Source organism: Esox lucius, chromosome 5 (genome assembly GCF_011004845.1).
Source record: "Esox lucius isolate fEsoLuc1 chromosome 5, fEsoLuc1.pri, whole genome shotgun sequence".
NCBI classification, from domain to species: domain Eukaryota; kingdom Metazoa; phylum Chordata; class Actinopteri; order Esociformes; family Esocidae; genus Esox; species Esox lucius.
In genome coordinates, this window is record NC_047573.1 from 33509123 (window position 1) to 33581211 (window position 72089).

The 72089-nt window shown below is 40.6% G+C and overlaps 3 protein-coding genes across 10 annotated transcripts in view; 1 reads left to right on the plus strand and 2 right to left on the minus strand.

Annotated features, from left to right (window-relative positions):
• Positions 1 to 6149: 6149 nt before the first annotated feature.
• On the minus strand, positions 6150 to 11664 carry maz (MYC associated zinc finger protein). 3 transcript variants are annotated; one of them, XM_020046533.2, is made up of 7 exons: positions 10346 to 11664; positions 10018 to 10168; positions 9399 to 9775; positions 8882 to 9129; positions 8306 to 8369; positions 7653 to 7824; positions 6150 to 6975 (listed from the first exon to the last, which is right to left on the minus strand). In XM_020046533.2, the coding sequence occupies exons 1-7, from the start codon at positions 10376 to 10378 to the stop codon at positions 6638 to 6640; spliced, it is 1383 nt and encodes a 460-aa protein (XP_019902092.1). In that variant the 5' UTR covers positions 10379 to 11664; the 3' UTR covers positions 6150 to 6637. The 3 variants fall into 3 exon arrangements, with proteins under 3 accessions (XP_019902092.1, XP_019902091.1, XP_010892585.1); XM_020046532.3 differs by having other exon boundaries at positions 8297 to 8369; positions 10346 to 11663; XM_010894283.5 differs by having other exon boundaries at positions 8297 to 8369; positions 9669 to 9775; positions 10346 to 11653.
• Positions 11665 to 11708: 44 nt separating this feature from the next.
• On the minus strand, positions 11709 to 47358 carry taok2b (TAO kinase 2b). Of its 5 annotated transcripts, XM_034292465.1 has the most exons (22): positions 46881 to 47358; positions 45354 to 45511; positions 43355 to 43409; positions 41735 to 41875; positions 39583 to 39654; positions 39362 to 39463; positions 38678 to 38723; positions 38217 to 38313; positions 37853 to 37966; positions 35896 to 35987; positions 35478 to 35571; positions 34811 to 34892; positions 33147 to 33314; positions 31077 to 31283; positions 30553 to 30764; positions 30205 to 30382; positions 29728 to 29856; positions 29201 to 29404; positions 28668 to 28907; positions 21723 to 21935; positions 16284 to 16466; positions 11709 to 15832 (listed from the first exon to the last, which is right to left on the minus strand). In XM_034292465.1, exons 3-22 carry the CDS (start codon positions 43373 to 43375, stop codon positions 14933 to 14935), a joined length of 3495 nt encoding a protein of 1164 aa, XP_034148356.1. In that variant the 5' UTR covers positions 43376 to 43409; positions 45354 to 45511; positions 46881 to 47358; the 3' UTR covers positions 11709 to 14932. The 5 variants fall into 5 exon arrangements, with proteins under 5 accessions (XP_034148356.1, XP_034148355.1, XP_034148354.1 ...); XM_034292464.1 differs by lacking the exons at positions 11709 to 15832; positions 16284 to 16466; positions 21723 to 21935 and having other exon boundaries at positions 24425 to 28907; positions 47196 to 47356; XM_034292463.1 differs by lacking the exons at positions 11709 to 15832; positions 16284 to 16466; positions 21723 to 21935 and having other exon boundaries at positions 24425 to 28907; positions 46881 to 47356.
• A 20806-nt stretch (positions 47359 to 68164) lies between these two features.
• The window catches only part of cabp5a (calcium binding protein 5a), an 11108-nt gene continuing 7183 nt past the window's right edge, over positions 68165 to 72089 (plus strand). The window contains exons 1-6 of one of the 2 annotated variants that reach the window (XM_010894275.3): positions 68165 to 68351; positions 69077 to 69147; positions 69805 to 69835; positions 70311 to 70454; positions 71331 to 71440; positions 71761 to 71908. In XM_010894275.3, the coding sequence (XP_010892577.1) occupies positions 68318 to 68351; positions 69077 to 69147; positions 69805 to 69835; positions 70311 to 70454; positions 71331 to 71440; positions 71761 to 71908 (538 nt within the window). In that variant the 5' untranslated portion in view covers positions 68165 to 68317. The remainder of the gene's footprint in view (positions 68352 to 69076; positions 69148 to 69804; positions 69836 to 70310; positions 70455 to 71330; positions 71441 to 71760; positions 71909 to 72089) is intronic. The other variant, XM_010894276.3, reaches the window with a different exon arrangement.

Consider the following 72089-nt stretch of genomic DNA (forward strand, 5'->3'; position numbering starts at 1 on the left):
GACAGAAAGCCAATCAGGTGTGAAATATGAAATTACGCTGTAGTGGGGCTACTGGCTGTCAGTCCCACTTGGCATCAAATTTGTGTGATCTACATTGATCACACTAACATTCTGAGTATGCATATTAATATTTTCACACGTACAATGTACATTGCATTGACAGAGCTGAATAATTAATTGTTTCAAAAAATTACTCTGTGTGCCTTCAGGAACAACTCAGGGTAAGTGGACTTTTACGAAAATATGAATTTTGGCTGAACTTTCCTTTAAGTTTGAAATAATAAAATACAGCTCCGGAACAAATTAAGAGACTACTGCACCTTTTTCTTTCCTTTCCAAAAAAGTCAAAAAGGAAGGTTTTGAGTGAGGAACAGAAGGGTTAAAATTAAGAGACCACTGCAGATTGAATGCTTCTGTTCCTCACTCAAAACTTTACTTTTCAACTTTTTCTCCCTCCATACAGTTTCAACTAATTTTTACATTTAAGTTAAATAGCTCTAATTGCGCGTGAATTGCAGTAGTGAGTGCTTACATTGTCCCCTCCCTTGGCGGTTTTTGGAAGCACCTGTGACCTGCGAAGTAGCAATCCTATGTTCGCATCTTTTTTAATCTTGTTCTTAAGTGTGTAGGCGTTCCTTTATTTGGTTTGGTGTAGGCAGTAGCCGATAGTAGCCCAGTTTTAGTTAGTAATTAAATTAATTGGGAACCGCACCTGTGTCTCTGGCTCATTCTCTCTGTCTAGGACGCTACACTATATTAGAAACACTAAATATGTATAAGGATAAGTTCATATGCTATTCTATTTCCAATAGAGATATGCTATGATATGGACTGGATATTTCCTCATGATTATTATGTAGAGGGATTACTGAGTGTGCTACCAGCAACACAAGAATAGTAGCCAAAGACAATCATGGTTACACAATCCCATGGGTCAAGGTTACTCATTTCACACGTTCCATATTTCACTATTTTATAATAGCGTTACCAGTTGCTTGCTGCCACTCACCTTTTTCTTAAGTTATACTGACTTTTATACAACCTGAAGGAACCGAAAAATTTAAATTCTATGTTTATTTACACATTCAATCATTCTTCATTATTTATTATAGAAATGTATACCTATGTACTTAATTTCTATCTTAGTAGGCAATTATTGGAATGTTAACGGTTAACAGATGTTTTGGTAAGGTTTGAATGCAGTGACAAATGATTTGCTTGTTATGGCTAGCTTGCTTGCTTCTTGAGATAAAAGCCTTGCAGATCTTTCACATTCTAGTTGTCAATTTGTTGAGATAATCTGAAGAGATTTAACCCCATGCTTCCTGAAACACCTCCTACAAGTTGGATTGGCTGGATGGGCACTTCTCAGATTGCCTCCACCATGCTTGAAAGATGGCATCAAGCACTCCTCCAACATCTTTTCATTTGGTTTGCGTTTCACAAATGTTCTTTGTGATCCAAAACCCTCAAATGTAGATTTGTCCATAACACTTTTTCCCAATCTTCCTCTTTTCAGTGTCTGTGTTCTTTTCCACGTCTTTATCTTTCCTTTTTATTGGCCAGTCTCAGATATGACATTTTCTTTGCAACCCAGCCTAGAAGGCCAGCATCCCAGAGTTACCTCTTCACTCTGTTTATTTACATATTCAATGATTCTTCTATTTATTATAGACATGTATACCTATGTACTTAATTTCTATCTTAGTAGGCAATTATTGGAATGTTAACGCTTCACAGATGTTTCGGTAAGGTTTGAATGCAGTGACAAATGATTTGCTTGTTATGGCTAGCTTGCATGCTTCTTGAGATAACACCACTCTGTCATATGAGATGGCCCCAGAACACATCGGATTGTGTCCCTAATGTATAAAGGGTCTATTTTTCAGGACTAGTTTTGTTATCCTTAGGTCAGTAAACCAACCCCCCACACCTTTGGTTAGGGGATATAAACCAGTTTTCTCTTGAAAAAATCTTCTATTTCCGGAGAACCTTTATCTTTGATGTAATTGTGATACTCTCTTTATATATTAAATGTATTTGTTACATTAATTAATTGACTATTTGGAATTAATCTAAAACGGGTCCAAATCCAGTTCCTTCAATATCAGTGCCTTATTGTGTTTTTATCTACTGCTTAGTTTTTTGGGGTTCAGGTATATGTCTGCATATAAAATCATTTTATTGTGTAATTGATAACATTTTATTGTATGTAAATAGAGGACCCCAAAATGCTTCTTTTTAGTGTCTAAGAACTATTTTGTAGTAGGTCACCTTCTTTTTTATCTGTATTTAGTTTTCTCCATTATTATCGTTGTGGAGTGACACTACTCAACGTAACTAATTAATCATTTTCATTTTGTACTATAAAATACATGTTTGTTCTTAACCCCTAACCTAATCTTTACCCTAAGCCTAAAAACCTAAATCTTAAACTGACTCTTAACCCCTAATGCTTAACCCCTATTTTTTTATGGAGGACTGGCCAAAACGTCCTCACAACAAAATTTCTTCACTTAAATTCTCACTTTGATAGGAATTTGAGTACACACAGAAATAATTAATCATAAGGTCACCTCATCTGTTTATTTCTTTTACTTTTAATAGTCAAAATTACAAAATAATAACATGATCTCTACTTCTACAAAATAATAATGTAATATTCATGATCGTATTAAGCATCAACAATTCTTCCCTCTAACAACTGTTCATAGACATGCATACTGTTGAGAAATATAAAAATATAAATATAAATACATCCCATTAATATTCTTAATGAATCCATGACTAAGATTTAAAATAGTTCAGAATAAAATAATTAAAATGCAGTTAAGTACAATAAGGCATTAAGATGTATCGCAAGAGCTGTACATTTTCCTAGAAGAGGTATTTTATTTTTTAGCTTAAAATAATTTTTAACCCATCAACTATCTTTTAGTATTTTTTTCATTGGTCCACTTATAATACAAATCCCAAACCTATGTGTGATATAGGATGAAAAACACACCACCATGTGACTTTTCTCTCTTAAAGTGCTCTATCTTAGAAACTTGACTCCTGACATACACTTTTTGGGTGATTATATTATCATGTGTGACTAATGTAAAAAGTACAAAAATATTGTTTTGGGGTAAAAATGTCCTTAATACGGAAAACTAAAATAACTTGTGTTAATTTATTTATCACTACTTTTCTCAACAGGAAGAACAAGTCTCCAAATTAAAATCAATCTACAATATTTTTTTCAAGTTAACATATCAACACTACACTGAAGCACTCCAGTACAAAACTAGGATTTGTTGAAAGCATACCAGGGGTCAGCCATCAATTGCTAGTAGTACCAAGTTACTAGATACTCAACCTGACCTATGACCTTCAAAGCCCTTCCATCACACGTTAACCACTAAAAAAGTAAACCAACAAAACCTTATAATAATGGGGAGCTCTAAGTTGTGTTCAGATGATGTGTGCTATAAAGTATGTTTCTATGTAATGCAATTCATTTGATGTATAACACACTGGACTTTTACAATTAACAAACCAAAGAAGACTATGGCAATGACAGTTACAAACAAATAAAATGGCAGGCAAGGGTACAATTTATTTAACTGAATTAATCAACACTTTTTTTCAAAATATCTGTTTTCAACCATCTTTTAAGTAACTGGTGCTAACTTTCCTGAAGCATAACTTCACTTTCCCTAGAATGCCAGTGTACTGTGTCATGTGCCAGGTGTGCAGTACGCGTCACTACTTTGAGATGCTGTTGTGCCCACGGAGGAAGACACAGGGAAAATACATCAACAAAACCTGCCTGAAACTTAACAGCGATAAAACGTCGCTATAGGCTGAACCGCAGGTGTTAATTAATGTGCACAGATACACAGTCGTTCAAAAGTTTGTGGTCACTTAGAAATGTCCTTGGTTTCCATGAAAACATAAATGAAATGAGTTTGAATAGAAAATATAGTAATTGATGATATCTGATTGAAGTCAGAACTAATGATTTTTAATTGAAATAATAAATGTGTCCTTTAAACGTTGTTCTCGTCAAAGAATCCTCCATTTGCAGAAATTACAGCCTTGCAGATCTTTCACATTCTAGTTGTCAATTTGTTGAGATAATCTGAAGAGATTTAACTCCATGCTTCCTGAAACACCTCCTACAAGTTGGATTGGCTGGTTGGGCACTTCTCACATTGCCTCCACCATGCTTGAAAGATGGCACCAAGCACTCCTCCAACATCTTTTCATTTAGTTTGCGTTTCACAAATGTTCTTTGTGATCCAAAACCCTCAAATGTAGATTTGTCCATAACACTTTTTCCCAATCTTCCTCTTTTCAGTGTCTGTGTTCTTTTCCACGTCTTTATCTTTCCTTTTTATTGGCCAGTCTCAGATATGACATTTTCTTTGCAACCCAGCCTAGAAGGCCAGCATCCCAGTTACCTCTTCACTGTTGACATTGAAACAAGTGTTTTGCAGGTACTATTTAATGACACTGCCAGTTGAGGACCTGTGAGGCGTCTGTTTCTCAAACTAGACACACTAATGTATTTGTCCTCTTGCTCAGTTGTGCACCGGGGCCTCCCACTCCTCTTTCTATTCTGGTTAGAACTCATTTGAGCTGTTCTGTAAAGGGAGTAGTACACAGTGTTGTACAAGATCTTCAGTTTCTCGAAAATGTCTTGCATGGTATTCTTCATTTTTCAGAACAAGAATAGACTGAGAAGTTCCAGAAGAAAGTTCTTTGTTTCTGGCTATTTTGAGCCTGTAATCAAACCCACATTTGATGATGCTCCAGATTGTAGTCTAACTAGTCATAATTGCTAAAGGACTTTCCAATGATCAATTACCATTTTAAAATGATAAACTTGGATTAGCAAACACAACATGACATTGGGACACAGGAGTGATGGTTGCTGATAATGGGCCTCTATACGCCTCTGTAGATATTCCATAAAGAATCAGCCGCTTCCAACTACAATGGTCATTTACAACATTAACAATGTCTACAGCGTATGACATCAATAACTGATCAATTTGATGTTATTTTAATGGACAAAAACAAGGAAAGTGATCCCAAACGTTTTCTTTCAAAAACAAGGAAAGTGACCCCAAACTTCTGAAAAGTAGCGTATAGTTAATGTACCGTGCAGTAGCCACAGGACAAAGTTGTGTTGCACTAACGTTGAGGAAATTGACCCACTGGGGTATACTCCCTACACCTACGTCCTTTCGCCGAATCTACCTTTAAACCTCAACTTTTATAAGGTGCTTGACACTCCTAAACGCAGTTGTTGTTTTTCTTTTCTCTACTGTTTCAGATTTAACTCAATACAGCGCACCCCAGCGCTGTTCCTAATCACCAACAAAGTAGGGACTCTCTTCCCGATCCAGCATTGGCACTATTTAAAACAGACTACAGCCATTATGCTTTGATTACAGCATTATGCAATTGAAAAGTAGTGTTTACTTCTCTCCATTTAAAGATTAAATTCACCTAGTTATCAACTGAATAGTGATTCAATTTTACTTTCTGGAAGGTAACAGCCACTGATTTCTTATTTCCCCAAAAACCTCATGTTGTCTTCTGGTTTGATTCAGAGTCTGGATAAATAGAATTAACATTAAATGAAATATAATAATTTTTATTTTTCTCCCTTCCCCAATTATCATATCCGATTGCATCCATGGCCCTGTCTTTTCAACTCCAAACGGATTTGTGAGAGATGAAGATGACGGCGAGCCTTCTATATTATGTGCATCTGCACCATTATATATTTTTCCCGCACTGCTTTTCCAAATGGGAAGTCACAAGGATCAGTGTCTGCAAGGGCATATTTACACTACAACCTCAATTACAGTTGCTTTGCAAGCACCCAAATAGCCTCAACAATGCTTTCTAGCCACTAACCAACTAGATTGGACAGTCAAGGCTTAAAGCTAGACTTCGGTGGTTGACTTGGGTAAAAAAAAACGCCTTAGAATCCTGCATTACCCAGGAGGCCTGAATAAGTGAATGTTTGTTGAAATGTATGTCTTACTAAGGTAAGTCCATGTAAAGTCTACCCATCCGAACTCTGAATCCGGCCCTTTCAGAATATCCCTTCCTACATACTCCTTTATTACATCATTTTCCTTTTACTCTTTCCCAAAACTTACTACAAGCGTTTTTCAAGAATGCTCAGAGAAAAGAGTGACAAAATGGAGGCCAACTGAGTGCTGGTTGGTGTGACTGACATACAATTACAGTACATGGTGCATTAGTATCAGCAGGGAGTATTTGCTGGGAGTGAAACTGAGGGATACCAAAGTTGGGGAGACAAAGTGGAGGAATAGTGTAGTAGCACACAGTATTACAGTATCATAGGAGTCCTGGAAGTGCCGAAGGATTCAGCCACGACGGGGGACACTCGTATCGCCGTTAGTCGTTTATGCGCACAACGCGTGCAACGTCCTCCCTCTCCTCCTCTCTCACCTCTTCAATACTTTCTCCCTGCTTTTGCCCGTAAGCCGACCCACCCCCCTCCATCTAAGGGACAAAGGGTCAAAAGTGTGCCCTCTTAGACAAGCCCTCGGTCACTATGGAGACATAGCTAGTTGGGGGGGAATAGGTAAACTGAGGCTCCACTCTGCTAACTGTGGGACTGGGGCTGGATGCTGGAGCAATCGGACACCAGCAGATCCACCACCGAGTTGCCGCTGACGTAGACGCTCGGGGCGGACACCATGTTGCTGAGGGACATGGAGGAGCTGGACGCCCCACTGGAGGAGACTGGGCCAGGGGAGCCCCCTGTGCTATGGGTGCCCATGTGGCCTTGTAGTTGGGTGGGAGTCTTACAGTGCACCCCACAAAGCTGGCACACCAAGACCCCGCCAGAGCCTGTGCCGCCGAAGCCGCCGGCACTCTCCTTCCACTCTTGGCCGTGGTGCTTTTGGGCATGGACACGCAGGTATGTCAGGGTGGTGAAGCCTGGATGAGATGGAAAGAGTTGAAATCCAATTTGCAACCAAAACAAATAAGCATCTTGCTTGCTTTAGCTGCAGGCGTAATATCAAGCCTTTACAAGTATTAAATAAATGTACAATTTAGCTGCACATCAAATTTAATACAGTGCGTAGTTGTTGGAACGTACAAGAAACCATACACCTTTTTGTATTTTCTAATTAGCCTTGTGTATCCTATAGGTGTGACCATTAAAACGTGAAATGTTATCCCTTTTAGGCAGATGGACAGTAAAGAGACTACATATGTAGGTTTATAATGTCTACAGTTTGGATTTCTACAAACTGGTTTTAGCCAATTAATTGTCGATTGAATAATAAAACCTTTCTTTCCCCACAAGAGAAGATATTGAGAAACGTGTTGGCAGGATTGAATAGGCTAAGGCATATTTTGTCATTTTTGTCATTTAGCAGACGCACTGGCGTTGCAATCTGCTATGCTCTACCAAATTAGCTACCCTTATGCTTGACACCACTGCTTTAAATGTTTACTAATTTCTTACCAAATGTGTGTATATGTATGCCATAAGTTTATAAACTTCTAATAAACAATGTATCAATGCTCAATATTTGTTAATACCATATGAACTACCTAAAACTATTAGTTACACATCAAGCCAATGTGTGGTGCTCACAGAAACTTACTGCGGTTACAGAGATGACAGGCATGGTGTTGTGATTGGTTGTGCACCCTCATGTGATCGGTGATGTAGGCAGCCGATAGAAGCTTGCCACAAATGTGGCATGGGACCTTCTCTTCGTGGCGGATCATATGGGCACGTAGCCGGTCCCTCGTAGCGAAGCTTGACTCACAAGTCTAGAATCATAAGAGAGTGATGAGGAACTACTGGTTATCAGAATATATACAGTGTAATAGCTGAATAACCTCATTGTATTTAATTCAGTAAACTCCATTTCAACTGTCAATTGAAGAAGTAGGCAAGTGGACAGGGGTGCCGGTGCTGGAACTGATAGGTTGCTAGATTGAACAACCTAACTAACAAGGTTAGGTCAAACGAATCTGCTGTTCTACCCTTGAGACAGCATGTTAACCCTAATTGCCCCCCTCCAATATTGTGTGCGATTGATAAATACAATAATTTCATCCATAATCTCAAATAATTTTGAGTTAACATCCTGATTTGACTGAAATGAAATGGATACCAAGCCTGGATTTCACATAGGATAGTTGAGGTATGAAGGACTTAAGGTCTACAGAAGCAAATGGATGAAAAAGAATGACTATATGGAGATTTTAGAGGTGTAAAAGGATATAAAGAAGCACAAACATCAAGTACCGGACACTTGAAGGGCCGCTCCGAGGAGTGGACTTGTCTGACGTGACTGTTGAGATGGTCAGGCCTGACAGAACAGAGACAGGTGGGAGAGTGAGACAATAATGCACATTATATTCCAAGTTTTCAGTAGTAAATGGTACCAGTATTGCAATATGTTTTCCCTGGAAGAAATTAAAACAAAAAATACAACTGTTTTGTTCTTTTACAGACCTGCTGTATCTAACTAAATAAATAGGACTCTGGGTGATCACATAATGTGTGCTTCCAACTTTAGGTCTGTTTTGGAGGTCCCAGGCCCAGGCCATGTGTTGTGTGGATACAGCCACAAACACATATGAAAAGAAAAATGAAGTCAATGTCACTTCTCCTATTTGTGACCCTTAAATTTATTTGCACAGACTATCCATTTCACTATTATGGAGGTGGAAAAACATCAAACTCTGATTTTGGAGTTACAGCACAAAGCAGAAGAAGCAAACCTGAGATGCAGTGAAAGAAAAAATCTTGATACTGTTTTTTGTTACCTGCCTTAATGAACATGGCCCTGCTGTCTGACCTATAGCATCCCACTCTCACCTGGAGAAAGCCTTGGCACAGTGGGGACACACGTATGGTTTCTCCACGCCGCCTTGGTGAGAGCGCACGTGGTGACTCATGCGGTCCTTCCTCTTAAACCGCTGCTGGCAGATGGGGCAGGAGAATGGCTTCTCATCCGAGTGGGAAAGACGATGTCTGTTCAAGTGGTACACATCCCGGAAGGCCTTCCCACACGTTTCGCAGGCGTGATTTTTCCTCACTGGGTTGGGGTTAGGGTTGGATGGCCGCTGAGGGGGGGGCAAAGGGCATGATGAAGAACAGACACGCTAACGGTACATTGTTAAGCGTTGTATTACCTGATAATTACACATGCAACTGTGCTGCACCTAGATCATTTCTCTGGGCCATTTGTAAAACATGCTGAATTCCCTCCACAGAAAAACAAGCCTTTTCCACAATCTCCACAAAGACCATGCAAGAGGAACCTTTGTTGTACTGCTATTTATTTATTTTTTCACGGACGACAACAACAGCCAACGGAAGCGCCCTGACCCACCTGTACTGTCGCCCCCGCCGCCGCGACGACAGCAGCAGGAGGAGCATGGGGGTTAACGCTAGCCACTACGCTCGCCATGGCCAACCCTTCGCCATCCTGACTACCCAGAGCTGGCGCGCTGGGAGGGGGCAGAGGCTGAGGGATGGAGAGGTGGAGCAGGGAGAGGGGGACCGTGTGCCTCTCCACCCTCCCTCCCGCCACCGCCGGGCCGCCTTCCTTCGCCCCCTCCTCCTGCTGCTGCTCCCCCGCTCCTGCCCGCTTCATGCGTACCCCGGTGTGGACCGACTGGTGCCGCCGCAGGTTGTAGTTGTTCTTGAACTGCTTGCTGCATATGGCACAGATGTGTGGCACACGGGCCGGCCTGGACGTCGTCTTCACTGCGGGTTGGTCGACGGGAAACCGAGGGGATGGGGAGGAAAACAGGGTCAAACAGAGTCAAAGTTCATAAATCACACGAAATGCCCTGGACACATAAACTGGTATGAAGACTGTCGGTGTGTAGAACACTGTGCTTATGAGAGGTTTACAGGTAGCTCGAGTAGATTTGAAACCCTGATTGTCATTAACTCATCAAAAAAAAAGTTTTGGGATTTTCTGTTTCAAGAGGTAATTCCCTTACCAGGTAAGGGTTCTTCATTGAGGGCAGCAGTGTCCACTGTGGATGGAGGCTGTGCTATGTGGTCTGTGGGTGGGGTCTGAGGAGAGGCCGTATGAACTGGTAAGAGTTCTGATTGGAGGGTCCCCTCCATTTGGTTTTGGGTGGGAGTAGTCTGAAGAAATAAACACAAGGCCATCAGCAGGAGAAAGTCTTGCATTGTCTAGACAACATGATACTTTATTGTATTGAAATGTGCAGGACTACAGGCAGCGGGGAACAAATTATTCAAAAGCCCTTCGTCAGAAAAGCGGACACACAAACACGAATAGAATGGTCAATTAAGACTTACCTGGAAGAGAAAATTGCTCCAAGCAGCATCCATTTTGCACCAAAGCGATGAAGAGTGTGTCAGCTAAGTAATCCTGATTGCGATTCGACAATGAACCGTTGGCATATTCTTTAACCGCACTATATGCGATTGAGATGCGAAGATCTGATATTATTCAAATGTAGCAAGATGAGTAGGCCTAGGTTATTGATCATACGAACGAGACGTGCAACTACTAAAAATAATTTCTAAAAATATTTATCCAAGAGAAGTATTCAATCTATTCAAATTCACCCAGGCGTTTCGACTAAACAGACTGCCTGAGTGGAATTGCCAGTTCCAATGTCCTATTTCTTTTAGACTTTGGTTTCTAACTTTAATGTATCAAACCATAGGGATAAAAACGCTTATCTCATGGCATTGATGACTTTGAAACCAAATATCTGTGCACACAAAATCAATGTTATTTCTATAGCCGTAGTCATACATAGGCTAATAGCTAGATATTAAAATTAAATTAATGCATTTTACGCAGATAGCTATCATCAGTGTTATAATAAACGCATTTGAAAGAGTAGCAGTTCATGCTTTTAATTTATGAGTCTATTTTTTCGATTTCCCCCAATAGGCCAATCGGGTGTTTGTCGAAGCCTCGTTGTTGGATTCAAGCCCTGACCCTGGCAAAGAACGCTCGCGCCGGGCCGCAGCCTATCGCTCCACCTCGGCGGTTCAATTGCGAGGATGTCATCTTTCTTTTTTTATCGCTCGCTCGCTCTCCCTCCTCCCTCCCTGTCTCTTTCTTCCTTTTCTTTTTTAATTCCTCTTTCTTCTCCCCCTCCTCTCCTTTTCTCGCACCGCTATGTCCCAGTTGCTCTTAAAGGGATATAGAATTTCTCTTCGGACACCCCCTTTCATTTCCGTCTTCCTTTGCCCCCTCCCATTCTGGTTTTTGGCCGACGTTTAATTGAACGACTGTATTTTTCAAACCATCATAAATAGATCTCTGTTCCACCGCAGAGCGCGCGCGCGCGTAGACTGCTAGGAAAACTGAGGAAAAACATTCCATAGGCTACAAGCGCATCTTAAAGGGCGGGACGCACGGACGCAATTCTGTATTCTCTCGAGGTACTGTATACGGTGATGTCAGTGTCAGATATAGAACACGCACAGACACTGGACAATACCAGCCGGCTAGGTACGAACATTCCCAGATATTGTCTTTTGATAGCTTATGTCTGGGTCTTGGTTTGTGTAGGTTGCATGAATAGACATTAAGGATTGTATTAATTCAATATCATGAATAAAAACCCAATTTATGATTATACAGGAAGTTAAAGCAAGTGACTGCACAATGTAATGTAAAACGGTATTAATAAAAACAGGAACACTAATGTTGATATCAATTTATTATTATTTTTTAAATTACATTGTTTTTACCCTCTTTTTTCAACATATTTTAAAGATCCCTCTAAGATCTTCCAATCAAACTTGGAATTGCTTGATTGGAATATTCAACAATGTTTTACATATTTACTGGAAATGTCCCCTTTACCACTCATACAGTACAAGTTCACACAGAGCAGTCTATATCATCGTCTAACGAGCTATTTTTGGGACAAAGGATTTCGGGAATCTTCTTGATTTCCCTCATTTCCAAGGCCTCCAGAAATGAAGAGCATAGCATCCCCCCAATTTAAATGAATTAGCATGTCACCATTGTAAACCCTACCATCCATTCACATAACAAAACCCACCAGTCTTTGTATATAAGGAACTGTATGCATGCACTGAGATTTCAACCAAGCATAAAGTAGTATTAGTAGTAGGCTACAGGGACATGTCAGAGCTGGTGTTTTTGAGGTTTCATAAACAGTAGGGTTATTTTTAAGTTCAAAGGTACAGCATTTCAGAATTCCTTGATGTAAACAAATTGTTACTTTAAAATACTGAAATATTTTTACAAGCAAATTTTTGATGACTCCTCACCCTGAGTGGTATATGGGCCAGTGCAAACTGTAATCCATGGTTCAGTTTTCTTAGCATTTTTTTAAAATACAGAACATCCCTCGCAATATTTTTTTTTTCTCCAAAATGCTGTTTGATGGTTCCTCACCCTGAAAGTAGTCTACGGCTCATGACAAACTGTCCATGCTTGAGTTTTGTTTAAAAAACATTAAATACTTCAGCTAACTTTAGCCTAAGCTTGCTACCAATCAATGGAAGTGATTGGGGCTTGTGAGCATTTTATTTTTTAATGGCCAAATCATCTTTAAGATACTTACAGAATTATAACAAACCATATGAAATAGATTTCTGGTGACATGGATATTTTTTTCAACATACTCACACCCCTTGATTACTTTCTCTAATATTGGCAAGTTAGCTGAAGTTTGTAACGCCTCTTGTATTTACATATGTATGCTGTTATTTCACCAGGTTAGTATGTGAAGAACACGTTCTTGTTTGCAGCAATGACCTGGGAGCAATTTGGGTTAACTGTTTTGCTTAGGGACAGTATGACAGGATGACAGTATGACAACACTCATACCCACTAGGCTGCTTAAAGAAAATTATATTATAGGTTACAGCCATTAGCCCATAGACGTCTTTCATGGTGAGAAACCATTTACCATTATGTTGAAAAAAGGGATAAAAGGGATTTTTCTTTAAGCCTCATATGTGAATATACATGAAATATTTATTTTGTCTCGTTAAAGAAATGTACTGGCTGGTGTCTGTTCATTGGCCTTTTGAGGGTCATATTCACCAGGCGCCAAACGGAAGAAAATTGACTGAAACCGGGAGGGAACGTCTTAAACTTGTCCAACAATTTGTCCATTGCAAAATGTTTTGATACTGTGTGCACTAATAAATACAGCCATGGTGAGTGTTGGCCACCTTGGCCTTAGAACTTGGGAACAAGTGCACTCACAAGTGGCTCACACCTTGCAATGATGGTGTGCAATGTGAGGTCATCATCAAAGATTGTGCACTATTCTTTTGCTTTGAACTGTTTTGTTCGTCATGCTAGAATATGTGTGGGCTCAGTAGCAGAAATAATCATAATCATGTAATTCCTCAAAAATTCCCCCAATGTTTTCATTTAAATCCAACTAATGAAGTTAAACAATATTGCAAGATGCATTTTTCTTGTGAACCAATGTTGAATAAGTCACATTCCTTTTCAGTGGGGTCTGACCTTTTATATGGGTCACAAGTGTCTTTAAAATTCAATGTTTGTCTACAAAAGTGGCAATACAACTTCACTGTATACTGCTCAACCAAAACACGTACACACATGAATGATCAACAATTATTAATAAAACATTATTAATAATCATTAATACACACACCATACCTGACAATTCAAAAAAGAAATTATGGTCATCTATTCTCTTTTTTTACACCTTTCCCATAGTCAACAGTGGCCTTTTTCTTGCAAGATTTGAAAAAAATGTGTACATGATTACAACATCAACTATATATAGATTAGTAATGGTAATATTGACAGCTATAGAAAATGCTTTCTTTCTCTAAATCCTGGGTTCAATACTCATTTTAATATATCAAAATTACATTATTACTCTATAAAACTGATGACATTTTTGTTTTTATACCCCCATAAATATTTACAATTAAGGTCAAAAGATGTGGGACAGCAAGTGATCATAAATGCCAGTGAAACTTGGACAGGGAATATTGTTTATACTGTATCTCAAATGTGGTTTTGGTCATGTATGTTCACAAATATTTTTGTACATTTACCTCATGCATTGGAGTGGATCACCTATGTCATTTCAAAATACTAAGTATGTCATGGATGACAGCAAAGCCTATTTTTGTAATTTCCTTTTTCTTTTTTTCTTTTCTTTTTACGTCCACACAAATGTACAGTATCCCTCCATTCCAGGAGATTTTGCTATTTAAAATGAGTCTGTTTGTTGCTTTTATAAACATTCAGTGAATTCAGATTAATTTACATCAGCCACATTTTCTCATGGTTATCGTAGCATCCCTTTAAGACTTCTTAAAGGCATTGATGATGTCCCGAGCCACTTGTTTTTTCAACACTACAAAATAAAAACAAAAACAATGTCAACAGTTATATAAACCATTTCAATGTGTTCTGGACAACAGCAACCTTTCTGGAAGCAAACTGAAACCAGCCTTTTTATGTCTTTCCTCTCTGAAGTCTCACAACACAACTGCTTGCTAGAATATCAGGACCCCACGCACCACATACAAACATACACGTGTGTGTCATTTTTCTTTGTCACTATTTTTTGTTTTACCCTCCCCTCCCACATTCTCTCTCTTTCTCCATTCTGGCATAGAATATCATAGAAGAGGAAGAACACAAGAACGTTCTCGGCTTTAAGAGCAACCCCTGAAACGGCCCCCCCTCTTACCTCAGAAAAACATCGAAGGGCCACCACCCCTCTGCGACCCCTTTCCCTTGCTCACTTCAATGGTAGGACAAGTAGCTACATTCCTTCGTCCCTGTTTTCAATTCCCTCTCAAGTCAAAGTGAAAACCAGCCCTCTACTCCCTCCCTCCCTCCCTCACTCTCGGGTATCCACCCTCCACCGCCTCCCCCCTCAACACTCACTAGGAGTAGGAGAGGTGAGAGCCGTTGGAGATGTGGGAGGTGACTGAGGTGCTGCGGCTAAGCACCCCGTCGCCTCCACCCGCCCCACCGGGTCCCCCTCCGGAGGCTGTCCTCCTCAGGGGCTGGGGGCTGTTCCTCAGGGCCATGAGGCTAGGGCCTCCCCTGACGGCCAGCCCCCCGCCCCCACCATAAACGCCTCCCTGCGTGGAGGAGGAGGGTGCCGCGACAGTTGGAGGTGCAGGGGGTGGCGGCGGCAGCAGGGCCAGGGACTGAGAGGAGGACCGTGAGGGCAGGTGGTGGGAGAAGGGGTGGGGGTGCTGTGGATGGGCGAGGTCGCCACTGCCCCTGACCCCTGCCCACTCCCTGTCCCTCTCCTTTTCCCGCTCCCGGTAGAGCTGGGGAGTGCTCTGGTGGTGGTAATGCTGTGGCAGGTGATGGCGGTGATGGTGTTGTGGTTGCTGTTGATGCTGGGAGGAGGACGATGAGGAGGACGAAGAAGAGGAGGCAGACGAACGAGACGAGTGATGCACCTCTCTGCCGTCCCGCCCCAGACCTGACCCCAACGCCATGCCGTGAGAAGAGGAGGAGTCCCCTCTGACCCCACCTCCACCACTACTACTGCTGTTGTTGTGGCTGCGGCGCGAGTGTGGCTGGGGCTGGGCATTCTGGGGATGCATGCCGTGGCTCCAGTGACCCCCTCCAGAGCGTGACCCTAGTGGGGCGTTGGGGTAGCCCTGCTTGGGGTAGGCCTCGCTGGGGATGCCTGTCACGGCCATGTTGCTGAAGCCCAGACGAAGGCTCTCCGAGTCGAAGGCCTCAATCTCACAGGCCTGTCGCTCCAGGAGGGTGCGGATGCGCTCCGAACGTTCATTTTGCAGTGACAGCATCTCCTCCTCAATCTGTGGGGATCAGGGACAAGGAATTAACATGAGGAAATATCCATAACTCCCCACAAACACAGAGCCTACACTTGGCCTATGCCCTCCAGCAGGTTCGACAACACTGATTACAGGAGCATTTCGTTAATTCATAAAGAACATATAAAATCCTCTTTTCATTTGAAGTGTTGTTTTGATCTACAAAGTGGCTAAAATGTGATTTAATTAAATTTTCTCTTAATTTTGCATTGTCTAATTTAATGGCCCTGTCTTGTTGGAACAACTCCGCAGCAGGTGTGGGAGAGTCAAATATTTAAACATGTTTCCTCTTCCGAAAGACGTCTCAACTAAAGGTTTCTCTTCCTATCTTACCTATATCACAGTCACTCACTGTGTCCAAGACTGTGTCATGGCAGCCCTGTCTAACATCCATCGGTACCCCCTGGGCAGCTCTAATCCAATTTCCACCCACCCTCTGTTCCAGCAGGGCCCGGCGGATGGACACTCTCTGCTCCAGGTCCTTGGCCTCCCTCTCGTGCTGTGAGTCTGTATGGATCTTGATCTTGCTCTGGTAGGCGTTGAGCAGCTCCAACTCCTGCTGCAGCTGCATGCGCAGCACCTGGTACTCCGCCTCTTGCGTTTCATCCAGTCGAAGCTGTTAGAGAGAAACAAGGTGAGGGGGTCAGTTTAATATGGGAAGGGGAGTTAGGGGGAGAGGTCATCCACAAGTAGGTAGAGAACATAGGCTGAGAGTGAAGGGATGTGGGATGTGTGAAGGAGGTTTTGGGTAGTTAATGACTTGTTCCAAGCACATATGGTGTTTGTGTTGGTTGTAAGCCTTAAAAAAATCCTGGGGCAATAGGCACTGGCTTAATAAGAAAGGCTGGAAACTGACACATGTTATTCATTGTATTATCAAACGTCCAAAATGCTGGTTCATTTGGAAGCACACCTCATATTTGAAACAGCAAGTCAAAAGCTGACAAATATTTTACTCAGGACAGTAATTCCTAATATGGCCAACTTGGAATTGTTGTTTTGCAAGGCTTATATGTCCACAGTTGCATGGACAAGCTTACTACAGATGGCTTTCCAGTCGACCACATGCTGCGCTCCAGAAAGTGCTGGCTTTTGGAAGCAAAATAAATCAGAAATGCATCCGGAACAGTTAAAAATGACCAGAAAACAAAGATATTTTCAATATTATAAGGAATAAAGAGTGGGGTCAATTTTGGTAGCTATTATAAAGGGGATATCTCAGATCTGTGCCCACCTTGAAGAAGTTTGCAGAATTACGCATTCAAACCATCTCCTCCATAAGTTTGACTGACCTGCTTACAAAAGCCAGGCGTGTTATCACAAAAAAAATGCACCAAAACTAATTCTGGCAAGTAAATACCAGTACCCTAATACTGCAGATATATCTCTTAATTTTAAGTCTTCTGTTCCTCACTCAAAACCTTCCTTTTCGACTTTTTTGGAAAGGAAAGAAAAAGGTGGTGGTCTCTTCATTTTTTCTGGAGCGGTATTATAGATATTTTCTAATACTAAAATAAAAAAATTTGCTATTTAAAAATGATTCAAGAAGATAAGCTGATGACGCAGGCAGATATATAGTTCCTTTCTATGCCAACATAAATCTGTAATTAAAACCAGACCCTAGTCACTGATGCCTAGGTTCAGGTTATGAGCACTCTCCTGTAGCTGTCCCATTAGCTCACTCAGTAAGTCCATGGTGTCTGTAAGGCCAGGGTTATGGGTATGGTTTCTATAGGTTTACTAGTAGAAAAAATATGACAATGTAAGCACTCACTACTGCAATTCACGCTCAATGAGAGCTATATAACTTAAATGTACAAATTAGTTGAAACTGTATGGAGGGAGACATTTAGTGGGACTCTCAGGCACTGCATGGCACTGTGACCTCACCCAATGTGATGCAATGCCTTAGAGTGCTGTACCATTGTTAAGGCTACTATAAAACATACTTCATGTATTGTTGATCCACAAACAAGGTGTGTAATACCAACAACTACTCTACAAATACTTGTGAGGATGGGCGTGGTCAGAATTATACTAAACTTCACCCAATTCCTTTAACCTACCGTGTAAATTCACCTAATCGTTGTATTTCAGATTTTAACCTTGGGGTAAGCAACTCTGTTCCAGGATTATCCCACTGGTAACCTACATTTCAGGACCTTTTCTCAACTAGACACCACTGTTAACTAAAAACTGACTAATTTCAGTACACCAGGGGTGTATTCATTCTGTCAAATCCTTTATATTTAACCAATCGTTTCCTAAAACAACTGTTTTTATTTTGTACAATAAAAGAAACAACTAAAAGTCAATACATCTATATTTTTTTAGGTTGGTTCAATCCAAAATGTAAAGTACATGCTGTACTCCAGGACCAGGATTGCCTATCTCTGTCAAAACATGTTACCTAAATTATTCTAACCTTTAATATGGACCTGAAAAATCTAGTAATAATCCAGAGGTACAAATGCCCTCATAAGCAACATGTAAATGTAGCTAGTGCTTCATGAGAACTCTCTAGGTTAGTATTAACTCCCTTTCAGACATCTGTACTTTGCATTTTTTTTTACTCCTTTCAAAACCCAATACCAGACAAAGGGACCCTGATTCAACATGTAACAACATTTTGAAACTAATATACCCATACCCAGTCAAAGATTAAGCATTGTCCGAGACAAAAAAAATCCACCTCACTGGAAAAATTCCCTGGATATTTTTACAGTATTTTTAGTCCTGGACTAGGCTTAAACTGTGTCCAGAAAATTGCCCCTTAATGTATTTAATTATCAAAGCCACACAACACCCTCGTGTGAAATATTTGCCCCCGTACAAAAACTGGTTGTGCCACCTTAAGCTACAATCCCTGCTGATACCGGCCACAGCCCACCGGTTGTCACATCTATTTCTTTCTACCTGCTGGTTATTTGAATGTTGAATATATATTTTCATTTTTACAAACTCTCCTGAATACAAATGTGTATGTTATCTTATGTTATCAAATTTGCCTTTTATTATTGATATCATACAAATTTGGATGTTATCAAATTTGGATGTTATCATCTGTATGTTATTGTAAAAGACCAGAGGAAGTTTGCTAAATATTGTAAGCTAACATCAGAAAACCTTGAAAATGCACTATTTCCCATCAGTACATTACCATGAAGTATAGGGTTTAAAATATCAAGAAATACAAAATACAAAAATCGCAATTTCATTCCAAAACACAATTTGATATTTGTTGGCTTATTACAAAAAAAGATTGGGCGTGATATCCAGTGTGTTCTTGTAGATCGCCAAACATATCGATGAAAGATGGCATTAAATTACTATGTTCTCATTCACACAAGGGACTTATTTTATCAGATATTACGTTTTGTTCAGAAACATACAAACACTTTCTCACAGCACAACCCCTATTGAATTAATTAATTAAATGTAATATAACATAGCATATGTAGGACAGATTTACGTACATAATAATAGAAACTGCCCTGAGGCCATTTTTTCCTGAAGCTAGCAGCCTATCAATTTGAGGAGTGTGGTGAGGATAGGGGACTGTTTGTCCCACAGTATGTTTGTTACGTGAGGACATGACAGATGGTAAATCTGTGCGATTGGATGTGGCGGGGACAGACTGTGACTTCTGTATCTTTGAGGCGAGGCAGCACTATTCAGGGACAAAAGATGTAGATCTTGTGTCCAGTGGGGATAGAGTGTTTTGGGGACCATGTGTGGTTGGGATATTTGAGGACCTAACAGATGCAAGTAATAGAGAACCATGCTGTTGAATGTTACCAATAGAAATGCCATGATTAAAACCAACAAGAATCCTTATTCCTCAAGACAGAGAGGAGAGTCTCTAAATCATATATTTCTATTTAAATATTTTAGAACAGAGGTGGCAGGTAGGCTAAATAAGATAATCTGATCAGTAACCAAAAGGTTGCCAGATGGAATCCATGCGCCAATATGGTAAAAAAATAATATACATATATAATTCTGTCCCTGAGCAAAGCTTAGTCTGTAAGACAGAAATATAATGAATAGAGTTGCCACAATTCCTTACTCCACATAACAGAAAATCCTTTCTGTTCTACTTGATACCCTGCTAGCTGGGTGTTTTGTAATGTTACATCCTAAAATGTTTCAGAACCTTGGTGTGCCATGCATGATTAATCAGATCCAAGACAGGGGTTAGGGCTGATGAGGGGTTAGATGAAGTGTAGCTTGCTAGCCAAGTGTTGAGTGAGTATCATATTATCACACTAAGGGACTGATTTAGACTTGATAATAATTCAATTAACATGGACTAAAGTAAAAATAAAATTGTCCATGTTAATTTATCTCAAGACCAAAAAGAACCTTAAAGTACAATTTCACTGTCTTTCAACTTCATGTTTGATCGTTCTTTAAGATTAATATTTGTGCCATGAGTGACTATAATTCATAGTGCAATTATTTACAGGAACCATTACACACTTCAGGTAACTTAAGTTAGTGCCAACTGACTGACCCTTCTTAAATAGTGTAGTGGTTAGAGAAGTGGCCTTGTGAACTGAAGGTAATGAGTTCGTATCTCCTTGCTGGCGAAGCAAAGTATGCATTGTGAATTATTTCATATAGATGAAAACTTTGCTGGCTAAAACCCCAAACTTTATATGTTTATACAGCTGAGACTGTTTCTGGCATGGAATAGTTCAGTCTCACTAGCAATTTCTCAATTCTTATGATTATTCCTGGGAAGTTAGTAGATACTAATAAGCCTATTACTGGCTAATAAGCTGTTAAAACGGCCAGTGGCAAAAGCAATACAGTTCATAGACACTATTTTTGGTCGAGGTAAATTTAATAAAAAATATTAGTCAGTTTAACACAATCCTCAATGGAGTCTAGCAACTGCTAAAATGTGTAATGTCGTGACGTAGTGGTTAGTGCCTCTCATGTGGAAGACCTAAGTTTGAATCTATGGAGGAAACAACATTCATTAATTATTTCTGGTAGATTCCATGATTCTATAGTCTTTTCACTTGATGAAAAAGTTAGTTATTGTTGCCTTTATTGATAGTTATTGTATAAATGTCATTCACAAATGAAATAAAAAAGTATGTTGTTTTGCCATCAAAGGAAAAAAAATACGTTCTCATGCCATGAAATGAAATAGCTTTGGCAGACTCACTAGCAATTGCTCAATTCTAATGACTATTCCAGTAAATTAGTAGATACCGGTAAAGCTTATGATGGTAATACGCTGTTAAAACGACCAGTGGCAAACGCAATACAAATCCGCTATTTGTGGGAGAGATAAACTTAGAAACGTTAGTCAGTTTAACTGTATCAATGTCATTCACGAATGTCCAATTAACTATTAAAACGGCCAGTGGCAAAAGAGGATCTGTTCAGGATCGAGACAAGAGGCTATTCTGACACCCTGCAAATGTACAGCTCTGTGGTATAGTGGTTAATGACACAGCCTTTCATGTGGGTGACCTGTGTTTGAATCCTGAGGTAGAGACATTTTCTATTGTGGGCCGGCTGAACTAGGCTTGCCTGGTTTCTTCTTCTTTAACCGACTCTCACACTGGCATTTCTGTGGTGGCTAAGTTACCTATAGTCATTAATGGCTGTTGAAAGAAAACCCAATCAGTTTCTCTTGGCCCAAATTCTTTCAAGGCAAGTAACCATGTAACATCAAGTTGTAAAAAAATTTAATTGTCCTTTAAGTTACAACAAAGGAAGTGGAGTGATTGTGTAGTCAGAAGACTGCCAAGAGTGCAGGTAGCTGGTTTGCATGCCCAGGCAGGAGTGGTGCTACGGATGGTCGTAGTTTGTGCGGTGCAAAGTGTGAACAACGTCTCCTTGCCTTACTCACAGCCTGTGTGGACAGCATGTCATTGATGGAGTGGTCATACTGCTCGGCCAGGATGGCCAGCTTACGCGTCTGCTCATCCTTAAGGCGCTTGAGTACAGCCTTATGTTCCGACTTGGGTGTGTTCTCCAGCAGGTGGTTACGCAGGGCCTTGTACTGGCGGGTCTGGATTTTGCATGTGTCCTGGAATTGACGCTTGATTTGGAGTTCTTTGGACTGGAAGGAAAGAGAGAATGTGGGATCATGTACTACAGTAGCCATAATGCATTTTGTAACATGTGATTCCCTGCAACTTATCTCCTCACCTCCTGCTTAAAAATATCCAAGGTACCTCTTAATGGGTTTGAGAAGGAGGTAAGGACAGATGGTGCAAGGAATTCGAGGAAGGATGGATGGAGAAATAAGCTTAGTACAGATGTTTAAAGTTAAGATATAGATGTTAAGGTTGTCCTTACCAATGGAGAATGTGAATTAAAAAAATTATAATTTAAATGAGCCGATGAAATGTTTCCAGTCTATATGGAGTTTGTGTTTTATTTTCTATGTAGTCACAAATCACATGCTTTTCCATAATAGTAAATATTAAGTGAATACCTACTATCTAAAACCTAAATGGTGGATCTTTTCCCAAAATCATTTAGATCCAATGTATTTTTTGGAAAAAGATATAATTGGAAATGCTATGTAATTTCCTCCATTGAAATAAATGAACAAACACTTGATGTCTGCATCTTTGTCTAGTTTTGCATGTTTGTTAGAAAAAACGAATTAAACCAAATTAATAAAAAGATATGAAACAATGGTTCTGAAGAAATTATATCTTCAAAAACAGTTAACTAACACTAATAAGTTGGGCATTCCTAAATAATATTTCAAGCAGGGTGGGTCCAGGCATGCTGTGTAATGGTTAGTGTAATATCTTTACTCCATCCTATTCACTATATATTGCGTATGTGGTTTTTCACAAATTAGTCTTCAGATCCATCCTATCAAATCTTTCATAGTGGAAAATGTCCCACCATGCAAATAAATTATCAGTTTAGAGGAAAAAACATAAGCACAACCAACATTATCCAACAGAAAAAAAGCAGTGCCACCTTTTAAAATGACCTCCTTTTGATTGTAAATGGAGGTAATGTATCTGAGATAAGACATCACTTTTTAAAGGTGCACTCGGGTCATATGATCACCTCATTAAAATTGCCAACATTCAGCAAAAACACATTATCGTAAAACATTGACCTAACCCTGTTGCAGACTATCACAACTTACAAAATCGCAATCAAAAGTCATTTGGGCAGGGGGATTCTATGCTGTTTAAACAGGCTGTAACTCTCATTTTGTCTTCTAAAAAAAGGATTTGTTTGCAAGGTGGGATTTATTCATGTAACCGCAGTGAACTTTTAAGAATTGTGTTTTTAAGGAACTGAGTCTTTTGAATAGGTGATAGTGACGTGATAATGTTTTACCCTTAAATTATCAGCTAACCAAATCATGTAATAAGCTATCTGTCAGTAGTTGAGTCAATTACCTTAAAAACAACCATTGTTTGATGCGGGCAAAGGTTCTGTGCACAAACACCATGAGACATACTTAGGATAGTGTCTATCATGATTTTACATTACTCTTACCTGCAAGATATTCTTTTTTATATTCACTTAAGTTGTCAGACATTTCTTAAAATATCCCTCAGTGTGTTAAAGTATAATTTTATAAACTCATTCACTTAATTTTGTATAGTGAATGAGTAGTTCTCAGACTTTATTATATTTATTATATCATTTATTATAGAACTAATTCCATGACAAATCAGGATGTCCTGATGGGTATTTTGAACACTTACCACAACTTATAATTTTTGTAAATACTTTAAATGTATTTCTTAAATCTCAGTAGATTTCTGAATTGAAGTCCTACTTGGCTCAATTGATTGCCAATAATAACCAAACTTCTATTGACTAACATTTCCCTAACCATCCAAGAAAAGTCACAAAAAACGGGATTAGGATTTAAGTTCTAAAATTAATGCCAAGCCCATACTCCCTAGCCACTATGCATATGAGACAATTGAATAGTGAAGAAATGTGACAATGCCAGCTAACCAACATCAAGACAAGATAAAGGTATTACCATACTGCCTACAGATCTAACCGGGTGCCTATACTGGGTTTAAAGGCTTGCTCACATTAAGCGGGTGTGTTTAAGTGTGTCAAAGCATTTTGAGACATCACGTTCTGAAATAATTAGTTTGATGTGTGGTAATTTTTTTTATTGTGTCAAGTCTGTATTTTGTGAATCTGCAGGAGTAAGGCATTATGAAATGCACTGCCTAGAGCTTTTAGAATGCAGTGTTTCATAAAAAAGAAATTCCCCATATATTCAGGTCAAGCATGTTTCTTTCAAATCAGTGATGGGTAATGAAGTACACATTTGTAAGAGAGGATAGTTGGGACACGGTCATGCTGCACCATCCCAAAACTATGTTAGACTAATTATATCTATGATGGAAGGACAGGTAGGGACATGAAGAACCAATGAGGACAAATGTTCATCCTTGGAGAAATATTTCACTTCGATTAAATTATTTTCCTCCATGCTTGATATGCTGAATTAAAGAATACATATGAAAATGGTGAACAATAGAAATAAGGATATGATGGAAAAGGAAGATGTAAATCATAAAATATTAAGACAAATGATTGGAACAAAAAATAATTTATTTCTGTGGAGAAAACAAAACCTTAAATGATGCCAAAATGCTGACATACATACACAATTGTGAACTCACAATGAAGATGAAATGCAAACAAAATGGCGTCCGAAAACAGAATGCAGTACTGACCCTATAAATACTGCATATATTAAATATTCATATAAAACTTGACGTGATAAAACTCTGTGGAAGTTCAAAGGCATACAATCAGAACAAAGCAATGTAAACATACAAAAAATACAAAGAATTTCAAATCATAAATTACATTAAAAGAAATAATGGGTAAAATGAAAAACAGCACACAAGGTATTCCTCTTCAAAAATGAGTTTTTGGATTGGCTCCCTCCAATGTAGGTAATTCAGAAAGCCAAACACTAGTTGTCATTCTTTTAGAATACAGTGCCGGAGTACAGCTCCTGCTGCATCAGACTCCGTAATATCATTCCACCTCAATGCTTCACCTGTAAAATGCAGGGCACTACTTTCTGAGTGAGCTGTATTTAAAGTAGTATTCCTGCACTTTAAATTTCCCCTGACTTCTCAGGTAGGTCCATATGTTTAAATTAGGAATCTCTTTGTACATTTCACTGTCACTTCATCAATGGCCAACTGCCCATTAAAACAATTGGCTGAAACTTATTTTGGACTGGGGTCCAAATAATAATTCATAGCAGTTATATAATGTAAAATAAAATCATAATATATATATATATAAAATTTGATACATAAAATAATTCAAGGCAATTTGCATAACAAGCTGACTATTTCTCACCGGTTAGAGGCCAAGACAATGTTTTCCCTTGTTTAGGGATTTTTTCTTCTTCTTCTTTCAGACTAATTAAAACCCTTTCAGTTAAAACACAGTTTTGAAAAGTCTTTGGAATAAACATGTAGGACATCTAGGCCAGTGCAAAATGTTTTAACGATTGTATATCTCTACAGAGTATTGCATTTCTCACATTCAGTGGATCCCTCAATCGTAATTTTCCATTGCATGAGCCCAAAATACTTTTATAGCTTTATTTTATTTTTTACAATATTCCAATTAAATAGTAATAAAATATATAACTATAGTCCTACTAAAACTAAAAAAAACAGGTGTTTTGTTTCTGGATATGGAGATTTTGTAGCTGTAAAATGGTAGTCATTAGATTTTTTTGAGTCAAGCAGAAAGTTGGCTTATCTTAATATAGTGAGAAAAACAAAAATGTTTACATTGTAAATCTGCGATATACGACTATTGCCAATAGCACAATAACAAATAAAATAATCTACCTAACTAAAATATCAAATGTAATAACTAATAATCATTTCCCCGGCTTCTAGAGCTCTCTGTGCATTTTAATGTTTGATGTGTTACTTACAAACTATCAACTCTTTTCAATGAGCAATACTGACTAAATAGCTGATACATCACACTAAATTGACAGCCAAAATCTACCAGGCCAAATTAAACACTTAAGTGACAAACACCTTAGTATGGTAGTTGGTAGAAACCAACTGATATCAGTTTAACAATATTATTTACAGATATTGGCCTTAAAAACTGTGACTACACTGCTATGGACCATTAAATCCATCAACAATCAATACTTAATACAATTCAGTGTGGAAAAATTATACTTAACTCCTTGTTAGTTCTGTCCTCCCAGATATTGGACCCTAAAACTTCTAGAAATGTGGTATTAGTATTATACAGTATATTCTACCTTTTAACTGTATGACTGAACAGTATTGGCTCTTTGTAACAAACACATTTTGGGAAATAATTTTATAGTTTAGGGATTTCCGTCTTTAACACATTAGCTATTTTAGCTTGCGAGTAATTACATATTGCTTGGTGGATTAAAGCAGCATGGTTCTGAATGTTGGTGTTTGATTATTTATTGCACTGTATCAATGACATGGTAGTGTTTTTTCGGGGTCCATTTCCGTGAAATTATAACAATTACTATTTTCACAGTATTTTAGTACTGGTTGTTTTGATTTGGGTAAGTCCAAGGTCAGTGATGTCTATCCATAGATACTGATGGTAGCCACTGCATTGACATGGAATTCAATGTGCAGGAACAGTGCACGAACAAAATACTTCAGAAATTGTAAAACTTGTATAAAAACCCAGGAACAGATTGCACAAACATGGTCTTAACAATAACCATAATAATGAATTGTCTTACAAATTAAGAACAAAAAAAACCAAAAACAAAACTTTTACAAAAAGCACGATAATGAGTGACAAACACTGAAACTTCAATGGGGTATAACACAACAGTGACAGAGCTGGAGAAGCAGTTTGCTTTTGGCCATTCAGTACTATAAGGAAGGTTGATCACATTAAGTCAATGCTACAGTGTTAGGGTGAGTTCATAAAAAATCAAAAGTGGACACCTAAAGTGAATCCCAAAAACATTGTTATAGGGAAAAAAGAAAAAGCAAACAAGTGGGCCCAAATGAAAGACACAATGGTCAGACAGTGATGAATGGAACGAACACACATACACAGCTCCCTAACTCTGCTTCTCTAACTATCGCCATGGTCGCACTTTACCTCTCAAGCTCCGCCCAGAGGCTGTTCGCCTCAACCCGCATTCCCATCTCCCTTCATCTCTAAACAGCCGTTCTTTCTCCCGCTCCCTCCTCTGCCTCTCCCTCTCCCTCCTCCGCCTTTCCCTCTGCTCCCTGACTTCTCTAGGTAGGAGCCGGGGCAGCCTGCTAGGTTTCTGCTTTCTGAGCAGACCGAAGGTACGAAGTTTGCTCAGGCACTCAGGGGGCAGCTCTTTAAGGATCCTGCTAGCCAGCCTCAGAACGACAGAGTTGGCCAGGTCTGCGAGGGCACCTAAAGGCCGTCGAACAAAGCGTCTGGCCCAGAGGAGGCATGCGGCAAGGGGCGAGCCGCTGTGGTTCCTGCCTGCTTGGCGATCTAAGGGCAGGCTTTTAAGGGGCACAGGGATTTTGGATTGGCGGCCTCCCCAGTTGCGCCCGGCCTTGGGGAACATATCGTAAAGGCTTCGCTCCGCCAGGCCCCCGAGCAGAGACTGGCAGATGTTGAAGAGCGGGCGGGGGAGGCGGAAGAGGAACCTCATCCAAAGACGGCTGAGCTTCCGCGGTGCATTTTGGAGGAAGACACGTGCCGGCCTAACCACCAGCACCACAACAAGGTAGAGGGAGAGGAACAGGGAAGGCGAGCTGAGGAAGGAGGCAGAAATCAGGGCCACGGGGACGTAATAGAGACCTAGGCTCAGTGAGAGACCCAGGCTGAACAGGCCGCATGCCCACAGAGTGAGGGACAGGTATGTGGAGATGGAGAGAGAGCAGCAGGAGCGAAGGAGGAGGTAAGAGAAGAACAGGGCAAGGAGGGCCAGCTCACCTGAGAGGAGGAGGGAAGCCAGCGAAGGGAGGGGGGGGCAGCGACGAAGGGAGAGGAGGAAGATTGAGAGGAGCAAGAGGGTAAAGTTTGAGGGCTGGGCGGCAGCTGACAGGGACAGGAGGAGACAGATGGCATGTGAGAAAAGGGAAGGGAAAGAAGAAGGGACAGGGGGTGGAGAGGCTGGGGGGACGGCAGGACAGACAGGCTCCACTTCCTCTGGGGTCTCTGGGAAGTAGAATTCAGAGAGCTCATCGGACTCGTGCACGCGTCTCCGTTCTGGGGAGGTGATGAACTCGGATGGACAGCCATCGGCCACGCCCCTACCCTCCTCCTCATCTTCGTTGCCGTAATCGTCATCAAGAACATATCTTGCTTCATCTTCATCATCGCCCTCTTCGTCCTCCCACTGCACTCCATCCACCTGCCTCAGAACCACTTCTCCCTCCCCAGATTTTCGCTTATCAGCTTCTTGAGCTTCGTCCATCCTGCCTTTCTCGGCCTTGGCCTTCTCCTCCTGTTCCTCCTCTATTTCATCCTTGATCTCTAAACTACAGCAACTATCGTGCCCATCTCCCATCTCCTTCTCAATCCCTTCACTTTGGTCTTGCAAAGCCTCTTCCATCCCCTCTTCAAAACCTTTTATCCCCCATTCCTCAACCTCTACAATGTTTCCCTCCATTACTTCTTTGGTTTCACCTTCTTCCATCTCCCCCTTCTCAACTTCCTCCACTCCCCCCATCTCTTCCAAACCCTCAGCCCCAGTTTGGGCGCCCCTTTGCCCCCCTGTTTTCTGATCCTCAACCCCCCTGTCCTCCTCAGTTTCCGGAGGTGGCTGGTTTTGTGTGCCGTGGGTCTCGCTCTCACTCACTTTGAGGCTCTTGGGCTGCTGGCGGACTTCCACCGCGTGCTTCTGCCGGAGCTCCTGCTCGCGCCGCTTGTTGTACTCCATCTGGTTGGTGAGCTCTGTCTGGTGTTGCGTGCGGATAAGGTCGGCTCGCGTGCGCTGCACTGAACCCAACTGCCGGAACTCCATCTCCTGGGTCGACTCGTGGTGGCGCAGTAGCATGGCGCACTCCAAGTCCTTCAGTGTCTGCTTCTTGTTTAGATCCTGGGTGGAGAAAGGAACAAGATAGAAAAACGAAAGCGGAAGGAAAAGAGCAGAGAGGTTAATCTACACAGATAACCAAAATTGGACTTCATCCTATAACATCTTGAGCTCATCATAGTTGTAGCAAAGACCAATAAGAAATCAATAACAGTATTTTGGATTTTTGTTTAAAAAATGTAGTTAGCACTACATCATTACAAACAAAAAAGGTCCCAGACCAGAGCCTTGAAGAATGCCAAGTGCTATGTCAGCTGTTTGATGTCTACATTATTGGTGCTGTGGTTATACTGTACCTCTCTGAGTAGGTCCTGCTCCAGGTTGTGGCGTGCAAGCAGCATCTTCCTCTTATACTGGCGACACTGCAACTCATAGTATTGCCGTTGTCTCCTCAGAAGCCCCGCCTCCTCCTCCGCCTGCAGCTGCTGGAGGCACTCCTTCTGGTGCACCAGCCACTCCTGCTTCTCCCTTTTGGGGGTAGACTGGTTCTCGTTCAGCTCCTGGGAAACAGAAGTAGAAGGGGCCCGAGCACGACACCACTAATCAAGAGGTTCCTATAACAGCCCTGTGAGGAATGCTGCGTTCGTAAGCAAAAGTGAGGTGGGAAATGACCAGTTCAGCAGTAGTAAATTACAGGTAGATGCATCCCCCCACTTTGAAGGGTTTGAGAAATATTGAATATATAATGGGCCAAGAATTTTTTTTTACCGGCCATGTCATTCCACTGAGTAGCTTTGTTTCTGAACTTTGAGTGTTTGCAGTTGGTATGAAATTACAGTATGCCTGGTGGGCTTTTATTACAGTAGTTGGCGTGTAGCCGTACCTCTTTGAGCTGCTCCTTGCGTGCTCGGTACTGACGTTTCTGGGACTCAAGGAGGCTGGTCAGTTCCTTCTTCTGCTGGGCCAGAATGTGCTGCTGAAACTTCTTCTCCTCAGCCAAGGCTGCCTTTGTCTGAAAACCGAAGGAGAAAACACTAACATGGGTAAGCAAAGACCTAAAGCTGTTGTCAACCCAGCAAAAGCAAGGCCTTCAGTATTTGGCTTTGATAGGAAATGGGCATGAGCTAACAGCTTGATACTTCAAACTTAGGCCTATAAATGTACTTTTTTGTCATTTAGCGATACTTTTATTAAAACATCTAGATGATGACATCTATATTTCGCTTAATTACTCATAGTGACTCTCCGTGGTAATCATGCCTGAATTCTGAAGTTTGCTCACACCTGCCCAACCTCCCCATCCAAACACATCCAGGTTCTATTCCTGTCAATTCTTTCCTCTCCCTATCAACTCCTTTACCTCCTTCTCCAGGATTGCCTGATGCTTCTTGCTCAGTTTGTCAGCCTCGCCCCCAAAGCTGTTCCTCTGGTTCTCTAGCTCCTTGTCCAGCCTCAGCTGGTGCTCGTCCATCTCTGCCTTCAGCTTGTTCTCCAGGCCCATCAGCTGCTTCTGATGCTGCCGTCTCATCCTCTTGTACCTGAAGATGGGGTGAAGGGATATTTTAAGTGTTTTGTTTACCATTCAAGATTTAACAATGACTGGAGTCATTATGTTAATAATTGAGTAGATAACATGCTTCTAAATGAACATGGACACTGTAAATAAGCTAAGCTATTCTATAAGTTGTTTTAGAAAAGCTCCCCTAACCCGGACATCTGCTCCCTCAGCGCTGAGCCCTGCTCGTGCTCCTGGATCTGCCGGGTCACCAGCGATGCTGTCCGGATGGTGGCAAAGTGGTCTCGGCTGCGATGCCCCCTCCGTCTGCCCCCGCCTCCTTCTCTTCCATCACCCCGTGTTGATGGTGGCTGCTGGGCGTCCAGCTCTGGCTGGTAGGGGTCATCGTAGATGTTGTCATGGCTCTGATGCAGACCAAAAATGTTAAATCAGTATTGTGGGATAGACATGGTGACAGCACGATAGTTGGCCAGTTCTGTGGATCTTAAACGCCTTGTAGGGAAAAGCCTTGAAATTAGAGCAAACATAAAAACATCATCAATTCTACATTTGGTGTTTTTACAATGGTCATAACAAGCGAAATAAATAATAGTAACAGTTTGACCCTGTCGTACAAAATAGTGAAACTTGACCTGGATAATGCTTCTTTCAAACTGATCAAATCTTTTGTACTCCAACTTGGGTGGAAAAAACTATCTAGAGAGTCCCCAACTGACCAGGGGCTTGTGCAGGACAGAGCTGTTAGAGGTAACCGTGTGCTCGCCCTCGGTCATCATGGCCATCTCGCCACTGTCGTCCGATCCGTCCGCCAGGCTGTTGACCGAACTGCTCTGGGAGCTGGCGCTGATGGACATGGAGGGCAGTGAATGAGAGCTCTCCATGCTGTTGACTGTACCGGTCTGCAGCAAGTACTGTTCCCCGTCCTGCAGACATGAGCACAAGGGCAGAGGTTAAGGGAAGTAGTGATAACTGAAAAATACACAGCGACGGGTCTGGAGAAATGTAGATAGTTTCAAAGTGGACAGAGCTTTGAAAGCAAGCCTTGACCATCCATAAAATCAAAAGTATTGTTCTAATCAAGTTGATGCCAAACATTGTGTTTTTACTCTCAATTGAAAAAGTCTCTCCGTCTCTGTATTTCTCTTTCCCTCTTGGGTCGCTCACCCTCTTTCCCCCCCCTCTTGGGTCGCTCACTCTCTTTCCCCCCCCTCTTGGGTCGCTCACTCTCTTTCCCCCCCCTCTTGGGTCGCTCACTCTCTTTCCCCCCCCTCTTGGGTCGCTCACTCTCTTTCCCCCCCCTCTTGGGTCGCTCACCCTCTTTCCCCCCCCTCTTGGGTCGCTCACCCCCTTTCCCCCCCCTCTTGGGTCGCTCACCCCCTTTCCCCCCCCTCTTGGGTCGCTCACCCCCCCCCCCTCTTGGGTCGCTCACCCCCCCCCCCTCTTGGGTCGCTCACTCTCTTTCCCCCCCCTCTTGGGTCGCTCACTCTCTCCCCCCCCTCTTGGGTCGCTCACTCTCTCCCCCCCCTCTTGGGTCGCTCACTCCCCCCCCCCTCTTGGGTCGCTCACTCCCCCCCCCCTCTTGGGTCGCTCACTCTCTCCCCCCCCTCTTGGGTCGCTCACTCTCTCCCCCCCCTCTTGGGTCGCTCACTCTCTCCCCCCCCTCTTGGGTCGCTCACTCTCTCCCCCCCCTCTTGGGTCGCTCACTCTCTCCCCCCCCTCTTGGGTCGCTCACTCTCCCCCCCCCCTCTTGGGTCGCTCACTCTCCCCCCCCCCTCTTGGGTCGCTCACTCTCTCCCCCCCCTCTTGGGTCGCTCACTCTCTCCCCCCCCTCTTGGGTCGCTCACTCTCTCCCCCCCCCCTCTTGGGTCGCTCACTCTCTCCCCCCCCTCTTGGGTCGCTCACTCTCTCCCCCCCCCTCTTGGGTCGCTCACTCTCTCCCCCCCCCTCTTGGGTCGCTCACTCTCTCCCCCCCCCTCTTGGGTCGCTCACTCTCTCCCCCCTCTTGGGTCTCTCCCCCTCTCCCCCTCTTGGGTCTCTCCCCCTCTCCCCCTCTTGGGTCTCTCACTCTCTCCCCCCTCTTGGGTCTCTCACTCTCTCCCCCCTCTTGGGTCTCCCTCTCAATCCGGGTGTCCCACCTGCCCTCTATCATTCTAACCCCCTGCCCGCTCTCTTTCTCCCCCCACCGGCCCGCTCTCTTTCTCCCTCCCCCTCCCTCCCTCTATCACTCACACGCAGTTCATACAAAACCAAAATGTATAAAACAGCATTCCTTGGATTTTTGTGTTTCCTTTGCAAGGCCCAACGGGACCAAGTAAGATCCTGAAACAATCAGAGTTCTTTGTAATGGGAGGAAGTGGTTTGAGGCACACAATGTCGGACTATACCATAGTGATATTTGCCATACAAAGACAGGATGGATGCTAACGCTAGCTGTCTTCCTGAACCAAGTGGAATGCAGCCTACTGCTCTTCCTCTAAGACCAATGTGTTCAGTTAGCTAGCTAACGTCAACTGACTAGGCTTCAGACAGAACAGCTACTAAGACAGATGATCTTCCAAATGCAAGAGCAGGATGTGTGTGATATAGATCAGTGTTTGTGCCCCTAACAATCAAAGTGTAGCATGTGTGCAACTCAATGCTTGTACGACTGTTTTTGAGCGGTGGCAGTGGATAAGATGGATTAGTGGTCGATTTCTGATCTATAATCCCAGCTCATGCACCACCTGACACAACACCCACCTGTCCTTTCCATCTACACCACCACCTCCCAGCCCTCCTGTCCATACCTCCTCTTCCTCCCCCCCCTCAGTCTGTGGCCCATTGAGGGCCTCATGGAAGAGGATCTTCTTCATTTTCCGGTATTGTAGGTTGTCCAGCTCCCGCACTGCATCCTTGGTGCGCGCAATCAGGTCCATCACCACCGTGTGGGACCGCTCTCTGCATAGGAAAAGGTGCTGGGGAAGAGGGGAAAACGTGGTTACCCAGGCAGACAAACCCAAAATACATACATTACCTGACCGAGTCCTAAATACATGACCACCGTCACCTGACCGAGTCCTAAATACATGACCACCGTCACTTGACCGAGTCCTAAATACATGACCACCGTCACCTGACCGAGTCCTAAATACATGAACACCATTCACGATTCACTACTTACTCCCAATAATACCTTATATAAACTATTATTGAAATAGTAATTTGTTTAATTTATATTTGACCCGGAATAGTTTTCCCATTGAAAATATAAACCAAACACACAACCTGTTGCAGACTTATTTTGAAGGCTAAATACGCAAACCAAAGGACTTTGGCCACTGCCGCATTAATAGAGTACTGTTGCCTGCATGAAGCTAATCCATTGTAGCTATCGAGTTGTGACATTAGCTTCTTACCTTGGGTTGTCACTTAGACGATGGCTACCTTTATATCAGTGTGACAGCCACTTACTGACTGTTCAACAATGTGTGCATGCACAGACATAGCCAGTAACTTTTCACTGAACACACTAGCAAGTTTGATAATCTGAACGTGCAGGACTGGACGCTGTTTCTCTGCTCTGGAGCTTGTGTGATAGTAAACTGCGCGATTCACTGAATCTTTTCATTCTCTGCCCTTTCATTTATTTCTGCCTGTCTCTGTAAATTTTATTTTGCTTCTCCAGTGTTGGAGTTACCTCTTGTGGTTCTGCACTGCTAGCGTTAGCATACTCCTGCACTGTGTTGTTTCCAATGATATTTTATCAAATTGCTTGTTTTAAATTTGTTTTTCTTTTCCTACTCAACAATTCAGCAGAGCTTGTACTCTACTTGTGTAATTGCTGAGATCTCAGTCTTCCGACTCTACCAATCTGAGTTCTATATTCTATGCTGATGCGGCCAGAGGCGACACAACGGTTCGTGGTATCAGCATATTTCTGTGAGTGCGAGTACATGAGCCCAGTATTGGGCCCGATACCCGATGCTGGTATCGGTTTTAGTGCATCCCCAGTTATCTGAGAGGGATTCTTCACATTGTAGTCCTAACCAATCAAAATCTGATTTTCAGATCTCCATTCTTGACCTCCATTTAAAATGCACCAGTATATTTGGCAGTGTCTGTTAAACCATTTTACCCAGTTTTTGGTTTTAATGACATATAAACCAACGTCATCAGTGTCATCAATCAAACACGAGCTACAGCAGCCAAAACTAGATTATTATTTTTGGGATAAACAAATTACAACGTTCAACCAACTCTTGTTGTAAGGACGCCCTTTCTACAGGGCTCCAAACAGCAAACAAAAGGTCACAATGTGCAGTAAATACAGTAAATTGCTCAGACACACAACAATTCCTCAACACAACACAGATATTATAAAAGGGCTCATGACCATTCCTAGCTGTCTACACATGTTTGTCTCCAGTTTCTTTAAACTTTAAAAACTGGAATGTAGAGAGACTGAGCTTACCTTTAGTAGCACATCAGAGGTAGGTCTGTCCTGGTGGATCTTCTGCAGACAGGAGTCCACAAAGTTATGGAAATAATCTGACCTAAAAAGGAAAATAACACCCAACAACAAGAAAAGATTCAATGACCCCATAGTTTTCCATCTACACCAATAGCTGTGTTTACAACCCCAATATTTCTTCTATGTGTCAGACTTTCGACTAATCACGTCAGATTTTCCTAATTTCTCAGAGCGGATCTCATCAGTCAAAATGGCATGTACAAAAAATTAAATAAAAGACCAGACTTGCCTGTCTGTTATGTATATTACTGCCATTACTGCCATACTTGTCATATCTAAATGTTCAATAATACTACCCAGATTGCTGCTAGTTTACAGTACTCTTTTCTTTAAACTGTTGCTAGTGTACAGTGTTATGTATTATTTTGCTTTATTTTATCTGGCTATATTTTTGCTTATATATTCTTCTTAACTCTCACTATGTAGTTGTCAGGTGTCGTGTCATAAGAATTTCATTGTGCAGGATGATGCTGTGTAGTTCGGTGCATTTGAAAAATAAACCTTAAAACTCAAAGGAAGTGTTTACACAATCATTCAAATTCTGATCTTTCTTTCACCAATTGGTCTTTAGACCCATCATAAACTCAGTGACTAGTCAGCCTCTCACCAGTGATTGGACTGCAGAACAGGACTCTCGTTCTGAGCGATGTGGTATAAGGCACTCATAGCATTCATGTTGAACAGAGGCGGCTTCCTCTCCGCTACGCAGTGAGACAGAAACAGAGAGACAGAGAGCATCTTTACAGTCCAAAAACTCCAAAACAAAAATGCATGCAGAGCAGAAATAGGCCAATTCCCTCTTCTGAATAATATCCAAAAGAGCCACCAAATTGTATAATCATTTAAGAACAAGCAACCCCCACTACTACCACTACAAAGCCCTCCAATACCAGGAAGTTAGAGAAGAGCCCCCTCAGCCAGCTGATCCTAAGACTGTTGACATTTTCTGGGACTGTTCCATTGGATGATGCACAAACCATGTAAAACTCTGTGTTCATGGGAACATGAAGATTATGTGGACTTACCCAGCTCTATGGCGGTGATGCCCAGTGACCACACGTCCACCTTGCCATCGTATTGACCCTCGTCCATGGCCAGGATCACCTCAGGAGCCATCCTATGCAGAGAAAAAACAGATCCAGCATGAGAAAACATTACGTCCTCTTTGAACCTTAGGAGTAGAAAGTAGTGAACTAAATAGGGCCAGGTAACTAGAGTCAGCAAATGTTTTTTACAGCACATATTAGGGACGAAACGGTTCACAAAACTCACGGTTCGGTACGATACAGTACAATGGTGTCACGGTTCGGTACGATACAGTACAATGGTGTCACGGTTCGGTACGATACAGTACAATGGTGTCACGGTTCGGTACGATACAGTACAATGGTGTCACGGTTCGGTACGATACAGTACAATGGTGTCACGGTTCGGTACGATACAGTACAATGGTGTCACGGTTCGGTACGATACAGTACATTGGTGTCACGGTTCGGTACGATACAGTACAATGGTGTCACGGTTCGGTACGATACAGTACAATGGTGTCACGGTTCGGTACGATACAGTACAATGGTGTCACGGTTCGGTACGGTTTCGATACATCAAAAAAAGAAATGCCTGAGAAATAAGTAATTTGTATTTAGCTTATCCATTTATTATAATAATAAACATGGGTAGCTTGAATTCCCAGGAACATATGGAAACAAATTATAACATGAAACAAATAGTAATTTAAATGATAACTTCAACAAGAGTGCATAGTCCAGCAGCACAAATTAATTCACATTGCAGTGTCACATGTTACTTCCACAGAGAAAAATTATCATTTGTACCTGAGAAAATTTATTTTCCATGTATAACAAAAAAATACTGTAAATTCTCTTTTATATTCCACAGCTTAAACACAGATTTTGAAAACATGTTCAACCACAGTGGGTAATACGTGGGTGTAACTAACACACTAGTTAACATTTTAAAACTGTTTCAGAGATGATTGCTTGATAACGTAGAGGTCTCAGAAACTCATGTAGCAAATATGATACAATTGGCTTCCCAAAACAGATTCTATTCTTCATCAAATACATTTTGGTAGTGCCCTATGACAGACGTTTATTATTAACAATATATGTACAAGTCAAATCTCCGGGCATATGCCGTTTACATATGGGTGCGATTAATACTCGGGTTTGTATACACAAAAAGCTATAAAGTTAATGCTGGGGTTTATAAATGAGGAATTACAATAAATGAGTAGTCATGTTACTTCGTACTGCCACTCGAAAAGGCCATCATCAATTAACAGAGACCAAATGTTGTAGAGGTTGTATCCACTACTCATTTATTGATCACCATTATAGTTTACAGGGAAATCCAAATGTTCCCAGACAGCAGACCTAATACTGGGGCATCTTCTTGTTCTGGCTTGCCAACGCTTGTCATATTGCTCCTTTGCATTTAGCTAACTGCTAATTTCTTCATAAGAAAACTGCTATTACCACATCTCTCAGCTCCATTCTAGCTGGAGTGAAATAACTTATGAGCAGAGCTGCATACAGCTACAAGACAAAACAACCTTTTATATTTTTTTTTTAGATAACCTTATTACCATGTGGATATTTTCCCCAAGTTAATTTATACAGCATTGGTTTATGCAATAATAATATTTGTTCACCATATGTATTTTTCTAGCTATAATATATGTTTCAGTTGGCAGTGCGTACCGAACCATACCCACCGTGGACCCTGTACCAAACGGTTCAATAGGAACACACCTACCGTTTCACCCCTTGCACATATACATATTTGCACTAGGGCTGTCCTCGACCAAGATTTTCAGAAGGACGGACTTCACCATCCCCAAGCCCTTTCCAATGTACTGGTATAGGGGGAAATCTGATCGGTTTTAAGTGGCCATGCAACTGCTTAACCTGGTCACTAATGATGATGACAATCATGGCTGCCGGAGAAAACTGTTCTTACCAGTAGGGCGTGCCCACAAACGAGTTGGCTGGGGCTACGATGGAGGCAGACCCAAAGTCACCCAGTTTCACCTGGCCTGGTTCTGTTAGCAAGATGTTACCAGCCTTCACATCCCTGAGAGAGACAAGTCATTGATTATTGTGTTTTTAATAATATTTTCTTCAACCACCTTAATGATTCAGTATGTTCACTTAGGCAATGTATGTGGTAACACGTTCTAGGTCAATAAAGCTTTTTCAATAAATAAAGTGAAAAAGGCAAGGAGACAGCTTCCCTGTATCAATGAGAGCGAATGTTTAGTTTTTTTACCGTCTTTCAATTTCCTGCTTCCCATCTCAAAGTGTAGGACAAGGGGTTCTGTTACCTGTGAATCATGTTGTGAGAATGAAGGTACACCAGACCCTGCAATGCACCGTGGATGATGGCTGCTATCTCCTGCTCCTGGAGGGGCTTCTTGTGGACTATCCACATGAGGGTTTTGAGAAAATGGTAGAGCATAAAACATTCTTCATAATTCTTATTTTTGGAGATAAGTTGAAACCAACCCCAGTGCACACCTATTTACAGCTGTTTACCAAGTTTCCCAAATACTTTTTAAGGCCACATTAATTGGGACATGCAACTGGATATTTGCAACCGAATAATGGTTTCTTATACGACAACAATTACAGGTAGTCCATAAGGTTTTCCTTTGGCCATTTCTTGCCTAATGAACCAAACCACAGCTCCACCACCCCTGTGTTCCATGTGATAAAAAAAACAACTCACATTACAGTGTCCTTGCTAGGCAAACATGCTTTAGTGCAAACTGTTCTTTCCACTCACCTTCCAGTAGGTCAGAGGCTGAACCCAAACAATACTCCATTACCAGCTAAGAGAATGAAAGAGAAATAACATATGGTAAACGTATGAAGTGGTTACCCACAGAATTATGCATTTTCTTCAGGTGTATTGCCCATTGAACAGAAAACTGCATCAGAAAAAAATATTGTGCAGTTTCCCAGGGAATAGAATGTCATCAAAAAGTGATCAAAAAGTCACCGTTATACAGAATTCTGAAGCACTGGTCCACAGCAGAACAAACTTGCTAGTGTTTGCAAGGAACAATTCAATGTATGTGATTTCTAATGACATAGGGAAAAGAAGACGATGCAGACATTCATTTGAAGCACCAACTTGCACTTGCTGAGTTTCTCAACATTTTAGAGCCTAAAATATGGATCCAAAGCCCCAGAGTAGCCACTTGACAGAGAGACAGTTGAAATGAATTCAGGAAACCTTCCTCTTATGATATTTACATATCTGTAAAGTGGAATCAAATTCTTGGGAACTTCTCCACTACTCGGTTGACACAATTCCGCAGACACCTTTTGCAAATTCTGAACTACTAGACATGCATACATGGAAGGGTTAGGGAAGTGAATTGGGGTTGGAAAAAACATTCTGACAGAGTCAGTTCCAATTAAGTCCCAAAGGGCTTTCACAACTTTCAACCATTTGAGAAATTACCCATGCAGTGTGCTCTCTCAGGTAGCAGCCTCTGTACTCCACAGTGTTGGGATGGCGAAGTTTCTGGAGAAACTTAACTTCTTTGATGATATCCTGCCATTTCTTAATTTAAAAAAAAAAGAAAGAAAAGAGCTTTATAAACCTTTCCATACTTAGTATGTGCCACCCAAAGGGGTGGGGGGTTGTAATAAAGTAATCTTCACCATTTGATGTGTTCCTACCTCATTGGACTGCTTGCCACCATATGACATCTTCTTGATAGCCACCACTTCATTGGTGCGGATGTCATGTGCCTTATAGGGTTGAAAAGAAATAAGATTCACAGAAATGATCAATTTTCAAATCATACTGATAGTGGACACTGGCCACACACATATCATCACTGACTAAAACTAAAGCTTAGCCTCTATAACACTCCACTTTTCTCCCACCGTCCTTCTCTGGCCACTTCTTCACCCTTCATTTAACAGGATTACTTATCGTCCACTAGCCTGTCATCTTGTGTCTTGTGCTTTCCTTTAAAAAAAAAATTGTAGCTCACTAAATTTCAGACTTCGTGTGCTTTTAGCTGATCTGTGAAATCGTATAATATATTGTTTCTTTACAGAGACAATTAAATATCACATTATGCTATGCATACTGCAATCCAGTAAGTGCATCTACCAACTGAAATAAGTCTCTGTACTGAAAACAAAATTGAAATAAGTTAGATGTTTGTTACTGTTTAAAACAGCATACTTTAAAAAGTTACAGCAAATGGAAACATTACAAAAATGTAGTGAGGACATCCATAATATTGTGATCTAATATAGATTTGTAGTTTTTAATAACATGCGTACTAGAGATATTTTCCAAATACTGGGTAGTCATCCATTTCAGAGGCCATGCTAACATTTTGTTGATTGTTTTTCAACTCTGTAGTTATTAAACTTTCTCAAAACAATATAAACAAGAAACCAGGCAAGCATAGTTCAGCCGGACCGCAATAAAAAGTATTGCCCTCTTGAGATTTGAACCCGAACGCCCACGTGAAAAGCTGTGTCACTAACCACTACACCACAGAGCTCTACGTTCGGCGGGTGTCAGTATAGCCTCTATCCTGAACAAATCTTGTTTTGCCACTGGCCGTTTTAACAGCTAATTGGCAATTCGTGAATGATATTGATTCAGTTAAACTGACAACGTTTCTTACTAAGTTTACCTGCACCACAAATAGCGTATATGAACTGTTAGCTTTTGCCACTTTTAAGAAAGGTGACGATAACTTACTTTTTCATAATGTGAAACGACGAGAGAATTGTGGAAATAAAATAAATGTTGTTGTTCACAATAGATTTGACCTTGAGCCTTCCACGTGAGAAGCACTGTCTTTAACCATAACGCATTTCACCAGTTGCTAAACACTATTGAGCACTGTGTTAAACTGACTGACGCTTCTTATTAAGTTTACCTCCACCAGAAATAGCGTCTATGAGCTGTTAGCTTTTGCCACTGGCCGTTTGAACAGCTTATTAGCCAGTAATAGGCTTACTGTATCTACTAACTTCTTAGGAATAATTATAAAAATTTAGCAATTGCTAGCGAGACTGAAGATGAACTTCACCATGCCAGAAACAGTCGCAATATAACCGTTTACAATTTCAGGTTTTGGTTTTAGCCAGCGAAGTTTTCGTCAATACGGAATCAATGCGTACTTCACTTCACCTGCGAGGAGATATGAACTTAGGACCTAGTCCTCTTATGCCACTGGCTGTTTTAACAGCAAATTAGCCATTTGTGAATGACATAGATACAGTATCTATCAATAGAGGTGATGATAACTGACTTTTTGTCAAGTGAAAAGACGAAAGAATTGTGTAGCCAGCGAAGTGTTTGTCTATCCTGAACAAATCCTAATATCCACCAGAACTTTTTTATTTTAGGCTTCCAATTACATAGCTACGTAGGGTTGTAGCTAGCAAAGTTTTGGTCTGTCCTGAACCTCAGGCATAATGCTTTTTGATTGTTACGGGAGTCGAACGCGGGACCTGTTGTTCCAGAGCCCCTGTCTCTAACCACTATGCTATTTAACAAGGGGTAGTCAGTCAGTAAGAAACATTCGCTCTTCTAGGCCGGCTCCGCTTACACGGTCTGGCAAAAAACAAGAAATACTCAGACCAGGATTTCTGGATAGTCCACTGAAGCTGTCCTTGGCTTCTCATACTACAAGTGTTTTACTTAGTATCAGATACTATATTGGATACTGTCAAATTTAAGTACAAATTGATTCAGGAACAAATATATCCAGACTACAACTCCATACTGAGAAAGTCACATCAGAATGGGGATAGAACAGTTGACCACTTAAGCAGATAAACCCTCCCGTGTTCTTACGAAGTAGACGGCTCCGAAGCTGCCATGCCCAATCTCCCGCAGGTCGGTGAAGAGCTTCTCGGGATCATCTCTGTAGAAGAGCTCAGCAACCTCCGGGTCCTTCAGGCTTCCGGCCCGCACACTTGACGGCATGGCCAGCGCCTGAACACACAGACAGACACCAGAATGAGGCTTTAAGTTAACTTTTGTCTACACTGAGATGTACCCTACAAATAAGGTTGCCAGACTGAATTCCACTGCCTTACAGGAAGTAACAACATTCTAATTCTCCTTAAAACCTACCACAAACGCTGTTTGCCAAGTTTGTTATACCTTGGTTGAGGACAGGGTACATACCAATTTCAGCTTCGAGACAATTTTTATTTTAAAACAGTTCTCCAATGTCTGGTGCCTTCCATATTAAAAATTTGTTTTAGCTTTTTCATTATGGGGTATTGTGTATAGAAAAGGAAAAAAAAATTGAAATTATAAATAAAGTCTGTAACAAAAAATTTGGGGAGAAAAATGAGGGGTCTGAATTAGGGCTGCACAATTAACGGAATAATAATTTAAATTGTAAAATTGACATTGTGAAATTATCAGCATTTGGCTAACACCCCAGGTAGAACAACCGGGCCGAGGCCGCCGAAATGGGGTCCTTGAACGCAGCCTATTTGCTGTTGGTAAACATTGCTCGACTGACACCCCTAATCAGGCTGTGTCAGGGGGAGCGAAAAGGGCCCCTAGGAAACCAGTTCTGGGCAGCAGGAAGCAGGAATTGAAGAGTGAGATGCTGGTCCCTGCACCCGGGTTTAAGGTTCATTTCCGTTTTGTTGATAAATGCTCTCTAGGGCCCAGAACACTGGGACTGGGTCCATTCCCTGTCCCACCCCGTAGGTTGCGGGCATAGACCTGGGCTACAGATGAGTAACGGAGCCCTGTGTGTTTTTTTTCTTTTCTGAGCTCAACAACATGGAGGGCACTTGCCAGTGATGGCACCTCTACCTTATCAGTGTTGGGCCAACGCCATAGGGAGAACCAACCTGGACCTAGCGCTGCAAAACGGGGCTCCTGATCCCGAATAATTATTATTTTGGATAGAGAGTGCTGTAAGTATTTTTGGTGATTACTTTAATACCTGGGCTAATTTTGTTCAAATGCTTTTTTGCTCTAATTCTAGTTTGAGTTCGCACTGCAACTGCTAGCGAAGCCGTCTGCTTTAAACTAGCTGATGACACTTCAAGGTTTCAAGGGTTGAGAAAGTTTGCCTAACTAGCTATGGCAACTGCACAAACATAGCAAACGCAGGTAAGACCATTGCATTAAATGAGTATACACTTCAATGTTTTCACCCAGGCTGTAACACTTACAGTTCCAAGTTTTTATTTTCTTTAAATTCTGGCTATTGCAAAGTTAACACATTACCACATTTGATTTGGAGTGGTAGGACCTACATAGCAGTCGAAAATCAATTATGGTAAATTATTTGAGATTACAATGAAAGTGCCTTTAGTGTTATTCTGAATATAGGTGGTTTCTACAAAATGTACCAAGTTTTCAGAAATATCTGGAAAAAGCTAACGTTTTTTGAAGTATGTTAGGCATATCTTGGTTTGTCTTATAAATCTGAAAAATACTCACATTTTCCAGTGTACCATGCATAACTTTACCACTGTAGCTTCAGCTGGTGGGCATCCTAGAGCAAAACCAAAACCAGATCCTTGTTCCAGGGACTCCGCATATAGAACATATTTACATTATTTTTTTTAACTGTCAATTTCTTTGGAATATATTTTTAAGTGCATCTGATATGGAGGCAATGCTCCATTTGACCAGCTCTACAGTTGACAGCATGGTGTGTGGGTGTCTTGGAGCAAAACTAAAAACACCTGTGTCTTCCAGAGATTCTAACCAGGGTACTTTGTAGCCATTTATGGGGATTGTTAATGTGACTACAACTGCCACTGACAACTTGAATTAAGGATGGATTAAGCGACACTATTGTTCAAAAGCTTGGGATCACTTAAAAATGTCACCAAAAAAAGTTTGTCCATTACAAAAACATCAAATTGAGGGTTTTCTAATAGTTATAATTGATAAATTATAAACTTGGATTAGCATAAACAACATGCCATTGGAACACAGAAGGGGTAGCTGCTACAGCTATTATAGTAATTTACCACATTAACAATGCCTACCCTATTTCTGATCAATTTGATGTTATTTCAATGCAACAAATTGCTTTTCTTTCAAAAACAAAGACATTTCTAAGTGACTGCAGACTTTTGAATGGTGGTGTATATCTAGGCTCTGCGTGTATTTTTGGAAAAATGATCAGTGTTCCTCTGGCTCTCTCCTTTGGACTTGAATGGTAACGTCAAATTAGTGAAATGTTAAATGTTTCAAAAGCACTTAACTTTAACTTGTTTAGTATTCAGTTCAATTGCACCTTATGTAGTCTAATACTAAAATTCTAATACTAAACATGTTGGTATTGCGACGACACTACTGGATAAGGGGATAGGCTTCAGACCACCCTATCAGCCAATCAAGACTATATGTAAATATCTTCCCATTTGTTTCTTAACCCCTACATAAAGAGACAGAGACATTTTAAAGGCCAAATGAGGCTCAGGTTTACATTAAATAAGTTGATTACTTAATACACACAGTGACAGTTAAATATTAGTCAAAATAACTCATGAAGACAGTTTTAGGGTGTAGTTTGAAGATAATTAAAGCTTGATTATTGTTAGATTAGTCCAATTGTTGGAAGGCTAGCTAGCTCTTCTCAAAAGCAGAAACCTAACTATCCAACACAGTAGCTGGGGGGTTGGTCAGTCTTAAAATGTTATTCAAATAAAGAAATGATATACAGTTCCTCATCCTGTGACTCTTTATCAGAGATGTTTAGAGAGAGCACGTTTCTATCTATCCCATTAAGAGCAGCAGATAGCCCAGCGATTAGAGCATCGGACCAGTCCCCAGTAGGTTGCTGGATCGAATCCCAGGGACATAGATGTGCACATTAGAGTGCAATGAACATCAGATTTCTATAATAATCAGATTATGATAGTAACATGAAAGTGGTTGGCTCCATTACCACGATAACCTTAAAGGGGACAGCGGGACAGGTTTGTCTGTTATATCTTTTAACAAATGACATGAAATTTGAGCAATAAAATACAAATTATTAGTAATACTTTTCTGCTTTAAGAAAAGAAAGTATGCCACCAAATCACAGACTCTTATAATGAAAAACATTGGCAAGTAGGCCCAACAAAATTAAATGCTCAAAAACTGTATTTCAAAAACAGAAGAACAGAAAGAGGAAACAACACCTATCTGAAATTGAACCCAGGACTGCCACAGTCCATCCGTCGACCATAACTCTCACCCTACTTGTCCTAGTCAGATACTGATATAATATAGTCATTTAATGTATTTTTGAAACAGTTACACCTTAAAATAACCCAACAAGTGCATGTGCACAAAGTTAAGGATAAAAGCATTACAAAGGTTTTCAAATGAAAATATATACTCATCTGCAATATAGTCAATAATAAGTCTAGACAGATTCAAATTTCAGGAGGATGTTTTTTGGTGAAATGCATTTAAGTGAATACAATGTTTCCCCTACCATTCTGAAGGACGAGGAGGCCCCTCCCTAGCTCTGTTGCCCAACACCAAAAATCGTTAGCCTTCAATTGGTTTCAATGGAAAATGTTCATGTTGGCGTCGGCAATGGCATCCCAGTTGCTAATTTGGGTGCCTGACTGCACTCCACCAAAGACAAATCTTAGGGAAACAATAGAATAAAAGAGAATAGTTGGAAATTATCCACACTGTCATGGCAAGTGGACACAGTTTAAAGTAGGTCATTATAAACTAGAAAAATCTGAAACATTTTAGATAACTAGAAGATTATATAACTACTGAGGAATGAGTTACCCAGATATCTTAAACAGAAATAATTCAGGAATTCTCTGGTTTCTTAAATCTAAACACAAGTGTTTTGGATCTTTCAGTCAATTACACAGAACCCATTTCAAGCTTACAAGAAAATGTGAAAAGGTTATGAATATTTAGGGTTAGCTGGCTAACTCATTAACTGTTTTCAAGTATACCACATAGATGCCCTGCATGCATTGATTTGTATGCATATCCCCAAATAAGAAAACATACATTTTACTTTACATGTTAAGTCATTTAGCAAACACCTAAATCCATAGCAAATTAAAATATCATACCTACATAGACACACATCACCTCCTAGTATTTCAATGTATAGGCTATAGCTCTGTCAATATAGCCCTGAAAATGAAGGCACTGTGAAACAGACTTCTTTTTCAGCATATGTTACAGCAACTTATTAATTAAAGGCAGTAAATCAACACGGAAGTCTCTAGCTTGGTTCCTTATCAAAAGAAGAAGCGAGTCTAGCTGGCTTTCTAACCAGAAAGTTAGATAGTCTGATTGCCTTACAAGTCACTAAGAACTGCATCTAGCTGTGTTATCATACACATTAAAATAAAACAATCATGTATCTCATAGCAAACCACCTGGACCAATTCAAAGGTAATTAAACGGGGCATCATATAAACCAGCCATTGCACTAGTGTATGCCATTATACAGTACGCATAGCTAATAACACCAGCTCTGCATGTTGTGGGAAACCAAAATGAACTAATAATATTGTACTCTAGTAAGATAACCTGCCACGGCTAAAAAGCTAACGAGATGTTGTTAGCCAGTAAGATAAAACATTTATTTGGTATTTAAAGCGCAGAAACATTGCACTTGGCTGGCCAATTGGGCTCTGACGATAACGTTAGCTAGAGGCACAATATAAGTTGGACAGCTTGTCCTAGCCACTATTACCCACCCGGCCCTGTCAATATAATCATACCAATTAGCTCGACAATATTACATTGTTACCTGACAAACAGCTCACTCAAAGCAGCCAAACAGAGGACATCAAACTAATTCCTCTGCAAACTAGCTGACCTCACCTAGTTGATAACTACTGTATTTGCAGGTCGAAAGGGATGTTCCTGAATGCTGGCATTGCTAACGAACATGGGCTGTTATAATGACAATGAACGACACAAGGCTGCTAGTGAGCTAACGTTAACGTAGTCAATTTAATGATTTATGACATCTTACCGTGGCTTTTTAGGATCCACTTTTTAGCTAGCTGGAGCGCTAGCAAGCTGGCCTGGAAAATAGGGGTCTACCTCTTCTGCTCTAGTGAACACGAGCGAGCCACATTGTTTTCATTAATAGCTAGCTAACGTTAGTCCATTCCATTTTGATTCTCTAACCAAAAGAATGAGCTAACTAGCATGCGACGCTGGCATAAGCAATGCCAGTCAATCAGAATGCTAGAAAGCTAAGCTAAGTTAGCTACGAGCTAGTCTTCTCAGTGGCAATCATCAGATAACGAATCAATGAGAAACAATTAATCACTTAAATGCTGACCCCGGTATTTCCACTCGACTTCTCCACTGTCCACCATTTTTTATGATAACATGACTGTTATTTATGAATTTCATCTCTGACTTGGTTTTTCTATTCCCCCGTCTGTCCGTTTTTGTTCAGAACTTAATGATGGCGGAGCGGGGCGGGAGCTAACCGGAAACCGGATGAGAAAGATCATATTGTGCAGTTGTACGATGCAGAGAGCTAATAATAAAGATCTGACCTGAGTTAATGCACGTTTAAAGCATGGATAAATTCACGCAGCTGACCCATTATACATAACTAACATTATGAGAGACATTATATAATGAACTTGCAAAAACGTAAAGAAAATGACAGATTCTGGTGTTGGATGGCCTTTGGTCAAAAGATAATATCCCAATGCCTCTGAACAAGAATTTGCCTTGTTTATGTTACATTCTTTCCGATGGGATGTTGGGATGTGACTCTGTGGTCACTAAATAGTTTATTGCACTTATCATCAAAGTAGGGGGGTTAACACTGGGTGTCATGGGTAAAATTAGAATTTTGGTTCTCATAGTATCACAGCCACCTAATTATCAATCTTCATCCCATATTACACTATTAATGATTGTGTGTTCCTCTGGATAAGAGCATCATCTAAATGAAAACGGTAAAATGTAGATGCCTTAAGATGGATGAAAATGGAAAATGGGCATTGCCATTAAGGGTTTCGACTATTATGAAGTAATTACATAGATGGGACTTCCTGTATGTTATAACATGCCTATACACTGATGAGCCAAAACATTATGACAACCTGCCTAATAAGGTGTTGGTCCTCAGTGTGCTGCCAAAACAGCACAGACACACAAGGCATGGACTCTACAAGACCCCTGAAGGTGTCCTGTGGTATCTGGCACCAAGACATTAGCAGCAGATCCTTCAAGTCCTGTAAGTTGCGATGTGGAGCCGCCATGGGTCGGACGTGTTGGTTCTGCACATCCCACATATGCTCAATTGGATTGAGATCTGGGGAATTTGGAGGCCATGGCCACACCTTGAACTCTTAAATATTCCTCAAACCATTCCCGAACAATTTGTGCAGTGTGGCAGGGCGCATTATCCTGCTAAAAGAGGCCAATGCCACCAGGGATTACCGTTGCCATGAAGGGGTGAACCTGGTTTACAACAATGTTTAGATAGGTGGCCCGTGTCAAATTGACGTCCACATGAATGCTCGGACCCATGGTTTCCTAGCAGAACATTGCCTAAAGCATCACACTCCCTCCACCGGCTTGTCGTCTTCCCTTAATGCATCCTGGTGCCACCAGACGGGAGAGCCTCAAGCCTCCTATTGTGCTGGGGTCAGAGAGCCTCAACCCTCCTATTGTGCTGGGGTCAGAGAGCCTCAACCCTCCTATTGTGCTGGGGTCAGAGAGCCTCAACCCTCCTATTGTGCTGGGGTCAGAGAGCCTCAACCCTCCTATTGTGCTGGGGTCAGAGAGCCTCAACCCTCCTATTGTGCTGGGGTCAGAGAGCCTCAAGCCTCCTATTGTGCTGGGGTCAGAGAGCCTCAACCCTCCTATTGTGCTGGGGTCAGAGAGCCTCAACCCTCCTATTGTGCTGGGGTCAGAGAGCCTCAACCCTCCTATTGTGCTGGGGTCAGAGAGCCTCAACCCTCCTATTGTGCTGGGGTCAGAGAGCCTCAACCCTCCTATTGTGCTGGGGTCAGAGAGCCTCAACCCTCCTATTGTGCTGGGGTCAGAGAGCCTCAACCCTCCTATTGTGCTGGGGTCAGAGAGCCTCAACCCTCCTATTGTGCTGGGGTCAGAGAGCCTCAACCCTCCTATTGTGCTGGGGTCAGAGAGCCTCAAGCCTCCTATTGTGCTGGGGTCAAATTTGACCCGTTATCAAGGTAAGATGTGAGAAACATACCTTTAATTTTTTCTGATAAAAACAAGGCTTCATTACATCCTCAACAATGGCACCCTTAATACAATAAAACAAATGTTTATTATTTTTTAATTTTTTAAATGACTATAAAGTTATGGTGGTGGTGTTATGGGTAAATCTGACCCGGTAATATTGACGGGTTGTTTATGCAGAGAAATACATAATAAATGTTGTCAAGCCATCGTGAATAACAAAAACTACAACAAAACAAATATGATAGTATTACAATTCAATAACAATAGAGTAATAATATTGTGTTATAATATTAAAATTGTTTCATGCCAAGAAAACCTATTGACATGAATTCAGTTGTGGAGTGGCATGCAGCAAATATGATCCCACGCACACACCTGCACTCTCTCTTTCACTCACACACACGCACGCATACACACACATATCTCCTGTCCCCCAGCTGTATAGCAGTATAGAGGCTGAAGCTTTCTCGGGCTCTCCTCAAAGTTTGCCTCTACTGAAGACACCACTGTTGTGTTATAATGTCCCATGAGGAAAAACATTTAAAAGGTAAAAACACACACACCTTGCCAGCCAGAGATGACACTTGTGTGATTGACCAAATAAAGTGTTGTTTTAGGAAATTAAATAGTCTTTTCTCCTTTTCATAGGAAAGTATATGCTTTCAATTGTGACCCATAACATAACAAATTTAATAATAAAAAAACAATTTATTTTGGGAATTATTTCATTCATCATCAGCCGCTCATGGTCTTATAATATATTTACCTGTTTTGTTCCTCATGAACAATAAAATAATGTCCAATTTTATTAGATTCTTATTCAGTTTGCTATATTTCCTATTCAAACTCATTTCATATGCAGTTGTGCTCAAAAGTTTGCACACCCTTGGAGAATTGGTAATATATGTACCATTTGTAAAGAAAACATGAGTGAGCAGGCAAAACATGTCTGTTATTTATTATGGGATTCACGTTCAACTGTAGGTCATTACAGATTGGCACAATCCTAAAACAAACCACGGCAAAAAAAAAAAAAATGAACTGACCCCGTTTCAAAAGTCTGCATACCCTTAGCTCTTAATACTGTGTATTGCCCCCTTTAGGATCAATGACAGCGTGCATTCTTTTGTAATAGTTGTCTATGAGGGCCCGAATTCTTGCAGGTGGTATAGCTGCCTATTCGTTTTGGCAAAATGCCTCCAGGTCATGCAAAGTCTTTGGTCGTCTCCCCAGAGTGGCTCGATTATATTAAGGTCAGGAGACTGTGATGGCCACTTCAGAACCTTCACCTTTTTCTGCTGTAACCACTGGAGGGTCAACTTGGCCTTGTGCTTAGGGTGTGCTATTGTGGTGTTGGAAAGTCCAAAAGCGTCCCATTCGCAGCTTTCGTGCAGAAGAATGCAAATTGTCTGACAGTATTTTCTGATAATGCTGCATTCATCTTGCCATCAATTTTCACAAGATTCCCCGTGCCTTTAGAGATCACACACCCCTAGAACATCAATGAGCGACCACCATGCTTCAGAGTGGGGATGGTATTCTGTTCACTATAGGCCTTATTGACCCCTCTCTATACAGAGCAGTTATGGTTGTGACTATAAAGCTCTAATTTGGACTCATCACTCCAAATTACAGTGGGCCAGAAGCTGTGAGACGTGTCAAGGTGTTGTCGAGCATATTGTAACCAGGCTTTTTTGTGACATTTGGGCAGTTAAGGCTTCTTTCTAGCAACTCGACCATGCAGCAAATTTTTGTATCGTCGTATTGTGCTCCTTGAAACAACCACACCGTCTTCTTCTAATAAGTGATTGAACAGTACTGACTGGCATTTGCAAGGCTTTGTATATCTTTTTATATCCTTTTCCATCTTTAGAAAGTTCCATTACCTTGATAAGCAGGTCTTTTGACAGTTCTTTTCTGCTCTCCATGGCTCAGTATCTAGCCTGCTCAGTGCATCCACGTGAGAGCTAACAAACTCAGTGACAATATATACACAGACACTTATTGCAATTTAAAAAGCCACAGGTGTGGGAAATTCACCTATAATTGCCATTTTCACCTGTGTGTGTTACCTTGTGTGTCTATATCAAGGCCAAACATTCAAGGGTAGGTAAACTTTGATCTGGGCCATTTGGGTGATTTCTGCTATGATTATGATTTAAAAAGGAGCCAAACAACTGATAATAAATAGCTTCATATGATCACTATCCTTAAAAAGAGTTTACATTTTTCATATTTTTATTTGGAACGTAATTCTCTATCGGGCATTGGTGCAGAATCGCTTTCAGACAGATGAGTAATTGCAAAATGCTGTAATTGTTTTTTTTACTGAATAAATTCTACATAGTGGAGCTTAATAATTTTTTCTAATTTAACCAATAAATGTGTCTAACTACAGTACTGTATCTATCTGGCTAAAACATTGCCACCATGCAACCAAAACTAGGAGCACAGAAATGGAAGGACAAATCTAAAATAGAATGTCTAAATATGTGTAGCAGTTCAGTAATGGCTGATTGGGACTGAGTAGGTTATGAATTGAAAAGATGTGACATAATTCATTACCTGTGTTGAAAACAAAGGGATTTGAATGTGACCTAGTTATGGATTAAAGCATTAAACAATAAAATGTTTATGACTTGTTTTTTGGACAGTCATTTAATTACTATTAATTAATTTTTTGGCCCGTGGTTTGGGTCCTAAATGTTAAATTCTGTCCCAGGCCCTGTCATTCCTGTTGGCGTCCCTGATTCCAGCGATATGTAATTATATTAAATGTTATGAATACTTTGGGAGGATTATGACCTAATATTTGTCACTGCATCATTACACAAAGGGCACTGTAATACTCTTTATTTGTGTCATTGCATAATGCCCTGCTGAAACAGGCAACATGGGATTCAGCAAAGCCATCACCTACTGTATGGGTGTAGAACACAATTCTGGGCCCTGTACATAGGTGGTCTCTGAGGGCCCCTCCCCTCTTTATTGAAGATTCCAAAATATTCAAGGGCCCCCCTGCACATTAGGGCCCTATATACTTAGTACGCCTTTTCCCCCCAGTCCAATACCACTGCCTATGGACCTCCATAACACCCTGCTACCTTGTTGCTAAACAGTTAAAGGAGGGGGCTGCACTAATTGACAGAGATGGGGACAAGTCACACATGGTCAAGTCCAAGCAAGTCTCAAGTCTTAACCATCAAGTCTCGAGTCAGGTCTCAAGTCACAGTTTAGATAAATCAAGCAAGTCAAGTCAAGGGTTCACCCTAAGCAAGTCAAGTCGAGTCCTTATAAGTTTCAAGTCAAGTCACAGTACTAAAGAGATGAACACACACACACACACTGTCCTCTGTTTCTGACGTGCGCTTGGTGCGAAGCTCGATTTCAAAACCAAATATTTTTCTCCTCCGCGGTACAATTTTTTGGGGGGACGAAGCGGAGGGATCTTGAATCAGCCTGAAGGGGTTGTATTCGCTATAACAACCGCCTCGCTATACCTTATCCCGCTTATTACATGGCTACCTACCAAATAAATCAATAATTTGACACAAAATATTGATTTCAAAAGGAGTTTATTGATTTAAAAACGATTGTATTGCTTCCTCTAAAGAAAATAGTCCGTTCCGTCTCTGGTTAGAATCCTGCTGCGTCCATAGCAACGAGCTGTTTTTAATGGCAACGGTCTGTTATCAAGAAATAACACGCATTCTGCACTGGAATTCAGCCAATCCATGTAATAAGGGCTAATAATAACAACCGTATAAACTAATTATTGTGACTGGAAAACTGCCTAATATGTAATTACGCTGTAAAAAAAAAACTTCGAAATGTTTAGGTGCTAGTAATCACATCGGCGCCTCCATGTTAGCCTTTCATGCAGTAAAGTTAACTGTTATGGTGTAAGCACAATGCTTTTTAGTTTCCACATGCAGTCCACAAACACTTGAAAATGCGCACATTTAATACAGACATTATGGCCTACGTGTAATAATATACATGCCCGCTCATTTTAAGATGCCCATCAACATTAAAATGCAGGCTATGCCACTGTTATAGTCAAATTCTCTTACATCTATTTACCAGATGTATTCTGTAATGATACACATTTCTAACAAGAAAAAATAAAATAAAATATGCAACCAAGGCCAAATTATGACAAACAAAAGATTAATCCATTCCTTAATCGTTATAGATCTTAGTGAAACTTAATATAAAGAGATTACTTTCTTACCTTTCCTTGTGGTTCTTAAAATGACGAATGAAATTTGACGTTGTTGCATATTTTGCATCTGGCAAATCTTTTTTTATTCACACGGTCCAGTTCAAAGTCCTTGTATACAAACGATACTATTTGTGGAGCTCGACTAACGTTACTGTCTGCCATGTTTGGCGCGGTTTGAATTGTGCAGCGTTAAAGGCACATACGCTGATTAGTGCTGCTGATGTCACAAATTATAAAATAATGTTATTGCTGTTTGTTCATTATAAGTTCAAGTCATTGTCGAGTCTTCCACTTCAAGTCAAGTCAAGTCTCAAGTAACTTGTTCTCAAGTCAAAGTCAGGTCAAGTCATTTTCATACTTTAATCAAGCAAGTCACAAATCCTGAAAATTGTGACTCGAGTCAGACTCGAGTCAAGTCATGTGACACAGGTGTAAAACAGGCTTATATTTAGGGCTCTGAGGGGATGACATTTTAATTACTTCATGCTCATGAGAAATTATAAAAGAAGACTTATAGGATTAATAGTTATATGTACTGTATAATATTAATAAATGTAATTAAAAATATGTATGTCCTATCCCAGAACACCGCTAACACTGTCATATTTCTGCTGCCATTTACAGTGGCCATTTACAGTGCCAGCTTATCATCTATCCAGTAGCCAAATGTTGCTAGATGGAATCCTCAAACAACCATGATGAAATGGCTACCATGATTATTACTTATACTGCTGGTCAAAAGTTTTAAAACATTTTCAATTAAATGATTTGAACATCTGTGACTGTTCATAAATAGTCAGACACATTGCCATGATACTCCAAATTCAGATGCATCCTGTGTCATTTGATCATCCTTGAGAAGTCTCTAGAGCTTAATTGGGGCACGTGTGGCAATTTCGATTGATTAAACATGATATTGCCAGACATATGCGTATTGAATTCTTTACAGTTCATGTCAGAACCAAAACCAAGCCATGAAGTCTAAAGAACTCTGTAGACAGCATTAAATTGTATCAATGTGTAGATCTCCTTTCTCATCACTGTGAAATAGAAGACGCTTGGAACCACTAAGTCTTTTACCTGCTAAACCAGGCAAATATAGCCATGGTTAAGGCTTCAGAGAGGTACTTGAAGAAAATTTTATCCAGAGCACACAGGATCTCAGACTGGATAGAAGATTAATTGGTCAGCTCAACAATGACCTGAAGCACACAGCCAAGACAACGCCGAAGTCCATGTGTCCAAAGCTGGTACAGTCATACCCAAGAACACTCAAAGCAGTGATTGCTGCCAAAGGCACTTCTACAAAGGTGTTTGTACAAAGTGCTGAATAAAGGGTCTAAATACTTATTTCCGTGTTTATTTTCAAATTAGCACAATTCATAAACATTTGTTCTGGATGGGGTATTGTTTGCATATTATTGGCACCTAAATATGCATTATTTCTTGGAAAATATAAAGTATTTCACCAAAGTAAGTACGCCCCTCACATTTTTGTAAATATTTGGTTATATCTTTTCATGTGACAACACTGAAGAAATGACACTTTGCTACATTGTAAAGTAGTGAGTGTACAGCTTGTATAAAAGTATAAATGTGCTGTCCCCTCAAAATAACTCAACACAGCCATTGATGTCTAAACCGCTGACAACAAAAGTGAGTACATCCCTAAGTGAAAATGTCCAAATTGGGCTCAATTAGCCATTTTCCCTCCCCGGTGTGATGTGACTCGTTAGTGTTACAAGGTCTCAGGTGTGAATGTGGAGCAGGTGTGTTATATTTGGTGTTATCGCTCTCACACTCCCTCATACTGGTCACTTGAAGTTCAACATGGCACCTCATGGCAAAGCACTCTCTGAGGATCTGAAAAAATGAATTGTTACTCTACATAAAGATGGCCTAGGCTATAAGAAAATTGCCAAGACCCTGAAACTGAGCTGCAGCATGGTGGCCAAGACCATACAGCGGTTTAACAGGACAGGTTCCACTCAGAACTGGCCTCGCCTGTTCCTAGACGTAGGAGTACTGCCAGCATTGCTGCAGAGGTTGAAGGAGTATGCCGCACACTGCATCAAATTGGTCTGCATGGCTGTCGTCCCAGAAGGATGATGCACAAGAAAGCCCACAAACAGTTTGCTGAAGACAAGCAGACTAAGGACATGGATTACTGGAACCATGTCCTGTGGTCTGTGAGACCAAGATAAACTTATTTGGTTCAGATGGTGTCAAGCATCTGTGGCGGCAACCAGGTGAGGAGTACAAAGACAAGTGTGTCATGGTCTGGGGCTTCATGAGTGCTGCTGGCACTGGGGAGCTACAGTTCATTGAGGGAACCATGAATGCCAACATGTACTGTGACATACTGAAGCAGAGCATGATCCCCTCCCTTCGGAGACTGGGCCGCAGGGCAGTATTCCAACATGATAACGACCCCAAACACACCTCCAAGACAACCACTGTCTTGCTAAAGAAGCTGAGGGTTAAGGTGATGGACTGGCCAAGCATGTCTCCGGACCTAAACCCTATTAATCATCTGTGGGGCATCCTCAAACAGAAGGTGGGGGAGCACAAGGTCTCTAACATCTACCAGCTCTGTGATGTCATCATGGAGGAGTGGAAGAGGACTCCAGTGGCAACCTGTGAAGCTCTGGTGATCTCCATGCCCAAGATGGTTAAGGCAGTGCTGGAAAATGATGGTGGCCACACAGAATATTGACACTTTGGACCCAATATGGAGATTTTCAATTAGGGGTGTACTCAGTTTTGTTGGCAGCGGTTTAGACATTAATGGCTGTGTTATTAATGGCTTGTGTTATTTTGAGGGGACAGCAAATTCACACTGTTATACAAGCTGTACACCCACTACTTTACACTGTAGCGAAGTGTCATTTCTTCAGTGTTGTCACATGAAAAGATATAATCAAATATGTACAAAACTGTGAGGGGTGTACTCACTTTTGAGATACTGTATGTATCATTTGAGTAATATAATAAAAAAAAAAACATTTGAATTTTTTTAACTTAATCTAATTAATATCATGTGCATGTTTAGATAGCCCAGTCTAAGCACAGGAATGTTTTCCTGGCCCATGTTTCATCCTATCACAGCAACATTTGAACTCGCAGTCTTCCTCACCATTGTTGCTAACAGGTGTATCCCGTCATGGCTACAGTTTACTCTATATCACATTAATATTTCCAGTAAATAATGTTGCATGTCACAAAGCATATTACTTCAGAATGGTTCCAAAAACAAGACAGCAAGTTTAGTTTACTTCAGTGGCCTGCAGTCCCCAGACCTCAACTCAATAGAGCATATTCAGGATAAGATGGAACAGAATATTTTTTGCAAGTATGTACTAATGTTTAATCCGCAGCAACTGTGTGATGCCAGCACAACAGCATGGACCAACATCCATGTGGAAAGGTTCAGGCTGTTCTGGAGGCAACTAGGGGTCAGACCTGGCATTAGATGTCTACATAATAAACTGTTTACTAAGTGTGGGTGAGTTGACTACGATTTTCCTTACAAATTAACACTTTGGTGTTTTTTAGTCAATTCAATGGGTAGAAAAACCCTTAAAGATTAATTGCAGGTGGTGCTCATTAGCCTAAGGAACTGAGGAAAATATGTGTTTTTGTATTATTGTTTTTTGTATTTTTCACCTGTCTTAATTGTACTGTGGTATCAGATACTTCATGATGGGATTGTTTTCTTACACAGGACTCAGATTTCCTTCTTCTTCTTTCTTCCTGTTCAACCCTACCCTTGTTCCCTCCACTTTCTTACCTCTCTCACCTAATTGAGCCTTACGCAACCTCAACAGCTGCCGCCCCAGCGGTGCAATAACCAAAATGATAATGAAATCTGTACAAGTTCCTATCACGCTAAAGCCGTGGATTAAATTGCTTATGCAAACAGAGTTTTAAATGAATTTTCATAATAATTTGTGACCGGCAGAGGAGAAAGGGTCAAGGCCCAGTAACATATAGCATATGCACAGTCTGGATCCTGGTCCAGTTTCCCCATAGTGTGGCCCTTGAAACGATTTAACGATGCATGTAGCCTTAAGACAGACTTTTTAACGATGGACTTCTGTCTGTTTCCCAAAGAACAATGTATGTCGCTCTAATAAAAAATATCAAAACAGTTTTGTTACTGGGCCTTGACCCTTTCTCCTCTGCCGGTCACAAACTATTATGAAAATTCATTTAAAACCACACGATTTCATCTCTGCTCTTTGCGGATGATGTTGTCGTGTTGGCCCCTTCAAACCAGGACCTTCAGCATGCACTGGGACGGTTTGCAGCCGAGTGTGAAGCGGTGGGGATGAAAATCAGTACCTCCAAATCCAAGGACATGGTCCTCAGTCGGAAAAGGGTGGCTTGCCCACTTCAGGTTGGTGGAGAGTGCCTGCCTCAAGTGGAGGAGTTTAAGTATCTAGAGGTCTTGTTCACAAGTGAGGGAGGGATGGAACGGGAGATTGACAGATGGATCGGTGCAGCTTCTGCAGTAATGCGGTCGATGTATCGGTCTGTCGTGGTGAAGAAAGAGCTGAGTCGCAAGTCGAAGCTCTCGATTTACCGGTCAATCTACGTTCCTACTCTCACCTATGGTCATGACCGAAAGGACAAGATCCCGGATACAGGCGGCCGAAATGAGCTTTCTTCGCAGGGTGGCTGGGTGATCCCTTAGAGATAGGGTGAGAAGCTCGGTCACCCGGGAGGAGCTCAGAGCAGAGCCGCTGCTCCTCCACATCGAGAGGGGTCAGCTGAGGTGGCTTGGGCATCTGTTCCGGATGCCTCCTGGACGCCTTCCCGGGAAGGTTTTCCGGGCCCGTCCCACCGGGACCTAGGACACGCTGGAGGGACTATGTCTCCCGGCTGGCCTGGGAACGCCTCTGTGTCCCCCCAGAAGAGCTAGAGGAAGTGTCTAGGGAGAGGGGAGTCTGGGCATCTCTGCTTAGACTGCTGCCCCCGCGACCCGGCCCCGGATGAAGCGGAAGAAGATGAATGAATGAATTTAAAACTCTGTTTGCATTAGCGATTTAATATTAACTATTTTCGATCACTCTTCGCATGTTGAGGGAGGCGCTATATTTTGTTAACTTTATAGATTCTACACAGTGCTAAGCACTATATAATTTGCTTTTGTTTGGGTGCTTTACTGGGAATGTCTTTATTATGAATTGGGGTTTAGATAAGGATTTTATGAGTCCATTTAAAAATATGCAAAATAAAAACTATCCCTGTAGGGTTCACAAACTTTCAAGCACCATTGTACCTAACTGATTGCATTGACGCGTCCTTCATAGAACTAAAGTTATGTACTGTCCGTTCAAAAGTTAGGGGTCACAAGAGTACCTTGAAAATGAACAAAAGAGAGTGCTTCTCCCTTCTTACGATGGACAATCCCATCTTTTCATACAAAGTGCAATGATGACTCCTACAGCTATCCCCCGATATAAATCGAAGGGCAAAAAAGCATCTAATGGTTTAAGTGTAGAAGCATATAGATTATATCCCCATAGTACAAAACAGACAAAATGGCTGACTATTTTTCTCCTTTAATCAATAGGCAGGCCCTATTCCGATATAGGACTCCAACTTAGATTTTCAATGTCTTTATTAACCCAGCAACTTAGATCTGAGTTATGCGATCTTTAAAATATTGTCATTGTTTTTTGTTGTTGTTACATTTAGCATGAATTTAAGACCTAAAAGGGACTTCTATAATGTTTGGAAATCAGACTGGCAATTGGCAATGCCTTGATTTTTAGAGGTTTCTGTGGAATAGGTCTGTATCATCTGTGTAAAGATTAATGTTTCAATTTGTTACATCAAGTCCAACGTGAATAACAGAGGACCCAAAATGTAATAATGTGGCACACCTCTGTGCAGTCCAAGAAATTCTGACTGTAGCCCTTCTGTAAGGGCTGCCTGCATTCTATCACTTAGATATTTCTGAAACCATAATCAGGCATTAGCAGCACATCCTTTAAGTTCTGTAATTTGCGCAGTGGGGCCTCCATGTATCTGATTTGTTTTTCCAACACATCCCACAGATTCTCGATTAGAATAAGACCTTTTCCAGAATTTGGAGGTCAAGTCAACACCTTTAAATCATTGTTGTGTTCCTCAAACCATTCCTGAACCACTTTTGCTTTGTATGTCTCAAGTATGTCTTAAGAGCATTATCCTGCTGAAAGAGTCCAATGACATCAGGAAATACCATTGCCATGAAAGGGTGGACATGGTCTGCAACAATGATCAGGTAGGTGGTACGTGTCAAAGTAAAATCCACACGAATGGCAGGACCCAGGTTTTCCCAGCAGAAAGATGCCCAAAGCATCACACTACATCTGCAGGCTTGCCTCCTTCCCATAGTGTATCCTGGTGCAATGTATTCTCCAGGTATGTGACACACACATCCGGCCTTCCATGTGATGTCAAAGGAAACGTGATTCATCAGACCAGGCCACCTTCTTCCATTGCTCTGTGGTCCAGTTCTGATGCTCACGTGCCCAGTGTAGGCGGTTCGGTAGTAATACAGGTGTCAGCATGGGCACCCTAACTGGTCTGCGGCTACACAGCCCTATAGGCAACAAACTGGGATGCACTGTGTGTTCTGACACCTTTCTATCAGTACCAGCATGAACCTTTTCAACAATTTGAGCTACAGTATCTCGTCTGTTGGATCGGACAACACGGGCCAGCCATGTGCATCAATGATTATATTATTGGAATAGACCGAACATAATGCAGATAATTGTGTCAGAAAATAGAAATTTAAATAGATTGATTGACCAAAACTACGCAGAAATCATTAAATGTAACAGGATATTAAAGATTATAGATCCATTTTTCTTAAGAAAGCAGACCCCTTTTGAAAAAGGCAGAGTTTCTTTTAGATATGGTCATGCTAAAAATGACATGAATGAGCAAGAAAAGGAGCCAGACAAGCCAATTTCAGTCGGCCCGCGATTAAAAGGGATAATTGTTCCCTCACAGGACTCAAACCTGGATCTCCCATGTGAGTGGCTGTGTCTTTACCCACCACACCACAATGCCAGACCTATGGTAAGTGTCATTATAGCATCTCGACTTTAGATCATTTTGTCATGCATTAACATCACACCAAGTTTGAGGAATTTCACTACACACCATTAAGCATTGTTTTAAACTGACTAACTTTTCTTATTAAGTTTACTTCAACCACAAATAGCATCTATGAAATGTATTGCTATTGCCACTGGCCATTTTAACAGCTTATCAGCCAGTAATAGGCTTATTGGTATCCACTTACTACTTGGAATACTTGAGCAATTGCTAGCGAGACTTAAGATTAACTTTACACTGGTCCCTTCCGTGAGAGTTAGCATCTCTAAACACTACACTATTTAACAAGTGGTAGTCAGTCAATCACTAACAAACTTACTAAAAGACATTTGCCATTCTTGGCCGGCTTCGCTTACGCGGTCTGGCAAAAACAAAATATTAAAATATCACCAAATTATACAAATTACGGACTTTGAGAAAATGAAGCAATCAAAAATTAAAAGCTGGACAAAAAAGTTATGTCTTCAATTGTTGTTTTTATCTTGATTATTTAAGATGTTTAGGTAGAGTTTAAGGGGCTACATAGGAGAAAGCATAGCGAAGGATAGCCAGTTTTAGATTAATTCCAAATAGTCAATGAATTTATGTTACAAATGAATTTAATATATGAAGATAGTATTACAATTACAGAACAAGTATCCAAGATAAAAGTTCTCCGGAGATTGAAGATGCAGACAGGAGTGAGGAAAATGCAAGAGACTGAAAAATTGACATTTTTCAGTTCCTTCAATATTGAAATGGAATGACCTTGCTTTATGTGTCTGTTAATTATAGAGTGTGTGCTGGTTTATAGTTCACAAGAAGTTGATGTCTATACCTAGGTTCATCACCCTTGGGTAAGCAGAATAAACAAGGGGCGATGTGTTTTTTAAATTATTTTTGTGAGATTATCTTGGCAAATGCATTCTAGAATTGATGCTAGATTTACTTAAGTAAACAATGTCTACACCTCACTCAAAGCATGTAGTATTTAAGATGCTATTGTTTAGTGCTTCATAAATATTTATAGCTAAGCATAGCTGGTGCTGGTTAGTCCCTGGATCATAGACCACATATTGCTGGAAGTAGTGTTGGAGAGCCATTAGGGTGCACTCCTCACTCTGGTCTAATGATCATATTCCAATGCTCAAGGGAAGTAGAGGGGACATTGCCTTGCATAGGGCGCCATCTTTTGGATGGGCCATTGTCCTGACTTTCTGAAGGTCACTCAAGATCCCATGACACTGATCGTAAGAGTGGGGTTGTTAACCATTGTGTCATGGCCAAATTTCCAATCTGGCCCTCATAGCAATATGGCTACCTTATTATCCCCAGCTTCAAATCAGCTCATTTATCCATTTGTCGTTGCTATACATTAATGTGTTCTCAGTCAACTTATCTAGTACAATAATAGTGAATAATAAAAATTAAATGTTGTCTAAAAGGTAAAATATTAATTAAATCTGAATTCAAATTATTTTAGGTATTTTAGGTTATTGGATAGAGATAGTGAGGAAATACAGAGGGATTACTGAAAGAGTTATGGGCAGTCCAACTGCACCGGAGAGAGTGGCTTAAACCTCTGGACCACCCTGGGCCAAACCTCTGGACCACCCTGGGCCAAACCTCTGGACCACCCTGGGCCAAACCTCTGGACCACCCTGGGCCAAACCTCTGGACCACCCTGGGCCAAACCTCTTGACCACCCTGGGCCAAACCTCTGGACCACCCTGGGCCAAACCTCTTGACCACCCTGGGCCAAACCTCTGGACCACCCTGGGCCAAACCTCTGGACCACCCTGGGCCAAACCTCTGGACCACCCTGGGCCAAACCTCTTGACCACCCTGGGCCAAACCTCTGGACCACCCTGGGCCAAACCTCTGGACCACCCTGGGCCAAACCTCTTGACCACCCTGGGCCAAGACAGCTCATAATTTTTAATTGAAATGATCCTGAGTGTGCAGAGACTATTTTTCATTGTTTTATACTGCACCCCAGCAACAATCCATTTGTGCAAAAACATTACTTCTTTTACAAAGCTCTTTTGCCCTGTATCTCATGTTTAGTCAACATACTTCATATTGTTGCTCCAAGTGGATTTTCTAAATCCAATCCGCAAATATCCTCTTCTCTGTTCTCTGTAAAAATTAGTAGGATTACATTTAGATATATTTTAGGCACTACACATTTAATAACAGTACCAATATCAGGAATCTATTAAAGAAAATTGGGTATTGAAAGCAAAAACGCAACCACTGGGTTATATAGATGGTGAAAGGAATAACAATTTGCCCAATGACTTTATCAGCAGTTGAGAATCTTTCCAAATTGCTGGGTAAACATTTCACATTTAGTACCAGTCAAAGGTTTAGACACACCTACCTGTTAATTGGACCCACCTGGTGTCTCAGGTCTAAATAACTCCCTGGTTAGAGGACTGCAATGCATAAATGGAGTAGAACTGTCATTGAGGGCCTTTGAGTTGATTACCCCTGTTAGGGTATTTCTTATTTCTGCTGTTTTCCATATTTCGAATAACAATAACATAAAAACTATGAAATAACTCATATGGAATCAGCAGGGTTGGGTAGGTTATTTTTTTTAAATGTAATCTCTTACAGCTACAAGTTACCTGTCCATATTTTTAATCAGCAACGTCACTTTTGATTACTCAAACTCAGTAACGTAATCTGATTACTTTCAGATTAAGAGGCTTTCTACTTCAATATGATTGGGATACATCTCTACATTACACGCTAAAGGTCTGTCAGATATTCAGTCATTCCAATTAATCCAATAAACCTCAATCTTCCAGAATCTGACTTTTTATCTGAACATAACCCAAAATCTAATGATGCATAAACTCATTCTGTTATTTGTGTTTTATTCATGTTTTTAATTGCTTCAAAACATGGTTTAAAAATACATGTCAATTACTCGAAAAGGGTATTGACATTGTTGCATATAAAACTTAAGATATTGTTGGGGAAGTTTCTGAAGCCTGATGCATTCTTACTGATTAAAGGACTGAGAGCCCCTTATTCAAGTTAGAAAAGGAATGTGGGGGATCTGGTACTTGCCTAGGGGGCATCTATTGTCTGTCCAGATACTGTAAGAACTCTTAGAATTGAAGAAGTTACCTATGGGGGGAAGGAGAGCTTGTCCTTTGTGTGAAGTTTAGGTAGTAACATAACAAAGGGAATGTGTTTTATTGACATAGGACAGCATCTTACCACACCCCTTTTTCTATGTAATAAATACTGTTGAAATTATGTTTTGAGTCAGAGACTCCTCGGACGATTATGTTGGTAAGCGGTTGACGCGTCTCTCATATTTGCATAATAGTTAATAAAACTGTTAGAATGTGCCGAGAGAACTTTGTCTCTGTGTTCCTTACTCAGAGTGTCGATACATGGAATTACCATCACAATATCCGTAGCTTTTCTCCCGTAAACTAAATCTGCAGTAGTGTGATGATTGTCAAATTTGTCCGCACGCGAATGCATCATGAACACCCGCATAGAAATAAGATTTACCCGCGCGAATGTAACCTGGGATTATTAAGTGATGGATTTTAAAAACGCAAATGAAATAAATAAACGATCATTATAAACCTGCACTCTTAGATCAAAGTAAATTAGGTCAGCAGCCAATGATAACCAATGAACAACATTTTCAGAGATGCAAAGCAAGCAGAATCACATGGCCTACCTAAATGTCATGGTAATTTCAATATATTTTATCTTGAAGGCAGCGCCATGTTACAGCAATCTAATAAATAGTTGCTTAATCTATTAAACAATTCCTGTAAAGGTTATTCAGTGCAACACGTCCTGGCTGTGTTGTTCTGTGTATTTGACAAATAAACCTTGAAACTTGAAAAAGATATAACACCAGGTAGGCTTATTGCCTATCATTGTTCTGAGAATTATGCGTTGAGTAGATAACTAAATAACATTTTATATGACTCGGCTAATGTTATTGAAGATATAATCTGTTTTCACCAGCCATCCAACCAACCAAAACCGGAGGAATTTAAACTAGCGCTTCCTCAGAATTTAAACTGGTTATGCGCGTCCACCTTTGTGCGCATGATGATCACGCACACAACTGAGAAATAATAAACTCAAACATACAACGTGCCATAATTATTTTGTGCACACAATTTATCAATTGAAGTAATCCAAAAGTAATCATAAATGTTTTCAAAAGTATCTGTAATCCGATTACAATATTTTTGTTGGTAACGTAACAGATTACAATGACTGTTTTTTTTGTGATTACATATAACGGATTACTTGTAATCAGTGCTCGAAGTGGGGCGGTACTCACCGGTATGCAGTACTCAAAACTCACCACACTCAAAACGTTCCTTTTCAACTTTTTTGTAAAGGAAAGAAAAAGGTGCAGTGGTCTCTTATTATTTTCCGGAGCTGTACTTACATTATCACCTAATGTTGTGTTAGATCTTTGTATCAGCTTTAGTTCTTTTGAACATTACATGTTTTGAACTTCTATTTGCTATTTATTGCCTGTAGGGCTCATTGTCTTGGGCTCACACAACTTGTTTTTGAGTAAAAAATTATTTTGACTATAACAAATACTCAGATGAAACATATTGTGGAATTTATCACAAACTACTTTGTGTCAAGGACATTTGTTTAGAAACCATTAAAAATGTTAAATATTGGCACAAAATAACATCTGTTGTGTTCCCGGTCAAAACTGACCGGTATGATTTTAATAGTAAAAAAAAACACAGGCCGAAAATGACACGTGGAAACTATACCTTATTACAAAATGTATGTCAGAACACATTAAAGAACAACAGTAAAATGACAGTATTACTAACAATAACAAAAACATTAAAATGTTCACAATACATCAATCAATGGTGGTTACATTTTGTGTGTTCTCATGCACATGTTGGACATTACATGTTACTTGTTGTATGTGCCTTGCAAGTATATGCACTGGATTTATGGCACATAATGCTCGTTTCGACATCTCTTAGTGCACACAGATTGCACCTCTTCCTTTTGTCTCTACTGTCTCTGGTCGGCTTTAGATCTTGCTTCTGGCCCTTGTGTATATCATCTATCTTCCTTGAGTTCAAGGAAGATATATGATCAAAGATATGATCAAGAACCTTACATACAGTATATTGTTTGGTCATTGTGCTGCCACAAAATGAATTTTGATCAAGGCCTCAAAAAAGCTTTATATAGCAGAGCTGTGAGAAAAGCTCTATGTATTATTGAAACAATGTTGCGATTGTTTGTGAGAATGCCAACAGGTGTGGTTATCGTGGGGGAAAGATTCTGTTGGGGAAAGTTCCCATAGGGGTTGCCATGGAAGACAAGAAGGGGAGTGAGGTGTGTGTTTATGAATGCTCAAGCACACATGAATGTGGGGGTCTGGGAGAAGTGTGTCCATCTGATTAATGTGCCTGAACATGTGCCTGAACTACATTTTATACACAAATGTCAATTATATGCAAAGGAGTCAATTTAAAGGAGTGTTTTTTCTGTATCCTCAGAGGCAAGAGGTAAATATCTTGAATGAACAGTAAAGGTCGTAAAGAAAATAACAAAAAGTTAAGGTGCACAGAAGCCAGATGCATCTCCAAACGGAAACAATTACACACAAAGACAAGGGGAGCAGAGGGAACATATATATGACAGGGATTATGATTGGATGAGAATCAGGAGTGAGTGATGAATGATGAACTGGGGGTTGGTGTCAGAAGGCCAGTGACGTTGAACGCCAAAGCCTGCCTGAAACAGTGGGGGAAGAAGCAGCAGATGGTGCAGTCGTCACAACTAATTGTAGTCTCACCAGTTCATTTCTAATGACTGGCAATTTTAGTATTTTTCAGAGAGAAATCGGTTGTATTGTATCAGTCCAATTCGACCGGAACACAACAGGAGGGTTAACCTAATACAATGGATCTTACTAATCAAATTACCCAAAAGAACCCCAAAATACCCAGAATTAACCAAAACAGTAACCCAAAGGTACCCAAAAGTAAACAAAACGGGTTGAATGGGACCCACCAAGGCAGAGCCCTGGCACCCACAATCTAAAAGAGAGCCAGGTGGGGCTGAGCCCAGGCAAATTTAGTCATGAGAATTCTGCATACTACAATATCTGTTGAAAATCGAATCATCCCATCATCAACAGAAATTATGCATCCTTCTTGATAAGGATGCAGCTGTGGCTAAAGGTTTGCCTAAAATAACAGAAGCACGATAGACCGCTCACGTGGAACCGAGAGCTGGAAGACTTATACAGTCTTATACCCAATACACAGATAAACAATCTCATCACAAACTATGAACACAAAAGGCCAATACAATTAGAGGTAATTACAAATGTGTGTAACTTTGTTGCAATAATATTTGCAAATGTATTTGAAAATGCAATATCTTATTTTTTTCCATTGGGCAAGTTGATTCAACTGGAACATTTAATTAGACTAGCATATTTCTTCTTTGACCTAGGACCTAGAGCCTGGGCTATCAGTCGCATTAAATAGCAGTCAGTTAATTTACACTTGCAGCTCAGTTCTGATCCATTCAATTTGAATAATTGTCTCAGCTATTTTGCTTATGTTCCAAATAAATTTGCTCAAGATACTTAGTTGTAAGAGTAACCAAAGATTTTGATAACGTCTGTTTTGTTAGAAATTATTTAGTTAATGTGTCATGAATTTTTTTAATAAAATACATTAATGTTCTGTGCCAACACAAAACTACCCAAATGAATGCTTCCCCACCCACAAAACTTCCTGGTTGAGCCAGCATCCTGATAAGACCCAGAACATCATTGAATGTGCTTTGGAGGTCATATCTCGATATTAACTATCCCGGGTCCAAAGGGTTGCTGCAGGGCCCTACTTCAAATGGGACATTTAGAAATTCTGGAAAAAACAGGCAAGTTTTTCCCCACATTGTATTGATATTGATATTTCAATATATACATGATTTTGGCCAATTGGAGCCAGCGGATTGTTTTTAGACAATAAATAAACAAAATAAATACTAGGATGTATTTATTTTATATATATTATATAAACTATTTTACTTTATCTTTTGTGTTCTGGGGTATTTTGGAGTTAACTTGTGGTATTTTCATATTATTGTGAAATACGTAAGACTAATAAGAGGGAGGGCTGGAAACATATTCTTTGTCTTGGGAACCAAAGGAGAAATATGAAGTTAAGGCTGAGCCTACAAGAGTTCCTCTTGTCTAGTTAGGAGAGGGTAGTCTCGCATGCAGGCGAGATTGTGACATCTGTGGATCTGTGATGGTATATAAAAAGGGGAGTTTCCACAGAATCCAATTTTTGCTGGGGAGAATTAAATACTATAGAATAGTTGTTAAGCGTTAGATTAAAGCTGGTAGATTAAGTTGTGGCTGTGACTACTGAAATAAGTGCCATTGAGCGAGGCACCCTACCTAATTGCTCCTAAGTCATTGTAGGTGAATGTCTTAACAACCACGACCACCTGAATAAATGAATGATATATTGAAGTACACGTATATGCATGAAAAGATAAACAAATAATTAAACAGTGTTTAATGTTAATGAATGGATTTACGGATTGTTTTCATTGTACGTTGTCTTATTTTGTGACATAAGGGCCAGAGCTTACTAATGGTACAGACAATTAGATAATCCATCACCAGCAGCCCAAACCCCCAGCTATATCCTCCTGTCATACACCCCTCCCCCTGAATGCGACCTCAGAAACATCACCACCTTGTAACCGACTTCACAGCATTCAACAGTGCTGGTCAGTCAGGCAACGAAGCAGGGCAGACTACTGAAAGAGGGAGTTAACAAACAGGGAAGAGAGGAAGAAAAAAGATTTCTGCTCGTCCACTTAACAAGGGGATACTAATGCACCAACTTGACCGAAACGGAAAAGAAAAAGGTACCACGAATATACTGTACATCATGCTGTTACTAAAGTACAGATTTGCAGATAAGCATGATGCATTTTCTTGCATTAGTTTGGCTTGTTTGTCACAGATTGTGTGTTCAGTCACTGACACTCATACATTATGTGGATTCATTTGAATTAAATAGTAATTAACAAATTTAAAAAGCTTACCAAATGGAATGGAAACTATAATGGATATACTGTTATTGTAGTGTCAATGCATAGTTTTAATTATTTTTATTTTTGAAAAACGTATCTCGCTAGACATGCTCACACATGCACATGGTGAAAAGTACCAACACTCAAAGGACGAACATGTACTTAAAATATTAAAGTGTAAGTCAATATTAAATCTGGTAGAGTACAAAAACAGATAACTATGTGCTGACTAATCCAGTCATCCGGAAGGATGCCAAATACTTAAAGATGCAGTCTGGGACTTTTGAGAATAACTACTTTAATAACAACTTTAAGCTGGATTTGTAATACGTTGAATATACTGTATTGGCTATATACTGTAATCACTATCATATCTCAGTTTGCCAGTACATTACCGGTTTAAAAGTGAGTGATTTTGATGACATGGGGCACAAATTGGTACAGAAATTATACAATTTAAAGGGACCCATTTTGGCATGACAGTGCCACTTTTACAACCGGTGACCAAAAATCCTGGAATGCATCTTTAACAGTTAAAGAAAAATAACTTTGCAAAGCTCTGTTTCCTTATCATACAGACATGAGTTTAGGAGCAGCATGCGTCTTCCTGAGAGGAGGGAAACATATTGTAAGTACAACAAAATGTGTTGTAAGTGTTGAAGGGCATTCAATAAAAAATTATGTAATTTATAGATTGGTAGTACAGTACTGACTTTATACACCACCTGTTCAATCTGGCCTTCTCCCTACACTGACCTCAGCCTTAACTCAGCTCTTGCTGAACCATGCAGCCTTTTTTCTTTTGATTATATTGTTGGTTCATATTATCCACTTGGCTATATTTCTTCTTTAGATTATATTGTTTGTTCATATTATCCACTTGGCTGTGCAGTGTCCATGTTTTTTCAAAGGGGCTTAAATTCCCATGCATTATTATTATAAGTCTTATTATTGTTAGTATTGTTTCCCTAACTGCCATAGGCAACATATTCTATCTGGGTAGCTGCCAGGCATATCTTGCCATTACATCAATGGATATACTCTCCTTTTGGTTTATGCCATTTCTTTAATGAAAATATTGTCTGCAACAAGGATATAATGATTCTTGGTTCGAGTATGTTTGTTTGTGAGCGACAGTATAAAATAATATAATAGATGTGGGTTTTTTTGCATTACCATGAATGAAATGCACTACATAAGTACTAAGTATTCCAACTAAGTATTCTTTCAATAAATGACTGCTTAAATTTTACATTACGTGATCTTGGTCCATGTTTGTTTGCAGGAAAGAGAGTTGGCTGAAGATGAAATTGAAGGTAAAATGTCAATATTTTTAGCATTATATCATCATCTCTTTTCTTCTGACTTCAACTTGTAATTTTCCACAATACATTTCTAAATCAGGAGTATAGAAATCTGGGCCTACATGCCACTCCAACTCCATTTTTATTTCAACTAATGTTGACCTTGGACAGCAGGTGGGTGTATTAATGATGAGGTAGAACAGAAAACCAGCATGGTCTGGACCTCTTTGGGTAAGATTTGAATACCCCAGGTCAAAATAATGTGTTTTTCTAAAATATTGAGCTTTCCTTACTGTACCTTTCAAATGCTTTTTCATTCCACATGCCTCTTGACAACTCAAAAAAATCTTCATCTTATTTTAGATGCAACCTCGAAAGTCAATGAAAATAACAGCAAAGAAATGTTCAAATTTCCTGAAGAGGTTAGCCTAATCCTGGTCCCAGTTATTTCTGAGACCGATAAGTTGTTTCTCTGGTCTCTGCTCAGAGCTGCGTGAGGCATTTACTGAGTTTGACAAGGACAAGGATGGGCTAATCAGTTGCAAGGACCTTGGCAACCTGATGAGGACAATGGGCTACATGCCCACAGAGATGGAGCTGATCGAGCTGAGCCAAAACATCAACATGAACCGTGAGTCGTTAGACAATACTTGATGCAAAATTCTAGAGTTCTAGAGAAATACCTAGTTCAGAAATAGCCCAAGTTCATCCAGAAAAAAATCATGGTTAGGAATCCCCTAACCAGGATTTCTGGAAAAACGGGTAACTTTGAGAATGTTTCAGGAATTTTGCATTGAAGATATCAGGTGTTCTAGTAGTCTATGGCGCTGCCTCCAGTGAAAATGTACAGCTGCAGCCAGTGTCTGAATTCTGACCATTGTTCCTTCAGGAAAAATTGTCTTTCCTCACTGTGTAAACTAAAAAAGCATAGATGTATATATCTAAAACAAAGACATACACTATATAAACACAAATATTTGTTCAGATAGATAGATAGACACAATATCAATCAATGCCCTTTTTACATCAGCAATTGTCACAAAGTGACTTTATAAAACAACCAGCCTGAAACCCCAAGGAGCAAGCAACAACAGAGTTGAAGCACAATGGCTAGGGAAAACACCCTAAAAGGGGCCAAAATATAACAAGAGTGGCAGCTGGAATCGTTAGGTATCTTGATCAGCAAACACAACCAGGAGGACTTTGATCAGGGACAGCAATGAGTCTTTCGATCCTGGTACTCCAGAGGTATGGGCCAAGACCTCATGCCCTCCTAAGATTAAACGGAGCAAAAGACAAGGAAACATTTGAAAGGGCATTCCTTAGATTTGCAAGGATTTACAATGGAGAAGGAGAACTGACCATAACAGTTTGGGACTGAGACAAGACTATGTATGGGCTAAAAACGCCTCCCAAAAAAGAAGAGAGGACCAAAATGGCTGACACAATTAATGTGTGAAGGTTACTGGATCTTTCATGATTGTTTTTATCTCTTTTAATTTCTTAGTTGGTGGGAGAGTAGATTTTGAGGACTTTGTTGAACTGATGGCCCCAAAGCTACTGGCTGAGACTGCTGGAATGATCGGATTGAAAGAACTGAAGGACGCTTTCAAAGAGGTGAGACAGAATTGATGAAGGACAAGCAACATGATACCTAAGAAGCAAATAATGTTTCCGGCTGCTTTTTACATTCAACTGTGTACCCAGTAATAAACCTTATCTACATCATAGTCACGTGCAGAACCATTTTATATGATTGTAAGATTTTGTACATTCATACCATTTAGTTAACCACAGATGGGATCTACGTATCATTTCAATGAGTCGGAAATAGAATTAAGCTTGTCCCTGCTCAGAGCTCCTCCCTGTGCTGCAGATAAAAAAAGCGTAGCTGGTTGATTATGCATTCTCAAATCCCTCCTGCCGTTTTTGGTTAGTTTGATTCAGATGGAGATGGGCAGATCACAACGGAGGAGTTACGAAATGCCATGACCAAGCTGATGGGGGAGCACATGTCTCGAAGAGAGATTGATACTGTCGTACGAGAGGCAGACAATAACGGGGATGGAACAGTAGACTTTGAAGGTGGGAAGGACTAAAATTGGCCAGGTTCAACAAAACAAGGTTAAGACAGGAATTATTCTAATATTCACACAACTCATTGTGCCACTATTCAACAAGAGACCACCCTTTCACAATTGGTGTGACTGGGAGTGAATGGTAGCAGCACAATTACATGGACATCAAAGTGATTATATTTAACTTT

Bases quoted from the DNA above. Each gene is read 5' to 3' on its own strand.
- maz (XM_020046532.3), bottom strand. From the start codon at position 10,378: ATGGATGCTGCTTGGAGCAATTTTCTCTTCCAG. The intron at 8,370-8,881 runs GTGAGAGTGGGA...CTGTTCTGTCAG, and splicing joins TGTGCCAAGGCTTTCTCCAG to GCCTGACCATCTCAACAGTC. The intron at 6,976-7,652 runs GTAAGTTTCTGT...CATCTCATCCAG, and splicing joins CTGTCATCTCTGTAACCGCA to GCTTCACCACCCTGACATAC.
- taok2b (XM_034292464.1), bottom strand. From the start codon at position 43,375: ATGCATGGTACACTGGAAAAT. The intron at 33,315-34,810 runs GTAAGCTCAGTC...CCTCTTCCCCAG, and splicing joins CCTCTGATGTGCTACTAAAG to CACCTTTTCCTATGCAGAGA. The intron at 29,405-29,727 runs GTACGGCTACAC...TCTGTTTCCCAG, and splicing joins GCAAGGAGCAGCTCAAAGAG to GAGCTGAACGAGAACCAGTC.